The 60,923-nt window shown below is 46.0% G+C and overlaps 5 protein-coding genes and 1 pseudogene across 5 annotated transcripts; all 6 read right to left on the reverse strand.

Moving 5' to 3' along the window:
* Positions 1-9,062: 9,062 nt before the first annotated feature.
* Positions 9,063-10,025, reverse strand: LOC137159845 (olfactory receptor 52K1-like). The gene has a single exon (XM_067558306.1). The coding sequence runs from the start codon at positions 10,023-10,025 to the stop codon at positions 9,063-9,065; it is 963 nt and encodes a 320-aa protein (XP_067414407.1).
* A 2,295-nt stretch (positions 10,026-12,320) lies between these two features.
* LOC137159846 (olfactory receptor 52K1-like) lies at positions 12,321-13,025 on the reverse strand. The gene has a single exon (XM_067558307.1). It carries the CDS (start codon positions 13,023-13,025, stop codon positions 12,321-12,323), a length of 705 nt encoding a protein of 234 aa, XP_067414408.1.
* Positions 13,026-24,910: 11,885 nt separating this feature from the next.
* Positions 24,911-25,873, reverse strand: LOC137159848 (olfactory receptor 52K1-like). The gene has a single exon (XM_067558308.1). The coding sequence runs from the start codon at positions 25,871-25,873 to the stop codon at positions 24,911-24,913; it is 963 nt and encodes a 320-aa protein (XP_067414409.1).
* A 10,147-nt stretch (positions 25,874-36,020) lies between these two features.
* Positions 36,021-36,983, reverse strand: LOC137159832 (olfactory receptor 52K1-like; annotated as a pseudogene).
* A 12,385-nt stretch (positions 36,984-49,368) lies between these two features.
* On the reverse strand, positions 49,369-50,331 carry LOC137159833 (olfactory receptor 52K1-like). The gene has a single exon (XM_067558291.1). It carries the CDS (start codon positions 50,329-50,331, stop codon positions 49,369-49,371), a length of 963 nt encoding a protein of 320 aa, XP_067414392.1.
* An 8,860-nt stretch (positions 50,332-59,191) lies between these two features.
* On the reverse strand, positions 59,192-60,154 carry LOC137159834 (olfactory receptor 52K1-like). The gene has a single exon (XM_067558293.1). The coding sequence runs from the start codon at positions 60,152-60,154 to the stop codon at positions 59,192-59,194; it is 963 nt and encodes a 320-aa protein (XP_067414394.1).
* Between the last annotated feature and the right edge of the window lie 769 nt (positions 60,155-60,923).

Raw genomic sequence — 60,923 nt, forward strand, 5'->3', positions numbered from 1 at the left:
CAGCCTTTGCCTGACCCTGCCTCCTCTCCTCGATGCTCTGGTGGATGTGCTGGGATCTGTGTTTCAGGAAAAGACCAATAAACTGATTTATGCATACCCTCAGGGAGATGTTTGTCTGCGCCTCAAGATATGCAGATTCTGTAGGAACACATCGAGTACTCTGATGACCCTAGGTCCAGCTTTTGAAACTTTTTTCCCATTTCATGACCTGTTATTGTCTACTAACAAGGATAAATGGAGGGGAGAGGCTTGAACTCTTTGGTATCTCTTCTTGGAAACAGCTTCCGGATCCTCCAATGACAGCTGGAAGATCAGGACAATCGGAAAGTCTTTGCTGTTTCCCCGTGCTTTGAGCACGGGGTTGGACTAGATACCTCCTGAGGTCCTTTCCAACTCTAATCTTCTATGATTCTATGATTCTATGTTATGCATATGCTATTTCTGGTTTGGAGAAAAATAGAAATGTCACACCAAGAAAGTCTGACTTATGTTGCATCTTCCTGTATCCTTGTCTACACTTCCGGCAGTGTAAACGGTACATGTAGCTATGTACCACACTCAAAAGCAGGTGTGTATCTACACACATGAGTGAAAGGCTCCAGCAGCAGGGAGGCAGCTGCACACTGAATGTTAGACATGGGAGCTGTGTGGGTATGCGTAGAGCTATGTAGGGTGTATACCTTAAAGTTCTGGCATGCCTGTATTCCTCATGCTTAAGCAGCACCTAATTGTCTACACTGCTATTTGTACACATGCTAGTCGGGCGTGCAGGGTCCACACTCCACTTGCCACCATAAAGGTAAACATACATTTAGTTCCAGGAGCAAAGAGGAGAAAATATTACAAGATGCCACAACCCAGATTTATCTAATGTTATAGAAAATTTTTTATTTATTTCATTGACTGAGAAAAAATTTTGATCAAATAATTATCGATTCACAAATGTTAATGCAAAAAGGGACCATTATGATAATCTAATCTGACATTCTCAATACCACAGTCTGCAGAATATCACCAAGTGATTTCTGTATCACGCCCATAACTTCTCTTTGAGCTAGACCCTATCGCTGAGAAAGGCACCTTGTCTTCCTTTAAAGACTTCAAGTGATGGTGATCCAGCCACATCCCTAGATATGTTGTTCCAAGTGCTAGTTCGCCTTATTCTAGGAAATCTATTGGATTTGTCTGTGACATTAAAGAACTGTCTACAGTCAGAAATCTCTTCCTATGTATGGACTTAAAGACTGTGGTCAAGTCACTCTAACCTTCACTTGGATAAACTAAATCGACTGAGCTTCTTTAGATTCCGGCTCTCAGCCAAGTTTTCCAGCTCTTAAATAATTCTTGTACCTCTTTTCCCAACCCCTTTCCCTTTCTCAACAAGCTTTTTGAAGTTTGGACAATGGACTTAGAAAGTGTCCAGTAATGGTCTCTCCCAGCCGGACACCTCTCTATTTCAGCTCAATAGTCCCCCACTTATGCATTGCAGGAAGGCACTTGCTCCCTTCACCACCATTGGGACCTCATATATGGTTGGTTACACATCATGACCTCAAGTTCTTTTTTGAGTCGGTGGTTTCTAAAACTTTGTCCCCCGTCCTGCAAGTGGGATCTACATTCTAGGGTTCTAGATGTATGACTTTGCATTTATTTTCTATCAACTGCATGTTCTTCAAGTGAGCCCAGTTTAGCAAACAACTGAGATTGCACTATACGACTGGCTTGTCCTAATCATTATTTACCAATATGTCCAACTTTGTGTCATCACCAAAGATTATTAGAACGGATTTCGGATTTTATTTCCAAATCACTGATGAGATTGTTGAATAGCCCCAGGCCTCGCATCAGCAACAGAAAGTTTCACTAATGGCAGTATGAGACCCCCAATAAATATTCCCCCAGACCGAAATCTCTCACAATATCACAGATGCACCACAAAGAGCCTCTCTCGATGCATTTGTACAAGGGGAGAGAACTAAGGCGGGGTGTGTAACTCTAACACTCCGGATTGTTTCAAGAAATGGTTTCTTGGCATAAATTTGTTTTTATTCTTTGATGGAATTAAATGGTTCACTTCTAAATGACCAACCTCACTCTGCTCTGACTTAAACAGGTGTAAATCCAAAATCATTCCAATTATACACCAGTATGGCTGAGAGTAGTTTTGGCCCTAAACTTTGTCTGAAAAATCAAACCATTTGTTTGAAAAATCTCCTATTTAGAAAGATTAATTGGAATACAAACTACCCCAGCTCACCTGGACTCTGTGTCTTCTTCACCCACAGCAAATGCTGCAGTCATCCACAAACTGCACGACTCCCCTCTTGGGTAGAATTGACTGGGTGAGAATATTTATACCTTCTAATGACACCTTGTGATATTACTCCCCTGACGGGAGTTCAGAGACTCAGGTCATTATAGTGGTACATTTGCTTTGCAGCCTAGGGACTCACAGCAAATGACGAATGTAGATTAACCCCTTCCTTTCTTTCTGTGTGGGTGTTAATCTCTATATCTACATGAGAAAGTGTAGGTCAAACTCCCAACAGGGGGGATACAAGTGTGGGCCATGTTGCACTTTTCCACAAAAAGGATGCAAATCACCCCCCAAATGGTGTGTACATCAGGGGATTTAGAAACTTAAACTGAGCAGGTGCAAAACCCTTTGGAGGACAACACTCCGTGTGTTTAAGGCTCTGCTGGGCCTTGAATATGAAGACAACTGAAAATTGGTTTGGGAAAGAGATGGATAATTACATCGACAGCCTCTCTTATCCAAAGGAGTCCCCCAAACTTAATTCCAGACAGACCCACTTACCCACTGCAGACATGCCATCAGTTCTGGGGTGGAACGTAAGCAGCAACACTACACAGTTGCCACTGCTACCACTTTCCCTTTGGGCAGGAATAAGGACCCCCCTTCACAGGCATAGTTGAACTTCTATATGTGGGGGGCAACTCGAGCCACACCCACAGGGCCATGCATGTAAGGGCAAATTCCGAATCTGCCCCAGACTTACAGGGCTTGGCCTGCCCCGGTGCTTGTTCAGGTCCTGCATAGGGACCTGGACGATGGGGGGATTTAACCGGGTTAATGCACAGGGATCCGCAGCCCGGGGGCCTTTGAAATTACATCTGGAAATCACCCAGCCTGCAGGCTTGGGGTGGGGCCTCCCCACTCCCGCGCATGGGTTTCCTGTCGACTCAGCGCTGCTCCGCACTCATGAACACGGTTCTGCTGGAGCCCTCCCTGCGCAGCAGCTGGCCGGAGCTGAGCCAGTCCACTGACCTCAGAGGCCGGGCGAGCTGGGAGCTGTGCCCTGTGGGGAGAGGCAGGAGCGACAGCTGGGCGCTGCAGGGAGGGGCCGCTGTTTTCCGGCTCGGGAGACTGAGGGTAAATGGGGGGGCCTGCCCAGGGGAGGCCATGACTTGAGCTCTTCGGAGGAGCCGTACCTTTCAATTGCTCCCCCCCCACTACCAATGCACACAGTGTGACAGTGCCCCCTTCCACCTCTCCCACCAGGCAGGCGAACCATCATCCCCTCGGGCTGACCAAATGGGAAATCAGGCACGCAGCCAGGCCTCCCCAGGCTATGACGCGTCTATCAGCGAGAGGGCCCCGCAGGGCATGCGCAGACCTTAATCTCAGCGGGGACCAGACCAGCGAGAGGGGGAAGGGCCAGGCAGGTGCCAGAGCAGAGCCCCGCCCGACACCCTCCACCTCAGCAGCCTGCTGAGTGCCTTCACCTCTCACCTGGCAGCCCTGCCCCCTTCACCCACACAGCACCTGGGGCTCCTCACAGACACTCCTGCCTGGGAACGAGGGAAGGACTCAGTGGCGCCCGTGGCAGGCAGAGGCAGGTGCCTGGACCAGGCCTTCCCATTTCTTATGATGGTCCTGATCCCCATTCACTATCAATGTATGTATGATGTACGTATGATGGTCCTGATCCCTGTGCACTCGCAATGTACACAGTTTGGGGGGACAACGTCCCCCATAACCCTCCAAATTCCACCCATGCTCCCCTTTCACTATGGGGAAAGGGTCTCTGCTGGGACGGAGAGCCACAGCAGAGCTAGGTTGCGATGTCTGAGGGACCCTTTGTCTTTGTGCTACCCCGGAGGTTGCCAGAGATCAAAAGTTTTCCAGGAAAACTGGGTCAGAGCATACAGGTGATCTGGTTTGATTTCCAACTATGAGTTCGTCAGTTCTTACTTAATGCTCTGACAAGAACTGGAATCTGGTTTACTAGCATCACAACCAGTACTGCCTTCGAGTTGGTTGCAGGTGGGAGATCATAGTGTCATAGAAATGCAGGATTGGAAGGGTCCTCGAGAAGTTATCTTGTCTAGCCTCCCTGTGGACTGAGGCAGGACCATGGATACTCAGACTAGCCCTGACAGGTGTTTGTCCCACCTCTTCTTAAAAAGCTCCAGTAAAGGGGATTCCAAAACCGCCCTTTGTAGCCTATATAGGAACTTACCTATCCTGAGAGTCAGAAAGGTTTTCCTAATATCTAACCTAAATGTCTGCACTTAGGATGGAAGAAACCCATCCACTGCTACAGACTGGGGACCAACTGGCTAGGCAGCAGTTCTGCAGGAAAAGTACAGAGGCTTACAGTGGAAAAGAAGTAGGATATGACTCAACAGTTTGCCCTTACTGCCCTTGGGCTGCATTAATAAGAGCATTTCCAGGAGATCGGTGGAAGTGATTATTCCCCTCTATTCGGCATTGGTGAGCCCTCATCGAGAGTTTTGTGTCCAGGTTTGGGCTCCTCACTACAGGAAGGATGTGGAGAAATTGGAGACTCCAGTGTAGAGCAACAAAAATGATTGGGGGCTGGAGCACATGACTTATGAGGAGAGGCTGAGGGAACTGGTCTTATTTAGTCTGCAGAAGAGAAGAATGGAGGTGGGGTTGATTTGATAGTGGCCTTCAACTACCTGAAGGCAGTTTCCAAAGAACGTGGAGCTACGCAGTTCTCAGTGGTGGCAGATGACAGAACAAGGAGCAATGGTCTCAAGTTGCAGTGGGGTTGGAGATGCAATTTTTAGATGCTGGTGTCCTGCTTCTGACCACTCAGGGAGTGTCAGTGGCCAGGAGAGGTTATTTCGTCTGTGCCTAGAAACATGTGTGTTACGATCCCCTCTGCAATTTGGTCTGTTGAATCATTGAGTCACCCCAAACCTACCCCCATGGAGCCCGTTTTTCCCTGCTTTGCTGTGAGAATCCCCACTCCTGGGCAGCTCAAGCAATGCCACCAGCAAGCAAGTTGACCCAACTCAGTGGGTGAGTGACACTAGACAGCCACTCATGGGATTACGCACTGGTAAGACCCCAGCTATTACCCCCTGTCCCACATGCTAACCTAGCTACTGCCGATTTACAATGTTCAGTTCCCATGGAACTCTGCAAGCTCATATATCCATCAATTTATGAAATAAATTGATATGCACCAGCCTTGTCACTTCAAATGGAGTCTCTAACACACGTGAAGCCAAATGCATGGCTCTAGATAAAACAAACAAACACATTTATTAAGTACAAAAAGATTTTAAGTGATTATAAATTAGAGAAAATCATGTCAGATTTGATCAAGATAAACAAAAACCAAACACATTCTAAACCAAGCGTAACACTTTCAGCAACCTTACATATTCAGGTGACTCTCACCACAGGCTGGCTGCTCTGCCTCCAGGCAGGCCCTCCCCCTGTGATCAGCACTTCAGTTGGGTGGTGCTGTTTGCAGATGGAGATGGAAGAGAGAGAGAACAGCAAAATGTCTCCCCTTTTTAATGTATTTCTTCCCACCCCTCAAGTACCTCGCACTCCGTTTCAGGGTCAGAGGACAAACAGTGTCCATGCATGGTTCCCTCCATGCCCTGAGTCACCAGGGTCCTCTGTGGGGTCATTTGTTGAAGTTTGGGCCAGTCGTTTGTTCTTGGAATGCTGAGCTGAATGAATCTATACAAGTCCTAATGAGGTGAGAATTCATTTTCAGCTCCGTAGAGTTTTGCCTAGATCTGTCTCATTTAGGAAGAATACACAGCAAAGCCTCATAACCATACAAATGACTCTGCAACCAACATACTATTATAACAATAATGTTCAGTATGCCATGAGCATGCCAAAAACATCCTACATGACGTTGCATTAAGCGATACACAATTACACTATCAGTATGAACATGAATGATACAAAATTACACCATAGCGGTGTACATGGGGATGCAGTGTTTCACAATGAGCCCTTTTCTTTCCGAAGTGGGACCTTACTCCTTCTGTCCGATGAGGTACATGGCTGTGATGCACATGGCTGGGATCTGCTCATTTACACCATTTGGGTACTTCCTCCCCACAAAAAACATGTACCCTCCAATTAGGTAGAGCATTGTGCAGAGAAAATGCCACAACAGTGCTCCAAAATTAGTCCTGACTGCCAACAAGTTTCTGAGTGCAGTTCACATTGCTACTTTTAACTTGTAAAACTGCCGCTGGCATGGTAGTTGGTTCTCTGAGGGTATGTCTACACAGCTCATGGCAATGAGATCCTGAACCCAGGTCACCAGACTCAGGCTCAGAGGTCAAATGCTACTGCACTAAAAAGAGCTGTGTAGATATTAAAGCACGAGCTCTAAGGCCCACCCCTATCTCTAGACTTCAGAACTTGAGACACAACGTCCACATAGCCAAATCTGTTGATCTGGGCTCAGAGACTTGCTGCCATGGGGTTATAGCTCAGTATGTAGTGACACCCTGAAAAGTGGCCACAGATTCAGGCACTAAGATACCATGGCGATGGCAGCAAGGCAAGAACCTAGAAGACAGACAGGTCATTGGAGATGAATGAACTGGTCTCTCCTTTAAGACAGAGGTTGCTGCCAGCAGAGTACCCTCTGTGAGAGGCAGTCGCTTTGGTACACACTTCACCCCTTGATCCACCCAGCCTGCATTTGTTAACCTGCCAAGTGTGCGGCAAAGCCCATCTTTTAGCCTGGGTGACTGGGCGAGTGATGGGGGCAGATGGAGCAAGTTTAACTTGATGGTCACTGTCCTTATCACTTCTTACGGGCCAGCTGGTGCAGCAGGGAATACAGGCCTCTCAGCACATGATGAATTGACTTTGTGGAAATGGTTTCAGCTTTATCTCATGAGGTGCCCTGTATTCAAAAACAGGAGCTATAAAGGTGACATAAATAAAGGAATTAACCCCATATGGAGACTGAGGTGAATGACAGGGTGGATACGGGGGATATCATGGGAAGGCTGTGGTGAGCATGCAGGGCATATTGCGGATAGGTGACCTGGAGGGGAAAAAGGCCCTTGCTCTTGGGTGTTATCAAGGTCAGCGCTGACCTTTGGCTGCTCTTTGTTTCAGCATCTGGGGATTTGCTCTGCCAACCAGGAATCATGGGGACAAGTGTAAAATCAGGAAAGCCAGGGCTCATGGAAATGGCAATCGAATATGAATTCCCAGATATGTTCAGAGACACAGAAGAGGGGTGTGTGATATGCATTAAATTAGCCAGGAGCCTTTCAGAAGAGTGTCTCCAACCACTCACCTAGCCTGCAGAATAATTCAAAGTTGTGATGTGCTGTTCTGACATTACCAAGTTTCATTAAAAAACCCTCATCAGTTTGAAATCCCTTCTTTTGTATTCAAAAAAAGAAGACGCCATCTTGTACATGATTCACCTTTCCTTAGTCTTGCAACGCTAGACACTGCCCTCTAAAGTTAAGTTGATGTCAGTAATTAGTGGGCAAAAAAGGGGTATTTTAAAGCTGTTGAGTAACAAGGGGTTTTCTCAAAGTCAATAAAGTTCACAGTAAACAGAACCAATGCCATGTAAGATAGTAACTCTTGACAAATGTTTTGGTATAATTCAGAAATGTGACTCCACCTACTCTTTCTAGACATGTGTGGTTCTTCTTGCATGAATACTTTTGTCACATCTACCTTCTGACCAACTGCTTTGTACATTTATCACCTACAATTTTTAATAATGACATTTACAATTAGAGATGTCTTTCAAATAAGGCCTAAAACAAATGAACATTTATTACAGTCTTTCAAATATAATATAAAGAAAACTGGTATAAATATTTAGAAGCAAAATACACAGGTTGTAACACTACATTCCAGGATCTCTGTAAACAGATGGAGAGAGCAGAGATGATTTATTGATAGAGAGGTGTCATGTAAGCCACAAGCATTAGATAGACAGTCACAGATTGATGTCAGAGGTTTCCTAAAGAGTTTATTAACTAGCTAAATCTTAATTGCATAAAGTAAGCAAGACTAGAATAGACAAGATACTAGAATATTTTGGTGATGTGGCTCGTTTAAATATTTGATGAGTGTTCTCTCTCCCCCTCCCTTTTGAAGACTTTTCTTGTGATATTTTTCTTGGTTTTCCCTATATTATAAAATACAAATTATTTTATGAGCCCATATTTTACTTTTTAGTTCTGGAAATAAACCCAGCTCAGGACTCACACTATTTTAACCCTATACACACCTTCACAGCACATAAGAACAAATCCATATATTTGAAATATTAAGATAAGAAACTCTCTTCCTCTCCCCTCCTCATGCCCCTAATACACAAACAGAGTAGAAATAAACGGATGCTCCAGTCATTGATGGCATACACCAGGTCTCTGATACAAAGCTTTGTTGGCACAGCTATTCCAGAGAAAAGGGAGAAACACACCCCTGACAGATATAGCTGTGCCTCTGTAGAAACAACTATATCAGCAGATGAGTCCTTTCCCCAATATAGCCAGTATCACTAGGGGAAGCGGTTTACCTATACCAACAAAAGAGCTCCTGATGGGCGTATAAACTGCATTTGCTTTAGAAAGTTCTGCTGGGATAGCTATGATGGCAAAGCCTTCCTAGTGTAGCCCACCCCAATATGTGGCCTGATCCTGACAGATGGGGACCAATGTCTGCCCACTGGAGACAATAAGAATTATGGGAGTTCATCACATCTGAGGACGGGGGTGGGGACCTTCATGATGGGTTTCCAAGTACTAGACTCCACACAATATTCAGCCTAGAAGTTTTTCCCTCGGAACAGGAGACGCACTCTGTTGAAAATCTCTTTGGTTTTCACCCCGTACACGATGGGATTCATCATGGGAGGAAAGACGAAGTAGAAACTGGCCATCAGAATGTGTATGTGAGGAGCAACTAGGTGGCCAAATCTGTGAATTATTGAGGTTAGAACCACTGGGGTGTAAACCATTAAGATGGCGCAAAGGTAGGAAACACAAGTGTTGAAAGCCTTCAGCTGTTCTTCCTTGGAGGCCAGGCTTAACACAGTCCTTAGGATCTTGACATACGACAGGGTGATGAATATCAGATCCAGCCCCACGATGAAGAGAGTTACAAAGAGCCCATAGATATCATTAAACTGGGTGTTGGCACAGGCCAGCTTCACCACTGCCATGTGCTCGCAGTAGCAATGGGCGATGACGTGAGACCGGCAGAAGGGCAGCCTACTGAGGAAGACGAGCAGAGGGATCCTTATGAAAACAGCCCGGGCCAAAACCACAAGTCCGATCTTTACTATCAATGAATTGGTCAAGATGGTGGTGTATCTCAGGGGGTGGCAGATGGCCACGTACCTGTCAAAGGCCATGGCCACCAACACACCAGACTCCACATTAAAGAATGAATGAAGGAAAAACATCTGTACAAGGCAGGCATTAAAGCTAATCTCTCTGAAATTAAACCAGAAGATGCTCAGTGTTTTTGGCATGATGGTTGTGGATACAACCAGGTCGATGACAGTCAGCATTGCAAGGAAATAGTACATGGGTTTGTGGAGGGAGGGCTCTGTCTTGATAACATACAAGAGGGTGCAGTTTCCTAGAAGGGCCATAGCGAACATTGAGAAGAAGGGGATGGAGATCCAGAGGTGCATGGCTTCCAGCCCTGGGATGCCACTCAGGAAGAACACTGACGGATCAGAGCTTGCGCTGCTGGATCCTGACAGGTAGTTTTGTTGTGGCATCTTTTCCAAGTCTTACAGCAGTGTCCTTCCTTTCAATACAACATAAACACATGGAATGAAGAAACCCTGTAAAGGAGATACATAGTAGGGGCCAGTCAGCTCTGGAAGAAGGGGATGCACCTTTCGTTGAGTTCAACAGGAGCCTCTGCCCATGTCAGGGATGTATCTGTCTTAGACCTAAATTATGTTGATCTGACTCATTAAAGGCTGTGGAAATAATTCCATTGACATCAGTAGGGTTTGGCTTGGGGCCTTTTTCTCCAAGTCTTTCATTTAGAAGACTTGCTAATGGTTACAGCAGAGGGAGGGCAGGAAATGCGATGGGCTTTGCAGCACTCCCTGAAGCTCAACACATTTTGTGCAAAGACTCCCCCAACCAGAGTCAGCTTGCCACTAGCCACTTTCCCCTTTAGCCAAAAGCTCAGGTGCCTCTGCTGATCTGAACAGTGCTGGTACCTTTCTTTTAAACACTTGATAACGGTTACACTAGGGAGAGGGCAGGAAAAGAGATGGGGTTTGCTGCATTCCTTCAGGATCAACACATTATGGGCAAAGGCCCCCCCAGCAGAACCAGCTTGCGAGTGGCCTCCTACCATTCCAGCCCACAGCTCAAGTGCCTCTGCTGATCTCAATAGTGCAGGTATCGTTAATGTATTGCTGGAAGGTAATCAGCCTGGAGCCTGCAATGGGTGAAGGTTCTGGCAGCAGGGAGGCAGTGCGATAGTAAACGGGAAACATGGGATCTGTGTGGATGTACCGAGAGCTATGTAGGGTGTATACCTTACAGTTCTGGCATGCCTGTACTCTACTCACATAAGCAGTGCCTCACTGTCTACACTGCTATATATACCCATACTAGCTGAGTGTGCAGGGTGTACACTCTACATGCCACAGTAAAGGTACTGTAATGCCTTCAGTATCACATGCAAAGAGGGGGAAATATAACACGATGCGACAACCCAGATTTATCTAAGGTTGTAAAAAGTACTTTAGCTTTTTCATAAAATGAAAAATTTTGTATCAAATAATTATAAATTCACAGATTGTCAGGCAAGAAGGGACCATTTTGATCAACTCATCAGGCCGTCTGAATACTACAGGCTACAGAATTTCATCAAGTGATTTCTGCATCAAGCCCATAAATTCTCTTTGTGCTAGAACCCACCCCTGAGCAAGTCATCTTGTCTTCATTTAAGGACTTCAAGTGATGGTGATCCAGCCACAGCCCTAGACAGGTTGTTCCAAGTGTTATTTTGCCTTGTTCTAGGTTTATGCACCTTGTTTCTAGTCTGAATTTCTCTAGTCTCAGTCTCCCAGCTCCCTCAGAGGTGAAAGAACAGATTCAGGACTATTTAGAAAAGCTGGACATACACAAGCCCATGGGGTTGGATGCAATACAGGTAATTGGCTGATGTGCTTGCTGAGCCATTGGCCATTATCTTTGAAAACCCATGGCAATCGGAGGAGATTCAGGATGTTTGGTGGCCGTCATTAAAAAAGGGAAGAAGGAAGATCTGGGGAACTACAGACCAGTGAGCCTCAACACAATTCCCAGAAAAGTCATGGAGAAGTTCCTCAGGGAATCCATTGCGAGGCACTTGGAGGAGAGGTAGATGATCAGGAACTGTCAGCATGGATTCACTAAGGTGAAGTCATGCCTGACCAACCAGATTGCCTTCTATGATAAGATGACTAGGTCTGTGGATGTGGGGAAAGTGGTGGATGTGATATACCTTGACTTTAGCAAAGCTTTTCATACAGTCTACCACAGCATTCTCATCAGGAAGTTAAAGAAGCATGGGTTGTAATGAATGAACTATAATGTGGATAGAAAGCTGGCTAGAATATCGTGCTCAGCTGGTAGCAAGCGGAGTGCCACAGGGGTCAGTGCGTAGGTTGTTTTTGTTCCACATCTTCATTAACGATCTGGAGGATGGGGTGCATTGCACCCTCAGCAAGTTGGCAGATGACACTAACCTTCGGGGAGTGGTAGATATCCTGGAGGGCAGAGATAGGATACAGAGTGATCTAGATGAATTGGAGGATTGGACCAAAAAAAATCTGATGAGGTTCAACAAGGACAAGTGGAGAGTCCTGCACTTAGGACGGAAGAATCCCATGCACAGCTACAGACTGGGGACCAACGGGCTAGGTAGCAGTTCTGCAGATAAGAACCTGGGAGTTACAGTGGATAAGAAGCTGGATATGAGTCAGCAGTGTGCCTTTACTGCCAAGAAGGCTAACACAATATTGGGCTGCGTTAGTAGGAGCATTGCCAGCAGATGTGGGAAGTGATTATTCACCTCTATTTAGGATCTTGACATACGACAGGGCAAAGAACATCAGATCCACTCCCACGATGAAGATAGTTACAAAGATCCCATAGATGTTATTGAACCTGGTGTCAGCACAGGCTAGCTTCACCACTGCCATGTGCTCGCAGTAGCATTGGGAGATGACGTGGGACTGGCAGAAGGGCAGCCTCCTGAGGAAGAAGAGCAGAGGAACCACTATGAGAACACCCCGGGCCAAAGCCACCAGTCCAATCTTTGCTATCACTGAATTGGTCAGGATGGTAACGTACCTCAGGGGGTTGCAGATGGCAACGTACCTGTCAAAAGCCATGGCCACCAGCCCACCAGACTCCATGATGGAGAACGAATGAAGGAAAAACATCTCCACCAGACAGGCAGTAAAGCTGATCTCTCTGGAATTAAGCCAGAAGATGCCCAGTAATTTCGGCATGGTGGATGCAGGTAAAACCAGGTCGATGAAGGCCAGCATGGCAAGGAAATAGTACATGGGCTGGTGGAGGGAGGACTCTGTCTTGATAACATACAGGAGGGTGCAGTTTCCTAGAAGGGCCACAGTGAACATTGAGCAGAAGGGGAGGGAGATCCAGAGGTGCATGGCTTCCATCCCTGAGATGCCGCTCAGGAAGAACAGAGACGGAGAGGAGCCTGGGCTGTTGGAATCTGACAGGTTGTCTTGTTGTGGCATCTCTTCGAAGTCTCACAGCAGTGTCTGTTCAATATAACACAACAGATGGAATGATTAGACCCTGTAAGTTAGAGGCAAACTAGGGGCCAGTCAGCTCCGAAAGAAGGGCATGCACCTCCCTTTGAGTTCATCAAAAGCCTCTGCTTATGTCTGGGATGAATTTGTCTCAGACTTAAATTATGTCGATTTGACTCAAAGCTCACTAAAGGCCATAGAAAAAATTCCATTGACTTTAGTTGGTTTTGGACTGAGGCTTTTTTCTCCAAGCTTTTCCTTTAGAAGACTTGCTAACGATTAAAAGAAAGCAGGCAGGAAAAGAGATGGGGTTTGCTGCATTCCCTGAAGCTCAACAAATCCAGGCTGTTATGGGCCGATGGGGCTGTGAGTTCCAAAGAGGAAGACCGCCCGCAGGAACCAGCTTGCCATCAGCCTCCTTCCCCTCTAGCCCATAGCACAAGTATTTCAGCTTATCTCAGTAGTGAGGTTTTCTGAATGCATTGTTTGAAGGTAATCAGACATCACTGGGATGGACACGGTTTAGGAACCTGAATAGCCTGCACTAGAATTTCACTCTGACTGGAAATCTAAGGCAGCAAGTGCTGATCCCAGCTTGTGTCATTAGCTCACAGCAATATATGCCTCTCAACAAGTGGTCAGCTGTGTTCTGCACAAGTTTCCAGTGATCTTAAAGATGTTGGCCTGTATAGAGCTCATTGCAGGAATCTATCCTCTGTGGAAGGGACAGTTTTATATACTCTGGTTTTTGTATCCTACTTTTATATCAAGTTATATATTCTATTTTGTATTAAGCTTTTAAGACTCCATCTTGTATGCTAAAGATTTCATCTTGGATTTTTAGTAGCTTTCTTAGCCTTGAAACAGATACATTTTGCAGTTGTTGCAGGTTTTTGCAGCTGTCAGTAGATAACGGGACATCACTAGCTAGCTCTAAGAGATAGTTCTTATAGTAATCTGGGGCCCTGTTCTTAGTATATCTTAGTGTAGAAAAGGTTGACCTAATGGAAATGTACCTCAATACATCATCTTTTTCTTTGTTCTCTTTGTCTGAATACTGTCTAAAACTTAGTGATGTGAGTCTGTAAGGTAAAAGTCATCAGGAGCCTTAAGGTGACCAACACTTCTCCGAGATGCTCAAAATAAACTGCCTCAAAGAACTACGCACTCAAGTCATTATTTAGGAGGGCCCTGAGCTTTCCTACGACATCTTGAAGTGAGACCAGCATGGATAACAGTAGTTCGATCTGCATCAGAAAGAAAAGGTGGCAAGCTGTTGGTTTAGCACAGACTGGACTCTCTCTAGAATTCCTGTCAGGGCAACCGTTTTTGCAATTCAGTAGAAGAAAGCTAAACTGTTCAATGTTGATTCTTGCATGCCATCATGTTTAGCCAGAGAAAGCTGGTATAAACTGGAAATGAATCAAGGCCAAGATGTAATAATAAACATAAATTGTTCTCTTGATACAAAGCTTCCAATTATAGTGTGTAGGGGATATGACGGGGCCAGGCCTGACAGCTATAGGAAGGTGCTGGAAGGCATGTATATTAGCCCCAGGCTTAGCAAATCCCTGTTCCTTGGTGTGGAAGAACCCAAACTCAGGGGTCCTTATTTACAGGTACTCTTGCTTAGCGGAATATCCTGAAATAGCCAAACAACAGATTTAGCAAAGTTAAAGTTTATTCTTTACGTAAAGAAGGTGATCCCTTCAAATATAAAGAATGACACCTGCTTCCAAATAACAGACCATATTTATAGAATGGTATAAACAAGTTTTTACACGTCACAGTTTCCATGGTCATACATACTAAAAAGTATTATCTAGGAATACTTGCAACTTTCCTTATCTAAGTTACAAGGTCTTTCTCTGCATTCCATCTCTACTAGTGTCTAGACCTCTTAACTATTTCATTACTACAAAACATTCAAAGATTAAATAACTGCTAACAAAACATTTTCTATCTCAGACTTTTTACAGTGAATTCTAAAATCAGTTCTCAGCAAAAAGAGAGACCCCATCTTGTTTTCCCTTCACACTGGGTAACACAGCCAGGATTACTCCAGGTTAATTGGGGCACCTGAAGCCAATTAGGGAGCTGGCCACAGCAGGTAAAAGCCTCTATTTCAGGCAGGCAAGGGCAGCTGAGAGGGAGTTGAGTGGAGCAGAGCTGCTACAAGGTGTGGAGCTAGTGGAAGAGCGAAGCGAAGCGGAGCAGAGCTGCTACAAGGCTTGGAGCTAGTGGGGGTGTGGCGACAGCACCCAACTACGGGAGTTAAGGAGAAGCTCGTCCAGGCCAGGCCAGGGGAGGCCGGCCCCAAAAGCCTGAAGGGGGACCACAAGCAGGGGGGCTGCGGACAAGCGACCCAGGGAAGGTAGTAGCTCGTGGACTAAACTGTTTGAGGCTACTCCTCGCAGGGTCCCTGGGTTGGGGCCCGGGGTAGAAGGTGGGACCGGGCCCCCCCCTGCTCCCACCCAGCCACACCACCTGCATAGCCGTAGGGAGCGCAGACCCACAGGGCCAAACAGGCCCACCTCGCCACACGGGTTAATACACAGATGTCTTTAATGCATGGTTAATCAATTGTTATAGAGTTCAGCAAATCAGTACGTTGCTCAACCATCTATAACATCTTTTACTGATGTGTGTCTGAGATATGCTTATAACATCTATTAACCCTTTAAAAATGTTTAGCGATGGAGCTTTAACATCACCCATCTAGTCATGTTGTAATAACACTATTCCTGCAAACTCTTATATTTTTCTATGCAAAATCATTTACATGATTTAGAAAGTCATTACAAGTCACAAGTAACCCCATTTGGTTAAAAATGTATTAGGTACATCACGCGGTTTCCCATCTGATGCACTTTAGTACCAGGAGCTGCACATTATTTTGTGTGCATTCTGCCATGAAGTACCTAGGATATCTGGCAACACCGCACAGGCTTTCAGCCTAGAAATTCCTGGCATGTTAAGCTGCATGTAGCAAGATGTACCTGGTACATTCAGCAGCACAGTCTGGGTATTCAGTCTGGACATATGTAGTCCATCAGGCAACATGCATCATGTCAGTGATGGGGAAAGTGAGACCAAGTTAAGTTTACACAGTGAGCAGAAGCCTGAAGCAGCAAGTTTCAGGGATCAGCGCCTCATTGTCTGCAGTGCTATTTATACCTGTGCTAGCCAGGTGTTCAGGGTCTGCACTCCACCTGCTGCCATAAATGAAGACATACTTTTAGTTCCAGAAGCAGAGGGGGGGGGGGATATATCACACGATGTTATAACCCATATTTATCTAAGTTTGTATACAAATTTTTAGTTGTTCAATTCATTGAGGAAAAATTGTGACCAAGTGATGGCGATCCAGCCACATCCTTAGATAGGTTGTTCCAAGTGTTAGTTCGCCATGGTCTAGGAAAGTGCACCTTGTTTCTAGTCTGAATTTGGCTAGTTTCAGCTCCCACCCATTGGAGCTCATTCTGCCTTTGTCTGCAACATTAAAGAACCTTCTATAGTCAGAAATCTCTTCCCATGTGTGGACTTAAACACTGTGATCAAGTCACCTTTAACCTTCTCTTGGATAAACTAAATAGACTGAGCTTCCTTAGTCTCTGCCTATCAGCCATGTTTTCCAGATCTGAAAGAATTCTTGTAGCACTTTTCCCAACTCCCTTCAATTTCTCAACAAGCTTTTTGAAGTGTGGTCTCTGGACCTAGGAACAGAGTCCAATTATGGTCGCTCCCAGATGGACACCTCTCTATTTCAGCTCGATATTCCCCCGCTTAGACATTTCAGGATGGCTTTTGTTCTCATCACCAGCACCGGGAGTTCAAATACAGTTAGCTACACATTATGACCCCAAGTTCTTTTTGGAGTCAGTGCTGTATAAAACATTTTCTCCCATCCCGTAAGTGGGATCTACATTCTAGGGTCCTAGATGTATGATTTTGCATTTAGTTGTCATCAACGGCATGTTGTTCAAGTGAGCCCAGTTTAGCAAACAACTGAGATCATTGTTTAGGACTGCCCTGTCTTAATCATTATTTGCCATACTGCCAATCTCTGTGTCATCTGTGTCAAAGATTGTCAGCAGAAATTTTGGATTTACTTCCAAATCACTGACGAGATTATTGAATTGTAGCTGTAAAGGAATGTTTCACTAGTGGCAGTATGAGACCCTCAACATACCTCCAGAACGAAATCTCCCACGATAACGCAGATACACCACAAAGAGCCTCTCTCAATGCATTTGCTCAAGCGGAGAGAACTAAGGCTGGCTATGTAACTATAATGCCCCTGATTGTTTGAATAGTCAGTGGCTTCTTGGAACAGATTTGTTTTTGTTTTGCAATGGAATTAAATAGTTCACTTGTAAATGACCAATCGCATTTTCTTCTCACTTTTACAGGTGTAAATCCAGAATCATTCCACTTTTACACCAGTATGTCTGAGAACAGATTTGGCGCTAAGCTTTCCATTTGCTTCAAAAATCTCCTATTTAGAAATATCCTTGAGTAATTTGAATACAAACTACCCCAGCTCACCTGAACTCTGTGTCTTCTTCATGCTCTGAAAATGCTGTAGTCATCCACAAACTGCATGACTCCACTCATCCGGGACCAGCTGGGTGAGAGTATTTATACCTTCTAACGACGCCTTGCTGACTTTATTCCCCTGATGGGAGTTCAGAGGCGTGGGTCATTATAACAGTACATTAACTTTGGAGCCTAGGAAATCACAGCAATAATTAATGCAGATAAACCTGTCTTTCCACTTGTGTGGGTGCTAATCTCTACATCTACATGAAAAAGTGTGAGCCAAATCTTCAAGAGGGTGCACACAAGTGTGGGCCATATGGCACGCATCCATGAAAAAAGTGTGCAACACTTCCACCCAAATGCCATGTGCACCAGGGGATTTACATAATGAATTGAGCAGGTGCAAAAGTGCACGCACACTGTGGAGGACATCACCCTATGTGGTCAGGGCTCTGGTTTAGCTTGTATATGAGGACAAGGGGACATTGGTTTGGGAAAGAGATGAATTATATCTTACATATAAACAGACTCTTTTATCCAGAAGAATCCCCCAAACCTCATTCTTGACAGACCCACGCACCCACTGCAGACATGCTGTCAGCTCTGGGGTGGAACATAAGCAGCAGCACTACACAATTGCAGCTGCTACCACTTCCTTGATGTTAAGGAATAAGGGGCCCCCATCACAGGTACAGTTTGACTTAACCAGGGCCACGAGTTGGCTCATGCCCAGGAGTCTGAACCCAGGGGGCTTTGGAACAATGGCTGAAATTACCAAAACCTGTTGACTCAGAGACTCCATGCACTCGGTCACCCAGTGCAGCCAGACCCCATCCCTGCACGGCAGCTGGCCGGAGTTGAGCCAGTCCACTGACCTCAGAGGCCGGGGGAGCTGCATCCCATGGGCAGAGGTGGGATCGATAGCTGGGTGCTGCAGGGAGGGGCTGCTGCTTTCTATGAGGGGGCACTGAGGGTAAGGGGGGCCTGCGTGGGCGAGGCCGTGAGTTGAGCTGTTCGGAGGGTGGCTGTACCTTTAAATTGTGCCCCTTCCCCCCACTACCAATGCACACAGTGTGATAGTGCCCCCTTCCACCTCGCCCACCAGGCAGGCGAGGCATCATCCCCTCGGGTGACAAAATGAGAAATCAGGCATGCAGCCAAGCCTCCCCGGGCTGCCACACGTCCGTCAGCGAGAAGGGCACTGTGGGGCGTGCGCGGCCCCTCAACTCAGCAGGGACCAGGCCAGTGACTGGGGGAAGGGATCAGGCAGGTGCCAGAGAAGCCCCTCCCCCCAACACCCTTCACCTCAGCTGCCTGCTGAGTGCCTTCACCCCTCACCTGGCCGCCCTGCCCCTGACACCCACCCAGCACCTGGGGTTCCTCACAGGCAGCCCTGCCTGGGAACAAGGGAAGGGCTCAGGGGCGCCTGTTCCAAGCAAAGGAAGGCGCTGACTCAGGCCTGGCTGTTACTTATGATGGTCCCTATTGCACCTATTGGCAGGTGGAAATAAAGCAGCAATGCCAATCCCCGGTCCCTGGGGTGTCCGCAGGGCCATTGCTCCAGGGGGCCTGACAGCCACGGATCCTGGGCTGCGGCAGTGATATCTGTGTGTGGTTATTCTAACTCTCTGGAATTATGATAAATTGTACAGTCAATTGCTTGACCATTGTGACACACTGCACCCACGTACTCCCTTATTGTGTGATTGTGTATCATTCATGTTCACCCTTATAGTGTAACTGTGTGTTGTTTAATCCAAAATATGTCATGTAGCTGTTACTGGAATGCTCATGGCATACTGAAGATCATTGCTATAGCAGTATGTTTCTTGCAATGTCATATGAGTGCTTATGAGACTTGCAAGTGCATATGCAGAGCAAGTGCAAGACAGGCTCCAGGAGTGAGGGAATGGGGTGACACAGCTATACACCAGTCCAGATTGCAGAGAGGAACGTCACAACCACACTTCAGTTCATTCTTTTGTTATGAAATAGATGCAAGAGACCAAATAGCCAATGGCCATCAGGTTTATTAATATGGTACAGGAAAAAGAATTTGATCTGATATCAGTCTCCAAAGAGCCGTCCCATGCAATGATGTTACATTCACCTTACCCAGAAGGTGTGCTCCCCCAGCTGCACATTTCAGATGATATTATTTATATGTTTCAGAGGGGTAGCCGTGTTAGTCTGTATACAGCAAAAACAACGAGAGTTCTGTGGCACTTTAAAGACTAACAAATTTAATATTTGTAGGCATAAGCTTTCGAGAGACTTCAGCACTCTTCTTCAGATGCAGTGTTACTCTATTACTGCATCTGAAGAAGAGAGCTGAAGCCTCTCGAAAGCTTATGCCTACAAATATTAAATTTGTTAGTCTTTAAAGTGCCACAGAACTCTCGTTTTTATTATTTATATGATTTTACAATTATATGTTTCTTTACATGTCCCTCAAATCCAACCCTTCTGTTTTTTTCCAGATCCCTAACTTGTTTTGGTCCTCTCTTGTCTTTCTTTTGGACGCTAGCATTCCAGATACTGAGCTCTGAAGGTACTTCCCTAGTACAAGACCTAGAAAAAAACATATCTTGATTCTGACACATTTTCTATCTGATTGTGCCAAAAGCTCAGTTAAGCAAATGCAATGTATTATGGGATACTTAACATAAGTGAACAGGATTATGGGATATGCCTGTTTCAGCTATCTCACTGTCACAATAGTTGTGGTTTATGTTATTAATACGTTACATATACCAGTATATATGTGGTGTAAATAATACATATTATTAATATGATATATATGTATATACTCGCCAGCATATATACTAGTCAACAGGAACAAAGGCAATAGCAAAGCAGAGAAAGACATTTTCCCAAATATTTTATTGACACGCAGATGTACACACAGAGAGAGGGGCAGGGTTCTGTTTCATTTATTTATTCTCAGCATCAAAAAGTGAATTTCTAATACTTTGAAACTCCCCAAATTCTCAGCAGCCCCGGGAAGCCACTCAGTGACGGGTCAGAGCCTGCGCTGTTGGAGGCTGACCATTGTCCTGCTGGGGCACCCTTTGCAAATTTCTCAGCAACGTCTCTCCTGCCATAAAATATAAGAGATGGGATGACTAGACACCAGGATAAATTATACACATGTGAGATGCCACACTCAGCTCTTGCTTACAGGGTGCAATTCCCACTAGAAACTGATGTTAAAGTCTGGAGCTGACACAAACATTGATTGGGTGGTAAATAATGAGGAGCTCCGTCCATTTAGCTTATCATAAAGAAAATTAATGAATCTCCGGATCCAGAGGTGTAAGTGTAAAGAGATAAAATATCACCTCTTGGAAGGCTCCTTAATCTGGCAGACAAAGGCATAGCAAGTTCTAGCAACTGTAAATTGAATGCTACAGAGTTCAAACTGTGAATAAGATGCAACTATGCTACTGGAACTGAGATGCAATTAACCGTTTCAAGAGGATTATCAGTGGCTACAGTAAATTCTCCATGGCTTGGGTCTTTCAGTAGAGATTTGTTGTTCTTAGAGAGATGATCTAGCTCCATCACAAGTTATGGGGTTGGATGCAGGATTCACTGAGTGGCTTCTTTGGTCTGTGATGCTGGAGATCAGACTGGATGGCCATATTGGGCCCTTCTTACCTTACAGGTCTACCACTCTTTTATTTCAACCATTCCAACATCCGGGTCAGCTCAGAGCCCAGCCAGGCTATAGTGGACCCCATTTGGTCTCCCTGTCTGACCTCTTTGGTCAGACTACAGGTAAGATACCCAGCCCCTTCCAGCAGCCAGCCGTTATCGCCGACCTCGGACCTCTCTAGCCCTTTGATCTCGAGCTGAGGATTGTTGTTCAGCTTCCTTATAAGTGGCGAGGAATCCATCTCCGTATGGGCCGTTGGGTGCTCGTGTCAGCATCCTAGTGATTGGACTTACCATTGTTTTCTCAGAAGTTCCATTGATATGGGGACTAAGGCGCAGAGAGCTAGGCGACTCCTATATCTATGTCTCTAAGTTCTGGTCTACATTACAGACCTGCAACGGTGTAACTATGTCACTCTGGGGTGTGAAAACTCCACACCCCTGAGCGACGTTGTTATACCAGCCTAACTTTCCTGTAGACAGTGCTATGCTGCTGGGAGAGCTTCGCCCACTAACGTAGCTACCACCTCTCGGAGAGGTGCATTACCTACTTCCATTGGCTTACAGCATCTTCATTAAAGCACTACAGCAGAGCAGTTGCACCGTTGCTTCATTTCAAGTGTAGACCTGCCATGTCAATTCAAGGTAGGACAAGAAATAATGGGCTTAATCTACAGCAGGAGAGAGAGATTTAGGTTAGATATTGGGGAAAACTTTCTAACTCTCAGGGTAGATAAGTTCTTAAAAAGGCTTTTAAGGGAGATTGTGGAACCCCCTTCACTGGAGCTTTATAAGAATAGGTGGGACAAACACCTGTCAGGGCTGGTCTATGTATATCTGGTCCCGCCGCAGTCCACAGGGGGACTAGACAAGATGACCTCTCAAGGAGCCTTCCAGCCCTGCATTTCTATGGCTCACGATCTCCCACCTACAACCAACAAACCCTGGCTGCGTTAGGAAGCCTCACTGGTACAAATATGCTTCATCCTAGAGGTGGCTGGCTGGGGTTTGGGCAGATGGTGAGTGGGAGCAACCTCCAAAGAGGTGGACGCCTGAGTGTGAATGTCACAAGCTTCCCACGAGCCTCCGTTTGCTGGAGGGATGGGACCTGGGGCACAGACAGGTTCCAAGCCAATTTTGTCATTCTGTAAACTCCTATTGTACAATTCTGCCACTCTGTCTCCTGGAAAATAGGAGTTAGCTGATGTGATTGCAGAGCTATTGGGCATTATCTTTGAAAACTTGTGGTGATTGGGGGAGGTCCCAAATGATTGTAAAAAGGCAAATCATAGAATCACAGGGCTGGAAGGGACCTCAAAATGTCATCTAGTTCAGTCCCCTGAACTCATGGCAGGACTATATAATATCTAGACCACCCCTGACAGGTGTTCGGCTAACCTTCTCTTAAAAATCTCCAATGATGGAGATTCCACAACCTCCTTAGGCAATTTATTCCTGTGATTAAACCATCCTGATAATTACAAAGTTTCTCCTAATGTCCAACCTAATCCTCCCTTGCTGCAGTTTAAGCCCATTGCGTTTTCTCCTGTCCTCTGAGGTTAAAAAGAACAAATATAATGCCCTTCTTCAAAAAGGGGAAGAAGGATGATCTGGGGAACCACAGACCAGTCAGCCTCACCTCAGTCCCCAGAAAAATCATGGAGCAGGTCCTCAAGGAATCCATTTTGAGGCACTGAGAGGAGAGGAAGGTGACCAGGAACAGTCAACATGGATTCACCAAGACCAAGTCATGCCTCACCAACCCAATTGCCATTTATGCTGAGATGACGGGCTCTATGGATGTGGAGAAAGAGGTGGACTTGATATACCTTGACTTTAGCAAAGCTTTTGATACGGTCTCCCACAGTATTCTTATCAGCAAGTTAAAGAAATATGGGTTTGATGAATGGTGGGGGAAGGTGTATGTTGGATATTGGGAAAAAATTTTCACTAGGAGGGTGGTGAAACACTGGAATGGATTACCTAGGGACCTGGTAGAATCACCATCCTTAGAAGTTTTTAAGGCCCGGCTGGACAAAGCCCTGGATGGAATGATTAGGGTGGAGATGCTCCTGCTTTGAGCAAGGGGTTCGACTTGAGGACCTCCTGAGGCCTCTTCTGTGATGTTCCCCTCTGCAATCTGGACTGGTGTATAGCTGTGTCACCCCAATCCCTCATTCCTAGAGCCTGTCTTTGACTTGTTTTGCTGTGTGAACCCCCCACTCCAGGGTCAGTCCATGCACAGCTTCCTGACAGCAAGAGGCCCTCAATTTAGACAATGAGTGCTTATGGCCAGCCACTCATGGGATGATGCAATAGAATGATCCAGTAAACATCCCCAGTCCCAGATGCAACCCTGGAAACATTTTACAGAGTTCAGTGCTTCCAACTGAACTCTGCAAGCTTATGTCCTTCAATTTATCAAAAAAATTGATATGCATCAGCTCTGTCACTTTAAATGAAGTCTCTACACATACACAAACCACATGGACTGCTTTAGAATAAGTTTGTTAAGTATGGAAAGATTTTAAGTGACTATAAGACACAGGCATATAGGTCAGATTTGATCTGGAAGAAATAAAAGCAAATCGCATTCTAAACTAAACTCATCCTTCAGTGGCCTTAAAGGCTTTAGCTGGTTCTCACCACAGGCTGGTTGGTCGGCCTCCGGGCAGCCTCACCCCCTGTGGATACTCTTCTTGTTGTCTTGTAGATGGATTGCAACAGAGACCCCACTTCATGCCCTCTTCTGGGACCACACCCCCCACCTTCAGTGTCAGGTGACCAACACTATTCCTTCTTGGTCTTCTCCACATCCAGAGTCACAACCATTAACTTATCAGATGCTTATGTTAGTCCATTGTTCCTGAAATAGCTAGTTTGTTTTACGAAGGCCTTAGAGAGGCCTGATCTTCTTTCTTGTCTTTAGTGTTTACCTGTATCTGCCTCAAGCAATGTGAGAACCACATTACGGAATGCTACATAGCAAAGCCTCATAACGATACACAGGACATTCCAAAAATCATACTGCTCCAACGGTAACGTTCAGAATGTCATGAGCATTCCAAAAACACTTTACATGACATACTTTACATTTCCACAGTTACACTATAAGGGTGAACATGAATGATACAGAATCATACCATAAGGGTGAGCATGGGGTGCATTGTGTCACACCTTCCAACCCATATCTTCTATGATTTTATGATTCTGACATTGGGCAAGGTCATCGAGAAGGTTGTAGTGGGGCATCAGCTTTGGCGGTTTCTGACTCCTCAGCTATCCTTGATCCTCTTCAATCAGGTTTTCACGCCACGGTACAGAATCTGCACTGGTCGAGGGACTCCGCCTCATGCTGGGTGAAGATCCAGGAATGAGCAAGTCTAGCCTTTTGCCAGTGAAGGACAAATGAGGTAGGACCACAGCTAAATACAACTTCCATGATGGAGAGAGCTCAGAGACTATAAGCTACACCACCTACAAAGGAGGGGGAGTCATCACTCCAACATGCCCAAACTCTTCAGTGTATAGTATATGAAGAGCTTTAAAATTGTCCAAGATGCAAGATGCTGTAGTAATGTATGTCTGCACTAACTCTGCTGATGTGCTTTTAGGGGGATGAGGAATTAGCTGATGGGTTGCCCAGTACTAGACTCCACACAATGGTCAGCTTAGAAGTTTTTTCTTCTGAACCGGAGACGCACCTTAGAGCGAATCTCTTTGGTTTTCACCCCGTACACGATGGGGTTCATCATGGGAGGAAAGATGAAGTAGAAAATGGCCATCAGCACATGTATGTGAGGAGCAACTAGGTGGCCAAATCTGTGAAATACTGCGGATAGAACCATTGGGGTATAAACAATTAAGATGGCACAGAGGTGGGAAATACAAGTGCCAAAAGCCTTCAGCTGTTCTTCCTTGGAAGCCAGACTTAACACAGTCTTTAGGATCTTCACATACGACATGGTGATGAACATCAGATCCTGCCCCACGATGAAGAGAGTTAAAAAGAGCCCATAGATATCATTAAACCTGGTGTTGCCACAGGCCAGCTTCACCACTGCCATGTGCTCGCAATAGCAATGGGCGATGACGTGGGACCGGCAGAAGGACAGCCTCTTGAGCATGATGAACATAGGGATCCTTATGAAAACAGGCCGGGCCAAAACCACCAGTCCAATAATTGCAATCACTGAATTGGTCAGGATGGTAGTGTATTTCAGTGGGTTGCAGATGGCCACGTATCTGTCAAAAGCCATGGCCACCAGCACACCGGACTCCACGTTAAAGAATGAATGAAGAAAAAACATCTGCACAAGGCAGGCATTAAAGCTGATCTCCCTGGAATTAAACCAGAAGATGCTCAGTGTTTTTGGAATGATGGTTGTGGATAAAACCAGGTCAACGACAGCCAGCATAGCGAGGAAATAGTACATGGGCTTGTGGAGGGAGGGCTCTGTCTTGAGAACATACAAGATGGTGCAGTTCCCCAGAAGGGCCACAGTGAACACTGAGCAGAAGGGGATGGAGATCCAGAGGTGCATGGCTTCCAGCCCTGGGATACCGCTCAGGAAGAACACTGACGGAGCAGAGCCTGCGCTGTTGGAATCTGACAGATTGTCTTGTTGTGGCATCTTTTGCGAGTCTCACAGCAATGTCTGTCCTTTCAATAAAACACAACACATGGAATGAGAAACCCTTTAAATTAGATACATACAAGGTACCAGTCAGGTCTGGAACAAGGGGATGTACCTCCTGTTGAGTTCATCAGGAGACTCTGCTTACGTCAGGGATGGATCTGTCTTAGACCTAAATTATGTCAATCTCACTCTAACCCTATTAAAGCCTGTGGAAATAATTCCACTGATATCAGTAGGTTTGGACTGGGGCCTTTATCTCCAAGCATTTTCTTGAAAGACTAGATAATGGTTTCACAAGAGAGGGGGCAGTTAAAGAGATGGGGTTTTCAACATTCTCACAAGCTCAACACATTTTGGGCAAAAGTCCCCCCAGCAGAACCAGCTCGCCACTAGCCTCCTTCCCCTCTAGCCCACAGCTCAAGAACCTCTCATGATCTCAATGGTGCTGGTATTGTTAATGTAATGCTGGAAGGTAATGAGTCTGGAGCCTGCAATGGGTAAAGGTTCTGGCAGCAGGGAGACAGTAGGGACAGTAAATGGTAGACATGGGATCTGTGTGGGTGTATAGAGAGCTATGTAGGGTGTAAAGCTTACAGTTCTGGCATACCAAGTGAGTTTTGCATCAAGCCCATAACTTTTCTTTGAGCTAGACCCTATCCTGAAGAAAGGCATCTTGTTTTCATTTAAAGACTTTGAATGAAATCCAGCCACATCCCTAGATAGGTTGTTCCAAGTGTTAGTTCGCCATGTTCTACGAAAGTACACTTTATTTCTAGTCTGTATTTGGCTAGTTTCAGCTCCCACCCATTGGATCTCATTCTGCCTTTGTCTGCAACATTAAAGAACTTTTTATTGTCAGAAATCTCTTCCCATGTGTGGACTTAAACACTGTGATCGAGTCACCTTTAGCCTTCTCTTGGATAAACTAAATAGACTGAGCTTCCTTAATCTCTGCCTATCAGCCATGTTTTCCAGATCTGAAAGAATTTTTGTAGCGCTTTTCCCAACTCCCTTCAATTTCTCAACAAGCTTTTTGAAGTGTAGTCTCTGAACCGAGGAACAGTGTCCAATTATGGTCTCTCCCAGATGGACACCTCTCTATTTCAGCTCGATATTCCCCCGCTTAGACATTTCAGGATGGCTTTTGTTCTCATCACCAGCACCGGGAGTTCAAATACAGTTAGCTACACATTATGACCCTAAGTTCTTTTTGGAGTCAGTGCTGTATAAAACATCGTCTCCCATCCCGTAAGTGGGATCTACATTCGAGGGTCCTAGATGTATGATTTTGCATTTAGTTGTCATCAACTGCACATTGTTCAAGTGAGCCCAGTTTAGCAAACAACTGAGATCGTTGTTTAGGACTGCCCTGTCCTAATCATTATTTGCCACACTGCCAATCTCTGTGTCATCTGTGTCAAAGATTATCGGCACAGTGCTCCAAATCACTGATGAGATTGTCAAATAGCCCCGGGCCTCTTATCAACAACAGAAAGTTTCCCTAGTTGCACTATGAGACCCTCAACATATATTCCCCCAGACCAAACCCTACCATGATAACACAGATACAGCATTAAAAACCTCTCTTGATGCATTTGCGCAAAGGGAGAGAACTAAGTCTGGGTGTGTAACTCCAATACCCCTCATCTTTTGAATACTTAGTGGCTTCTTGGCACAGATTTTTTTGTTGTTGTTGATTAAATTAAATAGTTCACTTCTAAATGACCAATCACATTCTCTTTGTAGGAGAGAAAAGAGTTAAAGCTGGAAAAGTGGTCAGGCCAAAGCTACAGGGAACGGGGTCAAGGCACAGGCAAACCTTGTTTATGTTAATTGGTATGGATTCTAGTTAGAGTCTGTTATCTCTCTTCTTTTCCTCCCTTCCTGGCCATCTGTGCTGGGAATAAAGCTAATAAAATAACTATTGTCATTTCTGTGCAAGGCCTTTTGGTGGGAAGAAAACTTTATCTTCCTTCTCCCCCTGGCATACCTTTATTTCAAAGAATGTTAGTGTAAAATTTAATGGTTTTAAGGTGATGTGCCTGACCTCTGTATGGTAATGCTATAAACAACAAACAGGGATGGGTATAATTATATTCACTGTGTAGTTGTTAATATTCATTTTATAGGTGTCAGTGTAACCAAATAAGGGTCTATGGGGAGTTGCTGGAAATGTATACATTTACATACTATTATGGATAAAAGAATTGTAAAGTAACCCCCTCGTTGCTCACTCCCGGCGTCGAGGTGGAACGAGCAGGCAATAAACGGTTCCATCTCCCCAATCCACCCCCAGGACAACCTGTTTGGTTATTTCTAACATCTGGCGTCATGAACAGGATCCCAGGGGAGAAAAGTGCCTGATCACCACTCCTTGCCATGGATATGGGTATGTTGGACGGGCCGTTTATGTTAGAGAAGGCGGGGGTTTCTCCCGGGGGACATCAGGACTGGCCAACCATCCAGGGGTGGGTGGAAGCCTTCCTCACATCCAGGTTTTCCCAGGATAGGCTTGTCTGGGTTATGGAATGAAGTTATAAGTCTTAGAAGCCAGGTTGAAACCTTGCAACAAATCACGGAGGAGTAGCGCACAGCTAATCATCAGTATGCTTGTGGTTAGCATGGCTGAGAGACATATGGAAGATTTTAACTGTGTTAATCCAGAGAACCTGGCCCTGAAGGGTCAAGAGGATGCCTTAAAGCATCTGTTACCTTCTGTTACCCTATCCCCTTTTTATCCTCCTCTTCCGTCTAGTCCCTATGCCCCCTCATCCTATGCGGATAAACACAGTCACAATAACCCTGTTTGTCCTATCATAACTGTTCCCAATGCCCCCCCGACATGGATCTTCTCCACCAGTCTGGTATCCAAATTCCCACTGGTCCCCAATCGGACGGAGAAGAGGGCCCCACCGTCCATCAAAAAGGGGACAGACAATCTCATCTGGAGGAGCTAGTAAATCAGCAAAGAATATTAGCAGGAAAATCCTGGAGCACAGCCTTGGGATGGCTGGTAAGGATTGCTGACACCCCCAGTTTTACTCCGGTGGCTGTGGCAGCAACTCCCACTCTTCTCTAAAGAGCCAGGATAAAGGCTTAGGGGTGCAAGTTTCCAAGGAGCTCCACTTCCAAGGAGCCCCACTGATTTCTGTTGCTTTCTGTACCTTTTTTAGCTTAGATTTTTCTTCTTCCTAAGTTTCTCTCTGCTTTTTCTTTCTCCCCCAGCCTTCCCTTTTTCTCTGCATTTTCTTTCCCCCCCTCCCCTTCCTGTCACTTTTTCTTCTTGTTTGAGAGCTAACCGTTAAAGCTGCAGTTGGAATGTTAAGGGACGTTGTTGCTGTTAGCCTGTACTTTAAGAACTAATAGGTTGCTTTCACTTCCCCCTTCCCCTTGCACTTCTGTTTTTCTGAAATTTTAATGGAGGGAATTTTGGAGGCACTTTAAATGTAAAAAATTTTAACAAAGCACAGACTAAGGTAGCTGTGTTGCAAAAATAGACTGAGGCTGTACCTGAACCCTCCTGGATCAATTGGGACTGCCTAATATAGCTTTTGAAAAAGCTCCAAATTGAACAACGCAGAATGCAGGTTTTGGAAGCCCATGTCCTCCGAGGAACCAATGCGTTCCAACTAGTCACTGAACTGTGTGCTGACTGTGCTTAGACTGATATAGCCTGTGCCCTTCAAACAGGCTTAACAGACTCTCATTTGTTTCTCATTCGTATTACTCATGTTCTAGGAATATTAATCATATTAGGTTTTTTTTTAATTATGTTTATGGGATGTTTAAAATTTTGCACCATCCTAGCCTCTCCTCGAAGGCCATATCTGTAATTTTAGGCATATTGTCGAGTCAGTAACCCACCTCCCTTGTCTCTCCATAGCATGACCGGTGGACCAAGGCATTGAGCCATCTGGAGCCAGGGCCTCCTGGAACAGTGCTTACCGGACAGTGTATGGGAAGGATGGGCACCTGGGCCTTTCTTTGAAAGAGTGTAGGAGAGTAAAGAGTTAAAAGCTGGGTAGATGGTCAGGCCTAAGTTACAGGGAACGGGGTCAGGTCACGGGCAAACCTTGTTTCTGCTAATTGGTATGGATTCTAGTTAGAGTCTATCTCTCTTCTTCTCCTCCCTTCCTGGCATCTGTGCAGGGGATAAGACAGAGGCTAACTATTGCCACTCCTGCACAAGGCCTTTGGTGGGAAGAAAGCATTATCTTCCTTCCTCACTGGCATGCCTTTACTTCAAAGAATAATAGTGTAAAATTAATAGGTTTTAAGGTGATATGCCTGCCCTCTGTATGGTAATCCTGTAAACAGCAAACAAGGGGGTATAATTATATTCATTATGTAGTTCTTAATATTCATTTTATAGGTGTCAATGTAACCAAATAAGGGTTTATGAGGTGTTGCTGGAAATGTATACATTTACATACTGTTATGAATAAAAGAATAGTAAAGAACGCACCCCCCCCCCCCCCTCTCCCATCACTCATTCACGGCATCGAGGTTGAACGAGCAGGCAATAAAGAGTTCCGTCTCCCCAATCCACCCCTAAGACCACCTGTTTGGTTATTTCTAACACTCTTCTCACTTGTACGGGTATCAATCCAGAATCATTCCAGTTTTACATCAACGTGGCTGACAGAAGGTTTGGCCCTAAGCTTTCCATTTGCTTAAAAAATCTACTTTTAAGAAATAACCTTGATTAATTTGAATAAAACTACCCCAGCTCACCTGAACTCTGTGTCTTCTTCATGCTCTGCAAAAGCTGCAGTCATACATAAACTGCATGACTCTCCACTCATCCTGGACCAGCTGGGTGAGAGTATTTATACCTTCTAAAGACACCTTGCTGACTTTACTCCCCCGATGCGAGTTCAGAGGCTTGGGTCATTACAGCGGTACATTAGCTTTGAAGCCTAGGGAATCACAGCAATGATTAATACAGATTAACCCTTGTCTTTCCTTTTCTGTGGGTGCAAATCTCTACATCTACACGAAAAAGTGTGAGCCAAACCCTCAAGAGGGCACACACAAGTGTGAGCCATATGGCACGCGTCCACGAAAAAGTGTGCAACACCTCCACCCAAATGCCATGTGCACCAGGGGATTTACATAATGAATTGAGCAGGTGCAAAAGTGCACGCACACTGTGGAGGACATCACCCTACGTGGTTAGGGCTCTGCTTTAGCTTGTATATGAGGACAAGAGGACATTGGTTTGGGAAAGAGATGAATTATATCTTACATATAAACAAACTCTTTTATCCAGAAAAATCCCTTAAATCTCATTCTAGACAGAACCACGCACCCAATGCAGACATGCTGTCAGCTCTGGGGTGGAACATAAGCAGCAGCACTACACAATTGCAGCTGTTACCACTTCCTCAATGTTAAGGAATAAGGAGCCCCCATCACAGGTACGGTTTCACTTCACCAGGACCACGAGTTGGCTCATGCCCAGGAGTCTGAACCCAGCGGGGCCTTTGGAACAATGGCTGGAAATTACCAAAACCTGTTGACTCAGCGCCTCCATGCACTCGGTCACCCAGTGCAGCCAGACCCCATCCCTGCACGGCAGCTGGCCGGAGCTGAGCCAGTCCACTGACCTCAGAGGCCGCGGGATCTGTGAGCTGCATCCCATGGGCAGAGGCGGGATCGATAGCTGGGCGCTGCAGGGAGGGGCTGCTGCTCTCTATGAGGGGGCACTGAGGGTAAAGGGGGCCTGCCTGGGCGAGGCCGTGACTTGAGCTGCTCGGAGAGCAGACGTACCTTTAAATGGTGCCCCTCCCCCCCACTACCAACGCACACAGTGTGATAGTGCCCCTTCCACCTCGCCCACCAGGCAGGTGAGGCATCATCCCCTCGGGTGACAAAATGAGAAATCAGGCATGCAGCCAGGCCTCCCCGGGCTGCCACACGTCCGTCAGCGAGAGGGGCACCGTGGGGCGTGTGTGGCCCCTCAACTCAGCAGGGACCAGGCCAGTGACTGGGGGAAGGGACCGGGTAGGTGCCACAGATGCCCCTCCTCTCCCCAACACCCTTCACCTCAGCTGCCCACTGAGTGCCTTCACCCCTCACCCGGCACCGACCTAGCACATGGGGCTCCTCACAGGCACCCCTGCCTGGGAATGAGGGAGGGGCTCAGGGGCACCCGTGCTGGGCAGAGGAAGGCGCTGAGTCAGGCCTGGCTGTTACTTATGATGGTCCCGATCTCAGTCGTGGCAGGTGGAAATAGAGCGGCACTGCCAAGACTCCCTGGGGTGGATGCAGGGCCATTGCTCCGGGGGGCCCAAAAGCCACGGATCGTCCACATGAAGCTGCTGGATGGGTTCGAGGGGGGAACATAAGCTGTAGTGTTCAATATACTGAAGACACCCACATCTACAGCTCCATCACACCCAGCCCAGCGGGTGCACTGGACTGGACTAGCCAGTGTCTGTCTAAGGCTGGGAGCTGGCTGAGGCTCAGTCCGGGAAAACAGGAGCTAGTTGGAAGGACAGGAGGAGATATTATGAGTCTCATGGCCAAGGGAGTGCATCCAGTGTCAGTGGTGGCTGGAGCTTCAATGGTCAGATGCTGGGGTCCTTCTGCTGCCCACTTAGGAAGCGGCAATGGCCAGGAGAGGTTATTGCCGTCTGGGCCTAGAAACCTGTGTCCCTTCCTTTCCGTTGTGGGACCTTGCACCCTCTGTCCAATGGGGTTAGATGACTGTGATGCACATGGCTGGGGCCTGCTCATTTACACTGTTCGGGGACGTGTGCACACAATATAACATGCAACTGCCTAGAACATTGTGCAGAGAACATGCCATGCAAGAGCTCCAGAATCAGCCCTGCATGCTGACAATCTTCTGAGTGCAGTTCACAGTGCTGCTTTTAACCTGTAAAACTGCCGCTGATCTGGAAGTTGATTCTCCGAGGGTATGTCTACACAGCTCACAGCATTGAGACCCCGGACCTGGGTCGACAGACTCAGGCTCAGGTGGCGCATGATATTCCACTAAAAATAGCTGTGTAGACATTCAGGCTCAGGCTCTAGGGCCCACCCCTGTCCCTCAGAGTCAGAGCCCAAACCACAACGTCCACACAGCGGTTCTCAGTGCAGACTGGGTGAGTGATGGGGACAGATGAAGGAAGTTTGGCTTGGAGGTCACTGTCCTTATCACTCATAACAGGCCAGCTAATACAATGGGGGAATACGAGCAGCTCAGCGCATGATGGGGTGGATTTGTCTGTGGAAATGGTTTCAGTTTTATCGCGTGAGGTGCCCGGAATCCGCAAAGGAGAGCTATAAAACTGAAATAAATACAGAAACTAACTCAATATGGAGACTGCAGGTGGATATCAGGGTGGATACAGAGCATATCACGGGTAGGCTGTGGTGAGCATGCCAGAGCATATTGTGGGTGGGTGACCTGAAGGGAAAAGGGGCCATTTCTGCCAGGGATCGTGAACATCGGTGCAGACCTGTGGCTGCTCTTTGTTTCAGCTTGTGGTGATTTGTTCTGCCAACCAGGAAACATGGGAACAACGGTAGAGCCAGGAAAGCCAGGGCTCATGGAAATGGCAATTGAATATGAATTCACAGCCATGTTCATAAATACAGAACGTTTTCCTAGACATGGCGGTATACAAAGCTCAAATAGAGATCCAGTAATGTAATTACGGTTCTCTCTGAAGTATATGATTTGGATTTCAGACATCTAGGGAAGAGGGGTGTGAGGAATGCACTAAATTAGCCAGGAACCTCTCAGAAGAGTGTCTCCAACCCGCTAACATGGCCTACAGAATAAGTCAGGCAGTGTTGTATTGTTCTGACATTACCAAGTTCCATAAAAAACCCTCGTCCATTCTGAAATCCCTTTTTTTTGTATTCAGTCTTGAACATAATTCACCTTTCCTCAATATTGCACCATTAGACACTGCCCTCTAGAGTTACGTTAGTGTCAGTGACTAGTGGGGGAAAAAGGGGTATTTTTAAGCTGTTGAATTACAAGTGATTTTCTCAAAGTCAATAACTTTTACAGAAAAGAGAAGCACAGAAAGGTAGGGTGGAAAATCTTGATTATTCAGTGTAATGCATGGATGTGACTCTACCCCACTATTTTTAGTCATGTGTGGTTCTTCTTGCACGACTATTTTTGTCGCATTTGCTTTCTGACCACCTAGCTTGTACACTTAAAACCTACAATTTTTAATAATGACATTTACAATTAGAGACTTCTGTCAAATACTCTACATAACGCAGAAATCACATGAACATTCATAAGAGTCCTTCAAACATAATATAAAGAAAACAATGATGTGAAACTCCATTCCAGGATCTGTGTTAACAGATGGGGAGGTCACAGACGTTTTATTGCTAGAGAGCTTTCATCTTAGCCACAGGCATAAAAGAGATACTCAGTCACTGGTTGAAGTTAGAGGTTTCCTAAAGAGTTTATTTAACTAGCTTCAATCTTCATTTCATAAACCAAGGTAGTACAAGTACTCATGTGAGGCATAACCCTGGAGATGACAGACAGAAACATTTATATGAATCCTAGGCAGAGAGCCTGGAAGCAAGCGTATTTAGATTTCAAACATTCAGATACACAGAGATACTAGAAGAGTTTGGTAACATGGCTTGTTCAAATATTTGATGAGTGTTCTCTCTCCCCCTTCCCTTTGGAGATTTTCTTGTGATTTTGTTTTTGTTGGTTTTTCCCTTTAATATAAAATACAAATTATTTTATGAGACCATATTTTACTCTTTAGTTCTAGAAATAAAACACAGCTCAGATCTCAAATTAGGTAACCCTAAACATGGGCAGTTAGGGCAACCCCTTCAAAACACATAAGAACTAATACAAATATTAGTAATATGACGCTAAGAAATTCTCCATCTCTCCTCCCCCCACACTCTTGATATGCACACAGACTTCAAATGAACTGATTCTCCAGACCCTGATGGCATATGTCAGGTCTACACAAGAGAGTTTTGTTGGCATGGCTATTCCAGTCTGGACTGTGAAAAATACACACTCCTGACAGAGATAGCTGTGCCACAAAAATGCCTCTGTAGACACAACTATATTAGTAAAAGTGTCCTTTTGATAATATAGCTTGTATCATTTGGGGGAGAAGTTTACCTATACCAACAAAAGAGCTTCTTATGCGGGTAAAAATTGCATTTCCTTTAGAAGGTTCTGCTGTTATAATTATGCCAGCAAAGCCCGTCTAGTGTAGACTAGCCCAATGTGTGGCCTGATCCTGACAGATGGGGACCAGGCACCTCCCACTGGAGCCAATAAGAATTGAGGAAGTTGGTCACATCTGAGGACTGGAACCACAGTTCTTACCCAGCTTTGCGATTCTTTTGAATGGAAGGTGTTAAAATGTGTTCCTAACTCATACTCATCACTGAAATGATCCCATTGCATTCAAAAAATGGACTCCCACTGACCTAGAGAGACAAGATGTGAGAGGCAACATCTTTGATTGGGCCAGTTCCTGTTGGTAACAGACATTAGCTTTCCAGTTAGACACAGTTCTTCTTCAGGTTACTGAAAATTGGGCTGGGCACTATTTCAGCCAAAATTAGGTGCTGAATGCTGTTAAAGTTCTGTGGGATAGCCAGAGAAAGGGGCAAGGAACTAGTTAATAGAGAAACACCATGTCACTTGCATTGCAAGCCATGAAATCATCTCCTTAAAACTGAAATAATCTCAATGTCATGGAGGCAGAAGGTCTTAGTGGACAGAGCACTGGATTGGGATGACATGGGATGAGCTTCTAGTTCAATCAAGGGGCCGCTTAGTGACATTAGGCAAGTCACTTCCCTTCCCTATGTGTAAGGAGTGAGTAAAGGTAGCCTTTGAGCTAGTGATGGACAAATGAGGCAGAACCACAGCCAAGTACAACTTCCCTGTTGGCCAAAACAGCTCAGGGACTATATGCTGCAGCCCCTGCAAAGGAGAGGGAGTTCCCACTCCAGCATGCCCAGACCATTCACTGCACAGTATGTGAAGAGCATTAAAATTGTCCAGGATGCAAGATGTTGGAGAACGGTACGTCCGCACTCACTATCCTGACGTGTTTAGGGGGGTGGGGAACTTGCTGATGGGTTTCCCAGGACTAGACTCCACACAATGTTCAGCCTAGAATTTTTTACATCGGAACAGGAGACGCACTCTATCGTGAATCTGTTTGGTTTTCACCCCGTACACGATGGGGTTCATCATGGGAGGAAATACAAAGTAGAAACTGGCCATCAGGATGTGTATGTGAGGGGCGACTAGGTGGCCAAACCTTTGAATTATTGAGGTTAGAGCCACCGGAGTGTAAACCATTAAGATGGCACAAAGGTGAGAAACACAAGTGCCGAAAGCCTTCAGCTGCTCTTCCTTGGATGCCAGGCTTAACACAGTCCTTAGGATCTTGACATACGACACGGCGATGAAGATCAAATCCATTCCCAGAGAGAAGAGAGTTACGAAGATCCCATAGATGTTACTGAACCTGGTGTCGGCACAGGCCAGCTTCACCACAGCCATGTGCTCGCAGTAGCAATGGGAGATGATATGAGACCGGCAGAAAGACAGCCTACTGAGGAAGATGATCAGAGGGATACTTATGAGAACAGCCCGAATCAAAGATGCCAGCCCGATCTTTGCTATCAGTGAGTTGGTCAGGATTGTGGTGTACCTCAGGGGGTTGCAAATGGCCACGTACCTGTCAAAGGCCATAGCCACCAGCACACCAGACTCCACGAAGAAGAATGAGTGAAGAAAAAACATCTGCACCAGGCAAGCATTAAAGCTGATCTCCCTGGAATTAAACCAGAAGATGCTCAGTAATTTTGGCATGGTCGTTGTGGGTAAAACCAGGTCTACAACAGCCAGCATTGCGAGGAAATAGAACATGGGCTGGTGGAGGGAGGGCTCTGTCTTGATAACATACAAGAGCATGCAGTTTCCTAGAAGGGCCACAGTGAACATTGAGCAGAAGGGGATGGAGATCCAGAGGTTCATGGCTTCCAGCCCCGGGATGCCGCTCAGGAAAAACACTGACGGATCAGAGCCTGCGCTGGTGGAACTTGACAGATTGTCTTATTGTGGCATTTTTTTCAACTCTCTGCTTCTGTCCTTTCAATAAAACACAACACGTGGAATGAATAGACCCTGTAAATTGGATACATGTAAGTGTACGGGAGATTTTGATACACTAGTAAAAGGGCCACGGACCACGTGATAGTGTAATATGATTTTCATATTTGTTTCTAACAGCAGCCAAAATTGGCAGGCCTCTCAGCAGGAAATGACGAATAAGCTTATTTATGCATACCCTCTGGAAGACAAACGCCTGTCAGTGAAGTTCTAGAAAACATTTAATCCTGCCACGAGTGCAGGGGACGAGTGCAGGGGACTGATTTAGATGATCTCTCAAGGTCTCTTCCAGTCCTAAAATTCTGTGATTCTGTTATAAGAACCAGGGGTCACCCAATCAAATTAATAGACAGCAGGTTTAAAACAAACATAAGGAAGTACGTCTTCACACAATGCACAGTCAACGTGTGGAGCTTGTTGCCAGTGGATGTTGTGAAGGCCAAAAGTTTAAATGGGTTCAAAAAAGACTTAAATAAGTTTATGGAGGATAGGACCATAAAGGGCTATTAGCCAAGATGATCAGGAATGCAACTCCATGATCTGGGTGACCTAAGCCTTTGACTGCCAGAATTTAGGATTTGACAAGAGGGCATGAATCACTCGATAATTGCCCTGTTCTGTTCATTCCCTTTGAGCATCTGGCACTGGCCACTGTCTGAAGACAGGATACTGGACTAGATGGACCATCGGCCTCACCCAGTATGGCCGTTCTTATGCAACATGTATGATACTTGTCAGAAGCCTCAAAACTAGTCAGTGTTAGAGCTAAAATTCTGTTTCCAGACCTATGAAGCATGCCCTACACCAAAACACTGCAGGACTGTGAAGTTATGCTTCTCCTATGGAGGAAAATCGAAATGTCACACTAAGAAAGTCTGGCTTATGTAGAGTCTTTCTGAGGCCATTTCTACACTTGCTGAGGTGTGTAAGACACATGTAGCTACACACCGCAGTGAAAAGCAGGTGTGTAGCTACATATGGCAGTGAATGGCTCCGGTAGTAGGGAGGCAACAGGCCACTAAATGGGAGACATGGGATCTGCTTGGGTGTGCAGAGAGCTATGTAGGGTGTATACCTTAAAGTTCTGGCATGCCTATACTCTACTCACCTAAGCAGCGCCTCAACATCTGCACTGCTTCTTATACCCGTGCTATCTGGGCATGCAGGCCCTGCACTCCATCTGCCACCGTAAAGGTAGACATACCTTCATTTCCTGAAGCAAAGAGGAGAAAATAATACAACATGCTACAACCCAGATTTATCTAAGATTATAGAAAAAATTAGTTATTCCATTAACTGGGAAAAAATTGTGAGGTTATCTCCTGTGAGGACCGGAGGTAAGTGGGGAAGTGGGACACCAGGAGGAAGCAGAAGGAGGAGGATGCAACAGGGGAGGTCTCCTGAATTGCACTGAGAAAGTAGGGCAATTGGCCAGTTATCTCAAGTGCCTATACACAAACGCAAGAAGCCTGGGAAACAAGCAGGAGGAATTAGAAGTCCTGGCACACTCAACAACTATGATATGATTAGAATAACCGAGACTTGGTGGGGTAATTTACACAACTGGAGGACTGTCATGGATGGGTATAAACTGCTCAGGAAGAACAGGCAGGGGCAAAAGCATGGAGGAATTGCACTGTATGTAACGGAGCACTATGATTGCTCTGAGCTCCTGTATGAAACTAGAGATCAGTCAGTTGAGAGTCTCTGAGTTAAGCTTAGAAGCAAGAACAATAAGGGTGATGTCGTGGTGGGTGTCTGTTATAGACCACCAGACCAGGAGGACAAGGTAGATGAGGCTTTCTTCAGTCAACTAGGGAAAGTTTCCAGTTCACAGGACCTGGTTCTCATGCGGGACTTCAATCACCCTGACATCAGCTGAAAGAGCAACACAGCAGAGCACAAACAATCCAGGAAGTTTTTGGAAAGTGTTGCGGACAACTTCCTGGTGCAAGTGCTGAAGGAACAGGTCCAGGACTATTTAGAGAGATTGGACATACACAAGTCTATGGGGCCAGATGGAATGAATCCGAGGGTGCTGAGTTGGCTGATGTGATTTCAGAGCCATTGGCTATTATCTTTGAAAGCTCCTGGCAATTGCGGGAGGTCCCTGATGATTGGAAAAAGGCAAACATAGTGCCGTTTCTCAAGAAAGGGAAGAAAGAGGATCCAGGAACTTCATTCCAGTCAGCTTGACCTCAATCACTGGAAAAACCATGGAGCAGGTCCTCAAGGAATCCATTTTAAGGCACTTGGAAGAAAGGAGGATGATCAGGAACAGTCAGCATGAATTCACCAAGGCCAAGTTATGACTTACCAACCTGATTGCCTTCTATGAAGAGGTGACTGGCTCTGTGGATGTGGGGAAAGCGGTGGACGTGATATACCTTGATGTTAGCAAGGCTTTTGATACGATTTCCCACAGTATTCTTATCAGCAAGTTAAAGAAGTATGGGTTGGATGAATGGACAATAAAATGGATAGAGAGCTGGCTAGATCATCGGGCTCAATGGGTAGTGACCAATGGCTCAATGTCTAGCTCGCAGCCTGTCACCAGCAGAGTGCCCCAGGGGTCGGTCCTGGAGCCGATTTTGTTCAACATCTTCATTAATGATCTGGAGGATGTGGTAGATTGTACCCTCAGCAAGTTGGCAGATGACCCTAAGCTTGGGGGAATGGTACATACCCTGGAGGGCAGGGATAGTACACAGAGTCACCTAGACAAATTGGAGGATTGTGCCAAAAGAAATCTGATGAGGTTCAACAAGGACAAATATAGAGTCCTGCACTTTGGATGGAAGAATCCCATGCACAGCTACAGACTGGGGACTGACAGGCTAGTCAACAGTTCTGCAAAAAAGGACCTGGGGGTTACAGTGGAGAAGAAGCTGGATATGAGTCAGCAGTGTGCCATGGTTGCCAAGAAGGCTAAAAACATATTGGGCAGCATTAGTAGGAGCATTGCCAGCAGATCGAGGGAAGTGATTATTCCCCTCTATTTGGCATTGGTGAGTTCGCTTTTGGACTATTGTGTCTGGTTTTGGGCCCACCAACTACAAAATGGATGTGAACAGGTTGGAGAGAGTCCAGCGGAGGGCAACAAAATGATCTGGGGGCTGGAGCACGTGACTTATGAGGAGAGGCTGAGGGAACTATGCTTGTTTAGTCTGCAAAAGAGAAGAATGAGGGGGGATTTGATAGCAGCCTTTAACTACCTGAAAGAGGATTCCAGGGAGGATGGAGCTAAGCTGTTCTCAATGGTACTAGATGATAGAACAGGAGCAATGGTCTCAAGTTGCAGTGGGGGAGGTCTAGGTTGAATATTAGAAAAAAGTTTTTGACTAGGAGAGTGGTGAAGCACTGGAATGGGTTACCTAGGGAAGTGGTGGAATCTCCATCTTTAGAGGTTTTTAAACTGTGGCTTGACAAAGCCCTGGCTGGGATGATTTAGTTGGGGTTGTCCTGCTTTGAGCAGGGGGTTGGACTAGATACCTCCTGAGGTCCTTTCCAACTCTAATCTTCTATGATTCTATGATTCTATGTTATGCATATGCTATTTCTGGTTTGGAGAAAAATAGAAATGTCACACCAAGAAAGTCTGACTTATGTAGCATCTTCCTGTGTCCTTGTCTATACTTGCGTCAGCATAAAAGGTACAAGTAGCTATGCACCACACTCAAAAGCAGGTGTGTATCTACACACGTCAGTGAAAGGCTCCAGCAGCAGGGAGGCAGCTGCACACTAAATGGTAGACATGGGAGCTGCGTGGGTGTGCGTAGAGCTATGTAGGGTGCATAGCTTAAAGTTCTGGCATGATTGTACTCTGCACACTTAAGCAGAACTTAATCATCTACACTGCTATTTATACACATGCTAGCCGGGCGTGCAGGGTCCTCACACAACTTGCCACCATAAAGGTAGACATACATTTAGTTCCAGGAGCAAAGAGGAGAAAATATTACAAGATGCCACAACCCAGATTTATCTAACATTGTAGAAAAAATGTTAGTTATTTCATTAACTGAGACAAATTTTGGATTAAATAATTATCGATTCACAAATGTTAAGGCAAAAAGGGACCATTATGATAATCTAATCTGGCATTCTCAATACCACAGTCTGCAGAATATCACCGAGTGATTTCTGCATCACGCCCATAACTTCTCTTTGAGCTAGACCCTATCGCTGAGAAAGGCACCTTGTCTTCCTTTAAAGACTTCAAGTGATGGTGATCCAGCCACATCCCTAGATATGTTGTTCCAAGTGTTACTTCGCCTTATTCTCGGAAATCTATTGGATTTGTCTGTGCCATTAGAGAACTGTCTACAGTCAGAAATCTCTTCCTATGTATGGACTTAAAGACTGTGGTCAAGTCACTCTAACCTTCACCTGGATAAACTAAATCGACTGAGCTTCTTTAGATTCTGGCTCTCAGCCAAGTTTTCCAGCTCTTAAATAATTCTTGTACCTCTTTTCCCAACCCCTTTCCATTTCTCAACAAGCTTTTTGAAGTCTGGACACTGAACCTAGAAAGTGTCCAGTAATGGTCTCTCCCAGCCGGACACCTCTCTATTTCAGCTCAATAGCCCCCCACTTATGCATTGCAGGAAGGCACTTGCTCCCTTCACCACCATTGGGACCTCATGTACAGTAGGTTACACATCATGACCTCAAGTTCTTTTGTGAGTTGGTGGTTTCTAAGAACTAAGGCGGGGTGTGTAACTCTAACACTCCGGATTGTTTCAAGAAATGGTTTCTTGGCATAAATTTGTTTTTATTCTTTGATGGAATTAAATGGTTCACTTCTAAATGACCAACCTCACTCTGCTCTGACTTAAACAGGTGTAAATCCAAAATCATTCCAATTATACACCAGTATGGCTGAGAGTAGTTTTGGCCCTAAACTTTGTTTGAAAAATCAAACCATTTGTTTGAAAAATCTCCTATTTAGAAAGATTAATTGGAATACAAACTACCCCAGCTCACCTGGACTCCGTGTCTTCTTCACCCACAGCAAATGCTGCAGTCATCCACAAACTGCACGACTCCCCTCTTGGGCAGAATTGACTGGGTGAGAGTATTTATATCTTCTAATGACACCTTGTGATATTACTCCCCTGACGGGAGTTCAGAGACTCAGGTCATTATAGTGGTACATTTGCTTTGGAGCCTAGGGAGTCACAGCAAATGACGAATGTAGATTAACCCTTTCCTTTCTTTCTGTGTGGGTGTTAATCTCTACATCTACATGAGAAAGTGTAGGTCAAACTCCCAACAGGGGGGATACAAGTGTGGGCCATGTTGCACTTTTCCACAAAAAGGATGCAAATCACCCCCCGAAATGGTGTGTACATCAGGGGATTTAGAAACTTAAACTGAGCAGGTGCAAAACCCTTTGGAGGACAACACTCCGTGTGTTTAAGGCTCTGCTGGGGCTTGAATATGAAGACAACTGAAAATTGGTTTGGGAAAGAGATGGATAATTACATTGACAACCTCTCTTAGCCAAAGGAGTCCCCCAAACTTCATTCCAGACAGACTCACTTACCCACTGCAGATATGCCGTCAGTTCTGGGGTGGAACATAAGCAGCAACACTACACAGTTGCCACTGCTACCACTTCCCCTTTAGGCAGGAATAAGGGCCCCCCTTCACAGGCATAGTTGAACTTCTATATTTGGGGGGCAACTCAAGCCACGCCCACAGGGCCATGCATTTAAGGGTAAATTCCGAATCTGCCCCAGGCTTGCAGGGCTTGGCCTGCCCCGGTGCTTGTTCAGGTCCTGCATAGGGACCTGGAGGACGGGGGGGATTTAACCAGGTTAATGCACAGGGATCCGCAGCCCTTTGAAATTACATCTGGAAATCATCCAGCCTGCAAGGCTTGGGGTGGGGCCTCCCCACTCCCGCGCATGGGTTTCCTGTCGACTCAGCGCTGCTCCGCACTCGTGAACATGGTTCTGCTGGAGCCCTCCCTGCACAGCAGCTGGCCAGAGCTGAGCCAGTCCACTGACCTCAGAGGCCGGGCGAGCTGGGAGCTGTGCCCTGTGGGGAGAGGCAGGAGCGACAGCTGGGCACTGCAGGGAGGGGCCGCTGTTTTCCGGGACGGGAGACTGAGGGTAAAGGGGGGGCCTGCCCAGGGGAGGCCATGACTTGAGTTCTTCGGAGGGCAGCCGTACCTTTCAATTGCTCCCCCCCCACTACCATTGCACACAGTGTGATAGTGCCCCTTCCACCTCGCCCACCAGGCAGGCGAACTATCATCCCCTCAGGCTGACCAAATGGGAAATCAGGCACGCAGCCAGGCCTCCCAAGGCTGCCATTCATCCATCAGTGAGCGGAGCCCTGCAGGGTGTGCGCGGCCCCTCAGCTCACCAGGGACCAGGCCAGTGAGAGGGGGAAGGTGCCAGGCAGGTGCCAGAGCAGAGCCCCCCTCCGACACCCTTCATCTCAGCAGCCTGCCGAGTGCCTTCACCTCTCACCTGGCAGCCCTGCCCCCTTCACCCACACAGCACTCAGGGCTCCTCACAGGCACCCCTGCCTGGGAACGAGGGAAGGACTCAGTGGTGCCCATGGCAGGCAGAGGCAGGTGCCTGGACCAGGCCTTCCCATTTCTTATGATGGTCCTGATCCACATTCACTATCAATGTATGTATGATGTATGTATGATGGTCCTGATCCCTGTGCACTCGCAATGTACATAGTTTGGGGGGACAACGTCCCCCATAACTCTCCAAATTCCACCCATGCTCCCCTTTCACTATGGGGAAAGGGTCTCTGCTGGGATGAAGAGCCACAGCGGAGCTAGGTTGCAATGTCAGAGGGACCCTTTGTCTTTGTGCTACCCCGGAGGTTGCCAGAGACCAAAAGTTTTTCAGGAAAACTGGGTCAGAGCATACAGGTGATCTGGTTTGATTTCCAACTATGAGTTCGTCAGTTCTTAGTTAATGCTCTGGCAAGAACTGGACATCTGGTTTAATAGCATCAGAACCAGTACTGCCTTCGGGTTGGTTGCAGAAGGGAGATCATAGTGTCATAGAAATGCAGGATTGGAAGGGTCCTTGAGAGGTTATCTTGTCTAGCCTCCCTGTGGACTGAGGCAGGACCATGGATACTCAGACTAGCCCTGACAGGTGTTTGTCCCACCTCTTCTTAAAAAGCTCCAGTAAAGGGGATTCCAAAACCGCCCTTTGTAGCCTATATAGGAACTTACCTACCCTGAAAGTCAGAAAGGTTTTCCTAATATCTAACCTAAATGTCTGCACTTAGGATGGAAGAAACCCATCCACTGCTACAGACTGGGGACCGACTGGCTAGGCAGCAGTTCTGCAGGAAAAGTACAGAGGCTTACAGTGGAAAAGAAGTTGAATACAACTCAGCAGTTTGCCCTTACTGCCCTTGGGCTGCATTAATAGGAGCATTGCCAGGAGATCGGCGGAAGTGATTATTCCCCTCTATTCGGCATTGGTGAGCCCCATCGGGAGTTTTGTGTCCAGGTTTGGGCTCCTCACTACAGGAAGGATGTGGAGAAATTGGAGACTCCAGTGTAGAGCAACAAAAATGATTGGGGGCTGGAGCACATGACTTATGAGGAGAGGCTGAGGGAACTGGTCTTATTTAGTCTGCAGAAGAGAAAAATGGAGGTGGGGTTGATTTGATAGCGGCCTTCAACTACCTGAAGGGGGTTTCCAAAGAACATAGAGCTAGGCTGTTCTCAGTGGTGGCAGATGACAGAACAAGGAGCAATGGTCTCAAGTTGCAGTGGGGGCTGGAGATGCAATTTTTAGATGCTGATGTCCTGCTGCTGACCACTCAGGGAGTGTCAGTGGCCAGGAGAGGTTATTTCGTCTGTGCCTAGAAACATGTGTGTTACGATTCCCTCTGTAATTTGGTCTATTGAATCATTGAGTCACCCCAAACCTACCCCCATGGAGCCCGTTTTTCCCTGCTTTGCTGTGAGAACCCCTAGTCCTGGGCAGCTCAAGCAATGCCACCAGCAAGCAAGTTGACCAACTCACTGGGTGAGTGACACTAGACAGCCACGCATGGGATTATGCTCTGGTAAGACCCCAGCTATTACCCCCTGTCCCACATGCTACCCTAGCAACTGCCGATTTACAATGTTCAGTGTTCCCATGGAACTCTGCAAGTTCATATGTTCATCAATTTATGAAATAAATTGATATGCACCAGCCTTGTCACTTCAAATGGATTCTCTAATACACCTGAAGCCAAATACATGGCTCTAGATAAAACAAACAAACAAATTTATTGAGTACAGAAAGATTTTAAGGGGTTATAAGTCAGAGGAAAAGATCTGATCAAGATAAACAAAAACCAAACGCATTCTAAACAAAGTGTAACACTTTCAGCAACCTTACATATTCAGATGATTCTCACCACAGGCTGGCTGGTCTGCCTCCAGGCAGGCCTTCCCCCTGAGATCAGCACTTCAGTTGGGTGGTGCTGTTTGCAGATGGAGATGGAAGAGAGAGAGAACAGCAAAATGTCTCCCCTTTTTAACGTATTTCTTCCTACCCCTCATGTACCTCGCACCCCGTTTCAGGGTCAGAGGACAAACAGTGTCCATGCATGGTTCCCTCCATGCCCTGAGTCACCATGGTCCTCTGTGGGGTCATTTGTTGAAGTTTGGGCCAGTCCTTTGTTCTTGGAATGCTGAGCTGAATGAATCTATACAAGTCCTAATGAGGTGAGAATTCATTTTCAGCTCCGTAGAGTTTTGCCTTGATCTGTCTCATTTAGGAAGATTACACAGCGAAGCCTCATAACCATACAAATGACTCTGCAACCAACATACTATTATAACAATAATGTTCAGTATGCCATGAGCATGCCAAAAACATCCTACATGACGTTGCATTAAGCGATACACAATTACACTATCAGTATGAACATGAATGATACAAAATTACACCATAGCGGTGTACGTGGGGATGCAGTGTTTCACAATGAGCCCTTTTCTTTCCAAAGTGGGACCTTACTTCTTCTGTCCGATGAGGTACATGGCTGTGATGCACATGGCTGGGATCTGCTCATTTACACCATTCGGGTACTTCCCCCCCACAAAAAACATGTACCCTCCAATTAGGTAGAGCATTGTGCAGAGAAAACGCCACAACAGTGCTCCAGAATTAGTCCTGACTGCCAACAAGTTTCTGAGTGCAGTTCACAGTGCTACTTTTAACTTGTAAAACTGCCGCTGGCATGGTAGTTGGTTCTCTGAGGGTATGTCTACACAGCTCATGGCAATGAGATCCTGAACCCAGGTCACCAGACTCAGGCTCAGAGGTCAAATGCTACTGCACTAAAAAGAGCTGTGTAGATATTAAAGCACGAGCTCTAAGGCCCACCCCTATCTCTAGACTTCAGAACTTGAGACACAACGTCCACATAGCCAAATCTGTTGATCTGGGCTCAGAGACTTGCTGCCATGGGGTTATAGCTCAGTATGTAGTGACACCCTGAAAAGTGGCCACAGATTCAGGCACTAAGATACCATGGCGATGGCAGCAAGGCAAGAACCTAGAAGACAGACAGGTCATTGGAGATGAATGAACTGGTCTCTCCTTTAAGACAGAGGTTGCTGCTGGCAGAGTCCCCTCTGTGAGAGACGGTCACTTTGGTATACACTTCGCCCCCTTGATCCACCCAGCCTGCATTTGTTAACCTGCCAAGTGTGCGGCAAAGCCCATCTTTTAGCCTGGGTGACTGGGCGAGTGATGGGGGCAGATGGAGCAAGTTTAACTTGATGGTCATTGTCCTTATCACTTGTCATGGGCCAGCTGGTGCAGCAGGGAATACAGGCCTGTCAGCACATGATGAATTGACCTTTGGCTGCTCTTTGTTTCAGCATCTGGGGATTTGCTCTGCCAACCAGGAATCATGGGGACAAGTGTAGAATCAGGAAAGCCCAGGGCTCATGGAAATGGCGATCGAATATGAATTCCCAGATACGTTCAGAGACACAGAAGAGGGATGTGTGATATGCATTAAATTAGCCAGGAGCCTTTCAGAAGAGTGTCTCCAACCACTCACCTAGCCTGCAGAACAATTCAAAGTTGTGATGTGCTGTTCTGACATTACCAAGTTTCATTAAAAAACCCTCATCAGTTTGAAATCCCTTCTTTTGTATTCAAAAAAAGAAGACGCCATCTTGTACGTGATTCACCTTTCCTCAGTCTTGCAACGCTAGACACTACCCTCTAAAGTTAAGTTGATGTCAGTAATTAGTGGGCAAAAAAGGGGTATTTTAAAGCTGTTGAGTTACAAGGGGTTTTCTCAAAGTCAATAAAGTTCACAGTAAACAGAACCAAAGCCATGTAGGATAGTAACTCTTGACAAATGTTTTGGTATAATTCAGAAATGTGACTCCACCTACTCTTTCTAGACATGTGTGGTTCTTCTTGCATGAATACTTTTGTCACATCTACCTTCTGACCAACTGCTTTGTACATTTATCACCTACAATTTTTAATAATGACATTTACAATTAGAGACATCTTTCAAATACTCTACATAAGGCCAAAAACAAATGAACATTTATTACAGTCTTTCAAATATAATATAAAGAAAACTGGTATAAATATTTAGAAGCAAAATACACAGGTTGTAACACTACATTCCAGGATCTGTGTAAACAAGATGGAAAGAGCAGAGATGATTTATTGATAGAGAGGTGTCATGTAAGCCACAAGCATTAGATAGACAGTCACAGATTGATGTCAGAGGTTTCCTAAAGAGTTTATTAACTAGCTAAATCTTAATTGCATAAAGTAAGCAAGACTAGAATAGACAAGATACTAGAAGATTTTGGTGATATGGCTCGTTTAAATAGTTGATGAGTGTTCTCTCTCCCCCTCCCTTTTGAAGACTTTTCTTGTGATATTTCTCTTGGTTTTCCCTATATTATAAAATACAAATTATTTTATGAGCCCATATTTTACTTTTTAGTTCTGGAAATAAACCCAGCTCAGGACTCACACTATTTTAACCCTATACACACCTTCACAGCACATAAGAACAAATCCATATATTTGAAATATTAAGATAAGAAACTCTCTTCCTCTCCCCTCCTCATGCCCCTAATACACAAACAGAGTAGAAATAAACGGATGCTCCAGTCATTGATGGCATACACCAGGTCTCTGATACAAAGCTTTGTTGGCACAGCTATTCCAGAGAAAAGGGAGAAACACACCCCTGACAAATATAGCTGTGCCTCTGTAGAAACAACTATATCAGCAGAAGAGTCCTTTCCCCAATATAGCCTGTATCACTAGGGGAAGCGGTTTACCTATACCAACAAAAGAGCTCCTGATGGGCGTATAAACTGCATTTGCTTTAGAAAGTTCTGCTGGGATAGCTATGATGGCAAAGCCTTCCTAGTGTAGCCCACCCCAATATGTGGCCTGATCCTGACAGATGGGGACCAATGTCTGCCCACTGGAGACAATAAGAATTATGGGAGTTCATCACATCTGAGGATGAGCCCCGCAGTTCTTACCCAGCTCTGAGATCCATTCTGGGTAAAATGTGTTCCTAGTTCAAACTCACCATCTACATGATCCTGTTGCACTCTTTGGATGGACCCCCACTGATCTAGAGAGACAAGATGTGGGAGGCAATATCGTTTACTGGTCCAATTTCTGTTGATGAAAGACACCAGCTTTCGAGCTAGACAGAGTGCTTGTTTAGGTCACTGACTTTGTTAGAATGAGGCTGGGCCCTAGGTAAGCCAAAAATTAGGTGCTGAATGGTATTGAAGTTCAGGTGGTATTGAAAGAGAGTGAGGTAGGAAACTCTCTACTAGGAAAACACCATGTCAAATGCATTGCAAACCATGAAATGATCTCATTAAAATGGAAATAATTTCAGTGTCATGGAGGCATCGGGGCTTAAGGGATACAGCACTGGACTGGGATACCAGAGACCTGGGATGATTTTCTGGTTCAGGCACTGGACTGTTGGGTGACATTAGGCAAGTCACTTCCCCTCCCTGCGTGCAAGGAGTGAGCAAGACTAGCCACCTTGCTAGTGAAGGAAAAATTAGGAAGGGCCACAGCTAAGTACAACTAATATGATGGCCAGCACAGCTCAGGGAGAGCCTGGGGACTATATGTTTCACCCCCTGCAAAGGAGAGTGAGTTCCCACTCCACCACGTCCAAGACCTTCACTGCATAGAATTTGAAGAGCTTTAAAATTGTCCAGGATACAAGATGCTGCCAAAAGGTATGTCTGCACTAACTCTGCTGACATGTTTAAGGGGGTGGGGACCTTCATGATGGGTTTCCAAGTACTAGACTCCACACAATATTCAGCCTAGAAGTTTTTCCCTCGGAACAGGAGACGCACTCTGTTGAAAATCTCTTTGGTTTTCACCCCGTACACGATGGGATTCATCATGGGAGGAAAGACGAAGTAGAAACTGGCCATCAGAATGTGTATGTGAGGAGCAACTAGGTGGCCAAATCTGTGAATTATTGAGGTTAGAACCACTGGGGTGTAAACCATTAAGATGGCGCAAAGGTGGGAAACACAAGTGTTGAAAGCCTTCAGCTGTTCTTCCTTGGAGGCCAGGCTTAACACAGTCCTTAGGATCTTGACATATGACAGGGTGATGAATATCAGATCCAGCCCCACGATGAAGAGAGTTACAAAGAGCCCATAGATATCATTAAACCTGGTGTTGGCACAGGCCAGCTTCACCACTGCCATGTGCTCGCAATAGCAATGGGCGATGACGTGAGACCGGCAGAAGGGCAGCCTACTGAGGAAGACGAGCAGAGGGATCCTTATGAAAACAGCCCGGGCCAAAGCCACCAGTCCGATCTTTACTATCAATGAATTGGTCAAGATGGTGGTGTACCTCAGGGGGTGGCAGATGGCCACGTACCTGTCAAAGGCCATGGCCACCAACACACCAGACTCCACATGAAAGAATGAATGAAGGAAAAACATCTGTACAAGGCAGGCATTAAAGCTAATCTCTCTGAAATTAAACCAGAAGATGCTCAGTGTTTTTGGCATGATGGTTGTGGATAAAACCAGGTCGATGACAGTCAGCATGGCGAGGAAATAGTACATGGGCTTGTGGAGGGAGGGCTCTGTCATGATAACATACAAGAGAGTGCAGTTTCCTAGAAGGGCCATAGTGAACATTGAGCAGAAGGGGATGGAGATCCACTGGTGCATGGCTTCCAGCCCTGGGATGCCGCTCAGGAAGAACACTGATGGATCAGAGCCTGCGCTGCTGGATCCTGACAGGTTGTTTTGTTGTGGCATCTTTTCCAAGTCTTACAGCAGTGTCCTTCCTTTCAATAAATCATAAACACATGGAATGAAGAAACCCTGTAAAGGAGATACATAGTAGGGGTCAGTCAACTCTGGAAGAAGGGGATGCACCTTTCGTTGAGTTCAACAGGAGCCTCTGCCCATGTCAGGGATGTATCTGTCTTAGACCTAAATTATGTTGTTCTGACTCAAAGCCCATTAAAGGCTGTGGAAATAATTCCATTGACATCAGTAGGGTTTGGCTTGGGGCCTTTTTCTCCAAGTCTTTCATTTAGAAGACTTGCTAATGGTTACAGCAGAGGGAGGGCAGGAGATGCGATGGGCTTTGCAGCACTCTCTGAAGCTCAACACATTTTTTGCAAAGACCCCCCCTACCAGAGTCAGCTTGCCACTAGCCACTTTGCCCTTTAGCCAAAAGCTCAGGTGCCTCTGCTGATCTGAACAGTGCTGGTACCTTTCCTTTAAACACTTGATAATGGTGACACTAGAGAGAGGGCAGGAAAAGAGATGGGGTTTGCTGCATTCCTTCAGGATCAACACATTATGGGCAAAGGCCCCCCCAGCAGAACCAGCTTGCGAGTGGCCTCCTACCATTCCAGCCCACAGCTCAAGTGCCTCTGCTGATCTCAATAGTGCAGGTATCGTTAATGCATTGCTGGAAGGTAATCAGCCTGGAGCCTGCAATGGGTAAAGGTTCTGGCAGCAGAGAGGCAGTGCGATAGTAAACGGGAAACATGGGATCTGTGTGGATGTACCGAGAGCTATGTAGGGTGTATACCTTACAGTTCTGGCATGCCTGTACTCTACTCACATAAGCAGTGCCTCACTGTCTACACTGCTATATATACCCATACTAGCTGAGTGTGCAGGGTGTACACTCTACATGCCACAGTAAAGGTACTGTAATGCCTCCAGTATCACATGCAAAGAGGGGGAAATATAACACGATGCGACAACCCAGATTTATCTAAGGTTGTAAAAAGTACTTTAGCTTTTTCATAAAATGAAAAATATTGTATCAAATAATTATAGATTCACAGATTGTCAGGCAAGAAGGGACCATTTTGATAATCTCATCAGGCCGTCTGAATACTACAGGCTACAGAATTTCATCAAGTGATTTCTGCATCAAGCCCATAAATTCTCTTTGTGCTAGAACCCAGCCCTGAGGAAGTCATCTTCTCTTCATTTAAGGACTTCAAGTGATGGTGATCCAGCCACATCCCACGAAAGGTTGTTCCAAGTGTTATTTTGCCTTGTTCTAGGATTGTGCACCTTGTTTCTAGTCTGAATTTCTCTAGTCTCAGCTCCCAGCCATTGGATCTCGTTCTGCCTTTGTCTGCGACATCAAAGAACTTTCTACAGGCAGAAATCTCTTCCCATAAGTGGACTTAAAGATTATGATCAAGTCACCTTTAACCTTCTCTTAGATAAACTAAATATACTGAGCTTCCTAAGTCTATGACTATGACCCACATTCTCCAGATCTGAAATAATTCTTATGTCTCTTTTCCAAACCCCTTTCCACTTGTCAACATGCTTTTTGAAGTGTGAACACTAGACCTAGAAACAGTGTCCAGTAATGGTCTCTCCCATCCGGACAATGCTCTATTTCAGCTCGATAGTCTCCTGCTTATACATTGCAGGAAGGCCTTTAGTTGTAATCAGCTGCACATTGTTCAAGTGAGCCCAGTTTAATAAGTGATTGAGATCGCTCTATAGGACTGCTCTGTCCTAATCATTATTTGCCAATCTGCCCAACTCTGTCATCACCAAAGATTATCAGCACACGTTTTAGATTTACTTCCAAATCACTGATGAGATTGTTGACTTGTATCTTTAAAAGATAGTTTCACTAGTGGCACTATGGGACCCCAACATATATTCCCCCAGACCAAAATCTCCCACGATAACACAGAAACACCACAAAGAACCTCTCGTGATGCATTTGCATAGGGGGAGAGAACTAAGCCTGGGTGTGTGACTCTAACACCCCTCACTTTTTGAATACCCAATAGATTCTTGGCACAGATGTGTTTATGTTCTTTGACAGAATAGTTCACTTCTAAATGACCAACCTCACTCTACTCTCACTTATACGGGTGTAAATCCAGAATCATTCCAGTTTTACACCACTGTGCCTGACAGCAGATTTGGCCCTAAACTTTGTTTGAAAAATCTCCTATTGAGAAAGATCCTTTATTAATTTGAATACAGACTATCCCAGCTCACCTGAACACTGTGTCTTCTTCACCCTCAGCAAATGCAGAACTGCAGGACTCTCCACTCGTCCGGGATCAGCTGGGTGAGAGTATTTATACCTTCCAGGAACACCTTGGTGACTTTACTCCCCGATGGGAGTTCAGAGGCTTGGATCATTATAGCAGTACATTAGCTTTGGAGCCTAGGGAATCACAGCAATGGTTAATGTAAATTAACCCATGTCTGTCCTCCTGTGTGGGTGTTAATCATTACATCTACGTGAAAAAGTGTGGGTCAAACCCTGAACAGGGTGCATACAAGTGCGGGACATGTTACACGTCTCCACAAAAAGTGTTCAAATCCCACCCAAATAACATGTGCAGCAGAGGCTTTACACACCTAAACTGAGCAGGTGCAAAACACTGTGGAGGACGACACCCTGTGTGTTTAGGGCTTTGCTGGGGCTTGAATATGAAGACAACTGAAAATTGGTTTTGGAAAGAGATGGATAATTGCATATACAGCTTCTTTTATCCAGAATAATCCCCCAAATCTCATTCCAGACAGACTCTTTCACCCATTCCAGACATGCCGTCAGCTCTGGGGTGGAACATAAGCAGCAACCATACTGAATTGCAGCTACTACCACTTCCCCTTTGATTAGTATTAAGGGCCTCCCTTCAAAGGCATAGTAGGATTTCTATATTTGGGGGCAGCTCCAGCCACACCAGTGGGGCCACGCATGGAGGGGCAAATTGGCTAGTGGCTGTTTGACTCCCTCAGGGAGTTGATGGGCAGGATCCCCTGGGAGAATAATATGAGGGGGAAAGGAGTCCGAGAGAGCTGGCTGTTTTTTAAAGAAATCTTATTGAGGGCACAGGAACAAAGCATCCCGATGTGCAAAAAGAATAGCCAATATGACAGGTAACCATCCTGGCCTACCAGAGAATTCTTCAGTGAGCTTAAACAGAGAAAGGATGCTTACATGAAGTAGAAGCTTGGTCAGTTGATGAGGGAGGAGTATAAATATATTACTCGATCATGCAGAGATGAAATGAGGAATGCCAAATCACAATTGACATTGCAGCCAGGAAAGGATATGAAGAGTAACAAGAACCATTTCTACAGGTATGTTAGCAACAAGAAGGTCAGGGAAAGTGTGGGCTCCTCACTGAATGGGGGAGCAACCTGGTGACAGAGGATGTGGAAACAGTTGAAGAACTCAATGCTTTTTTTGCCTCTGTCTCCACAGACAAGGTCAGCTCCCAAACTACTGCCTTGGGCAGCACAGTATGGGGAGGAAGTGAGCAGCCCTCAGAGGTGAACGAACAGATTCAGGACTATTTAGAAAAGCTGGACATATACAAGCCCACGGGGTTGTATGCAACAGAGGTAATTGGCTGATGTGATTGCTGAGCCATTGGCCATTATTTTTGAAAACCCATGGCAATCGGAGGAGATTACCGGATGATTGGTGGCCATCTTTAAAAAAGGGAAGAAGGAAGATCCGGGGAACTACAGACCAGAGAGCCTCAACTCCGTCTCCAGAAAAGTCATGGAGCAGGTCCTCAAGGAATCCATTTTGAGGCACTGAGAGGAGAGGAAGGTGATCAGTAACAGTCAGCATGGATTCACTAAGGGCAAGTCATGCCTGACCAAGTTGATTGCCTTCTATGATAAGATGACTAGGTCTGTGGATGTGGGGAATGTGGTGGACGTGTTATACCTTGACTTTAGCAAAGCTTTTCATACTGTCTCCCACAGTATTCTTATCAGCAAGTTAAAGAAGCATGGGTTGTATGAATGAACTATAATGTGGCTAGATCATCTGGCTCAACTGGTAGCAAGAGGAGTGCCCCAGGGGTCAGTGCTTGGGTTGCTTTTGTTCAACATCTTCATTAATGATCTGCAGGATGGGGTCAATTGCACCCTCAGCAAGTTTGCAGATGACACTAAGTTTGCGGGAGTGGTAAATACCCTGGAAGGCTGACATAGGATACAGAGTGACCTAGACGAATTGGAGGATTGGGCCAAAAGGAATATGATGAGGTTCAAAAAGGACAAGTGCAGCACCTGCCCTTAGGATGGAAGAATCCCATGCACTGCTACAGAGTGGGGACCGAAAGGCTAGACAGCAGTTCTGCAGAGAAGCACCTAGAGGTTACAGTGGACAAGAAGCTGGAGATGAGTCAGCAGTGTGCCCTTACTGCCAAGAAGGCTAACACCATATTGGGCTGCCTTAGTAGGAGCATTGCCAGCAGATCACGGGAAGTGATTATTCCCATCTGTTCGGCATATGTGAGGCCACATTTGGAATATTGTGTCCAGTTTTCGGCCCCACAATACAGAAAGGATGTAGACAAATTAGAGAGAGACCAGCATAGGGAAATAGAAATGATTAGGGCCTGGAGCACATGATTTATTAGGAGAGGCTGAGGGAACTAGGCTTGTATAGTCTGTAGAAGAGAAGAGTGAGGGGGGATTTGATAGCAGCTTTTAACTACCTGAAGCGGGGTTCCAGGGAGGATGGAGCTAGGCTGTTCTCAGTGGTGGCAGGTGACAGAACAAGGAGCAATGGTCTCAAGTTGCAGGGGGGGAGGTCTAGGCTGGCTATTAGGAAAAGCTTTTTCACTAGGAGGGTGGTGAAGCACTGGAATGGGTTACCTAGGGAGCTGGTGGAGTCTCCATCCTTATAGGTTTTTAAGGCTGGCTTGACAAGGCCCTGGATGGGATGATTTAGTTGGGGTTGGTCCTGCTTTGAGCAGTGGGTTGGACTGGATGATCTCCTGGGCCCTTCCAACCCTCATCTTCTATGATTCTATGATTTTATACATGGCTGTGAAGGACTCCCCCAGGTACTGCATTCTGGAACCACTCAGGACACAACCAGTCAGAACTCTAGTGCTTCGGCATCTGCCCTGTCAGGTCTCCACACACCAGTGCAGGCGCCTTCTGACCCTGGTTTCGGAGGGTTCAGCACCCGAAGTCCACTCAGCCTTCCCCTCTGGGTCCCCCTGGACAGGACTCTGGGGAGCTCTTCCATACCACAAAGGGGCCATGCACCCCGCCTTGCAGTCAGAAGTGATTCCCAGCCAGCAGTGGCCATCAGAAGCGTGTATTGGTTCTCAGGATCACCACGTAGAAAGACTATTTCATAGCTGAATTAGAAGTTCCAGCAGCGATGCACTGAGGACCCAGACATCCATCCTTGAGCTCTGCTCCCGATCCCACCCCTCACAGGGGAACTGGCCGCTTCCATCTCTCCTCTCCCCCCACCCCGCCCCGGTCGAGCACGGTGGCCACTCCTTCTGGTCTCCACCCGCCACAACCTGTTGCAGCTGGTTCAGGAAGGGCAGGGGGTCCTAGCCAGGTCTGCGTATGCGTGGCTGGGGAAGGCCTATCCGCCCTCTAGTGGCCTCAGCCATGATCACACACCCAGTCCCATCACCACTGATCACGGGTTTCCTCCTCGTGCTGGATGAAGATCCAGTGTCCCGACTGATTCTTGCGGCTCTGTCAGGAACCTTCCATGCTGCTGACCACGAAGTTTTATTGGGTTGTCGCTTGTCCCTAGCAAGGTGAGTGAGACAGCATTCCTCCCTCTGGGGGAGTTCCCAGGGGACAGTTTCCTGCAATAACTCTCATGCCCCATACTGCAGGTGAATTGTTTTGTCCCTTCTCCTGGACAGAGTGCACATGAAGCTGCTGGATGGGTTCGAGGCGGGGACATAAGCTGTAGTGTTCAATATACTCATCACACCCACTTCTACAGCTCAATCACACGCAGCCCAGTGGGTGCAGTGGGCTGGAATAGCCAGTGTCTGTCTGAGGCTGGGAGCTGACTGAGGCTCAGTCTGGGAAAGAGGGAGCTAGTCGGAAGGACAGGAAAAGATACTGAGTCGCGTTTAGAAGCTGGGGTCCCTCTGCTGCCTGCTCAGGAAACAGCAATTGCCAGGAGAGGTTATTGCCGTCAGGGCCTAGAGACGTGCCCCTTTCCTCCCTCTGTCTGACGGGTTTAGAGGACTGCAATGCACATAGAATCCTGGAAGATTTAGGTTTGAAGGGATTTGAAGGGACCCCAGGAAGTATCTAATCCAAGCCCTTACTCAAAGCAGGACCAATCCCAACTAAATCATCCCACGGCTGCCACAATTTCAGGCACTAAGACACCAGGGGTGATGGCGGCGAGAAGATAGATATATCATTGGAGATGCTTGAACATGCTTCTCCTTAAGATGGAGGCTGCTGCCGGCAGAGTCCCCTCCATAAGAGATGGTCACTTTGGTATATACTTCCCCCTTGATCCACCCAGCCTGTCTTTGTTAATCTGCCAAGTGTGCAGCAAAGCCCAACGTTTAGCCTTGGCGTCTGGGGGAGCGATGGGGGCAGATGGAGCAAGTTTGGCTTGAGGGTCACTGTCCTTATTGCTCTTAAGTGACCAGCTGGTGTAGTGGGGAAATACAGGCAGCTCAGCACGTGACAGAGGGGCTTTATCTGTGGAAATGGTTTCACTTTTATCTTGTGAGGTGCCTAGAATCCAAAAAGGAGGGCTATAAAACTGAAATAAATAACTAATAACTAAAGTAACTCCATATGGACACTATGGTAGATGACATGGTGAATATGGCAGATATCATGGGAAGGCTGTGGTGAGCATGTCAGGGCATATTGCGGGTAGATGACCTGGAGGAAAATGAGGCCATTTCTTCCTGGGATCATGAAGGTCGGTGCTGACCTGTGCCTGCTCTTTGTTTCAACTTCTGGGGATTTGCTCTGCCAACCAGGAAACGTGGGAACAAGAGTAGAACCTGGAAAGCCAGGGCTCATGGAAATGGCAATTGAATATGAATTCCCAGGCATGTTCAGAGACATGGGAAGTTTTCCTAGACATAGTGGAATACAAAGCTCAGATTGCATGCTTTGATTGAGGCTCTGTAATTTAATTACGGTTCTGTCTGAAGTCCATGATTTGGATTTCAGAAATCCAGGGAAGAGAGGTATACAGAATTCACTAAATTAGCCAGGAGCCTTTCAGAAGAGTGTCTCCATCCCCCTGGCCTGGCCTGCAGAACAACTTAAAGCATTGTTGTGCTGTTCTCATGTAACTAAGTTTATTAAAAAAACCCTCGTCAGTTCTGAAAACCCTTCTTGTGTTTTCAAAAATGCTTTCTTGTACATGTCAATCTTTCCTCTATCTTGTACCACTAGACACTATCACTAGAGTCAAGATGGTTTCAGTGGTTATTGGGCAAAAAAGGGGTGTCTTTAAACAGTTGAGTTACAAGTGATTTTATCGAAATCAATGGAGCTCACAGTAAAGAGAAGCAAAGCCTGGTAGGGTGCTAACTCTTGATAGCTATTTCAGGACAATCCAGGGATGTGACGTTCTTTTTGCATGAATATTTTTGTCACATTTGCCTTTTGACCAACTGGTTTGCACATTTTATAACCTACAATTTTTAAAAATTACATTTTCAATTAGAGACTTCTTTCATATACCCTACATAAGGCAGAAATCACATGAACATTTATAACATTCCTTCTAACATAATATAAAGAAAACTAATACAAATGTTTAGACTCAAAGTAGAGGTGGTAAAACTACATTCCAGGCTCTGTGTTAACAGACGGGGAGATCAAAAACCTTTTATTGATAGTTTTATTGAACGTTTTATTCATCTTAGCCACACACACTAGAGAGGCATTCAGTCACTGGTTGAAGTCAGAGGTTTCCTAAAGAGTTTATTTAACTAGCTTAAATTTTCATTTCATAAAGCAAGCAAATACAAGTGCTCATGGGAAGCTGGAGATGACAGACAGTAGCACTTCTATGACTCCTAGGCAGAGAGCCAGGAGGCGATCATGTTTAGATTTAAAATATTCGGATACACAGAGATACTGGGAGGGTTCGGTGACATGGCTTGTTTAAATATTTGATGAGTGTTCTCTCTCCCTCTCCCTTTTGGAGACTTTTTTTGTGATGTTTTTCATGTTGGTTTTTCCCTCTAATATAAAATACAAATTATTTTACCAGCTCATGTTTTCCACTCTATTTCTGGAAATAAAACACAGCTCAGATCTCACATTATTTTACCCTATTGAAGTTTTACCCTATTGAAGTTTTACCCTATTGAAGTATTGAAGTTCAGTGGGATGGACAGACAATGGGGTAGGGAACTGGCTACCAGAGAAACACCATGTCACAGGCATTGCAAGCCATGAAATCATCTCCTTAAAATAGATAGAATCTCATTGTAATGGAGGCAGTAGGGCTTTGTGGATAGAGCACTGGAGTGGGATGCCAAAGAGCTGGGATGAGTTCCTTGTTCAGTCACAGGGCTGCTGGGTGACATTAGGCAAGTCACTTCATCTCCCTACGTTCTAGGAGTGAGCAAGTCTAGCCCTCTTGCTAGTAAAGGACAAATGAGGCAGGACCAGAGCTAAGTATAACTTCCATGAGGGCCAGCACAGCTCAGGGAGAGCCCGGGGACTATAAGCTGCACCCCCTGCAAAGGAGAGGGACTTTCCACTCAACCATGCCCAAAGCCTTCAGTATATAGTATGGGAAAAGTGCAGAATGGTACATCTGCACTAACTCTTCTGATGTGTTTAAAGGTTTCCAAGTACTAGACTCCACACAGTGTTCAGCCTAGAAGTTTTTCCCTCGCAATAGGAGACGCACTCTGTCACGAATCTCTTTGGTTTTCACCCCGTACACGATGGGGTTCATCATGGGAGGAAAGATGAAGTAGAAACTGGCCAGCAGGATGTGTATGTGAGGGGCAATTAGTTGGCCAAACCTGTGAATTATTGAGGTTAAAACTACTGGGGTGTAAACCATTAAGATGGCACAAATGTGGGAAATGCAAGTGCCGAAAGCCTTCAGCTGCTCTTCCTTGGATGCCAGGCTTAACACAGTCCTTAGGATCTTGACATACGACAGGGCGATGAACATCAGATCCACCCCCACGATGAAGATAGTTACAAAGATCCCATAGATGTTATTGAACCTGGTGTCAGCACAGGCTAGCTTCACCACTGCCATGTGCTCGCAGTAGCAATGGGAGATGACGTGGGACTGGCAGAAGGGCAGCCTCCTGAGGAAGAAGAGCAGAGGGACCACTATGAGAACACCCCGGGCCAAAGCCACCAGTCCAATCTTTGCTATCACTGAATTGGTCAGGATGGTGACGTACCTCAGGGGGTTGCAGATGGCAACGTACCTGTCAAAAGCCATGGCCACCAGCACACCAGACTCCATGATGGAGAACGAGTGAAGGAAAAACATCTGCACCAGGCAGGCAGTAAAGCTGATCTCTCTGGAATTAAGCCAGAAGATGCCCAGTAATTTCGGCATGGTGGATGCGGGTAAAACCAGGTCGATGAAGGCCAGCATGGCAAGGAAATAGTACATGGGCTGGTGGAGGGAGGGCTCTGTCTTGATAACATACAGAAGGGTATAGTTTCCTAGAAGGGCCACAGTGAACATTGAGCAGAAGGGGAGGGAGATCCAGAGGTGCATGGCTTCCATCCCCGGGATGCCACTCAGGAAGAACAGAGACGGATAGGAGCCTGCGCTGTTGGTATCTGACAGGTTGTCTTGTTGTGGCATCTCTTCCAAGTCTCACAGCAGTGTCTGACCTTTCAATATAACACAACAGATGGAATGATTAGACCCTGTAAGTTAGATGCAAACTAGGGGCCAGTCAGCTCTGAAAGAAGGGCATGCACCTCCCTTTGAGTTCATCAAAAGCCTCTGCTTATGTCTGGGATGAATTTGTCTCAGACTTAAATTATGTCGATTTGACTCAAAGCTCACTAAAGGCCACAGAAAAAATTCCATTGACTTTAGTTGGTTTTGGACTGAGGCTTTTTTCTCCAAGCTTTTCCTTTAGAAGACTTGCTAACGATTAAAAGAAAGCAGGCAGGAAAAGAGATGGGGTTTGCTGCATTCCCTGAAGCTCATCAAATCCAGGCTGTTATGGGCCGATGGGGCTGCGAGTTCCAAAGAGGAAGACCGCCCGCCCGAACCAGCTTGCCATCAGCCTCCTTCCCCTCTAGCCCATAGCACAAGTATTTCAGCTTATCTCAGTAGTGAGGTTTTCTTAATGCATTGTTTGAAGGTAATCAGACATCACTGGGATGGACACGGTTTAGGAACCTGAATAGCCTGCACTAGAATTTCACTCTGACTGGAAATCTAAGGCAGCAAGTGCTGATCCCAGCTTGTGTCATTAGCTCACAGCAATATATGCCTCTCAACAAGTGGTCAGCTGTGTTCTGCACAAGTTTCCAGTGATCTTAAAGATGTTGGCCTGTATAGAGCTCATTGCAGGAATCTATCCTCTGTGGAAGGGACAGTTTTATATACTCCGTTTTTT

This window comes from Emydura macquarii, unplaced genomic scaffold, assembly GCF_026122565.2.
Source record: "Emydura macquarii macquarii isolate MOO-44397 ecotype Brisbane River unplaced genomic scaffold, CSIRO-AGI_Emac_v2 contig_1946, whole genome shotgun sequence".
Taxonomy (NCBI): Eukaryota; Metazoa; Chordata; order Testudines; family Chelidae; genus Emydura; species Emydura macquarii.

What these genes read in the sequence shown, in the direction of transcription:
- LOC137159845 (XM_067558306.1), bottom strand. Translation starts at nt 10,025, where the DNA reads ATGCCACAACAAAACTACCTGTCAGGATCCAGCAGCGCAAGCTCTGAT.
- LOC137159846 (XM_067558307.1), bottom strand. Translation starts at nt 13,025, where the DNA reads ATGCCACAACAAGACAACCTGTCAGATTCCAACAGCCCAGGCTCCTCT.
- LOC137159848 (XM_067558308.1), bottom strand. Translation starts at nt 25,873, where the DNA reads ATGCCACAACAAGACAATCTGTCAGATTCCAACAGCGCAGGCTCTGCT.
- LOC137159833 (XM_067558291.1), bottom strand. Translation starts at nt 50,331, where the DNA reads ATGCCACAACAAAACAACCTGTCAGGATCCAGCAGCGCAGGCTCTGAT.
- LOC137159834 (XM_067558293.1), bottom strand. Translation starts at nt 60,154, where the DNA reads ATGCCACAACAAGACAACCTGTCAGATACCAACAGCGCAGGCTCCTAT.